Source organism: Miscanthus floridulus, chromosome 8 (assembly GCF_019320115.1).
Source record: "Miscanthus floridulus cultivar M001 chromosome 8, ASM1932011v1, whole genome shotgun sequence".
Taxonomy (NCBI): domain Eukaryota; kingdom Viridiplantae; phylum Streptophyta; class Magnoliopsida; order Poales; family Poaceae; genus Miscanthus; species Miscanthus floridulus.
The window spans coordinates 151627765-151699853 of NC_089587.1; the positions used below are offsets into that span (position 1 = coordinate 151627765).

At 43.2% G+C, this 72089-nt stretch overlaps 1 protein-coding gene, 1 long non-coding RNA gene, 1 other non-coding gene and 1 pseudogene across 5 annotated transcripts; 2 read left to right on the forward strand and 2 right to left on the reverse strand.

Moving 5' to 3' along the window:
- Window positions 1–5821: 5821 nt before the first annotated feature.
- Window positions 5822–5893, forward strand: TRNAM-CAU (transfer RNA methionine (anticodon CAU)). Its single transcript has one exon. It is a non-coding gene; the product is annotated as a tRNA-Met (tRNA).
- Window positions 5894–6777: 884 nt separating this feature from the next.
- LOC136473712 (dolichyl pyrophosphate Glc1Man9GlcNAc2 alpha-1,3-glucosyltransferase-like) lies at window positions 6778–10369 on the reverse strand. The gene is made up of 4 exons (XM_066471359.1): window positions 9583–10369; window positions 7956–8162; window positions 7619–7856; window positions 6778–7374 (listed from the first exon to the last, which is right to left on the reverse strand). Exons 1-4 carry the CDS (start codon window positions 10318–10320, stop codon window positions 7004–7006), a joined length of 1554 nt encoding a protein of 517 aa, XP_066327456.1. The 5' UTR covers window positions 10321–10369; the 3' UTR covers window positions 6778–7003.
- Window positions 10370–35313: 24944 nt separating this feature from the next.
- Window positions 35314–36151, reverse strand: LOC136473713 (ADP-ribosylation factor 1-like; annotated as a pseudogene).
- Window positions 36152–37203: 1052 nt separating this feature from the next.
- Window positions 37204–53069, forward strand: LOC136473714 (uncharacterized). 3 transcript variants are annotated; one of them, XR_010762717.1, is made up of 6 exons: window positions 37204–39972; window positions 40120–40156; window positions 40414–40615; window positions 40722–40874; window positions 41547–41615; window positions 52005–53069. It is a non-coding gene; the product is annotated as an uncharacterized lncRNA (long non-coding RNA). The 3 variants fall into 3 exon arrangements; XR_010762716.1 differs by lacking the exon at window positions 52005–53069 and adding an exon at window positions 42192–42442; XR_010762715.1 differs by lacking the exon at window positions 52005–53069 and adding an exon at window positions 41688–41841 and having other exon boundaries at window positions 37205–39972.
- The last annotated feature ends 19020 nt before the right edge of the window (window positions 53070–72089 follow it).

Here is a 72089-nt window from a genome sequence, read left to right on the forward strand (position 1 = left end):
GTAATAGGCGGAGGCCAGTGTGGAGGGATGTATTTGGTTTGCGTTTAGCGCTGGGTACATCGGGCAGTACTGCTGGTGGCCAGTTGTGTAGGTGTTGTTGACCTCTCTTGCGTTCTACTATGCCGGAGGTTGGGCGGTCTGCTTCTTCTTCATTCTTTCCTGTGTCTCCTTTGTTTCCGAACAATCTTTGGTGCTGTGCCCCGCGCTTTCGCCATGGAAAACGCAATATGGCCCGCGTTGTTTCTGGTTGTGGTTTTTGTTCCAGTTTTTGCCTTGATAACCTTGCCTACCTTGGTTCCTGGTCTAGGCCTTCGGCCTTGCCAGTTGCCCTTGTTCGGGGTGAGGTTGACCCTCGATGCTGAGCACCTACCCCTGGCCTGGTTTCTGATTTGATGCGTTCTGGTTCGTATAGCTCTTCTGTGAGTTTTTGCTGTTGTTTTGCTGTCTGTTTTGACCCTGCTCCTCCAGCCTTTTCCAGAGGTCATTGTCTGATCTGCAGTATTTCTCGAACTCGTCGTACAACTGCTGTATGGAAGTTGGTTTCTTTCTTGCTAGGTGTGCCGTGAACGGCCCAATTCGGAGCCCTTTGATCGCTGCTTCAATGGCGATCTCTTATGGGATGTCTGGTGCCTTCGCCTTTAGTTGCACGAATTTCTAGAAGTAGTCGTGTAGTGTCTCTCCCTGCATTTGTTTGCACTAGAACAGATCTGTGGATGTTAGCGACTGTGCTGCTAGCCCCTTGAAGTTTGCCAATATCTTGTCCCGGAGATTTTCCCAAGAATAGACCGTGCTTGGTTTAAGCATGGAATACCAAGCCAACACGTCACCTTTGACAGCAATAACAAATGACTTTGCCAAGACAGCGTCGTCTCCACCGGCGGAGGCTACTACTGCCTCGTAACTCATAATGAACTGATGGGGGTCTGTTTTTCGTTGAGCTTTAGTAGCGTGATTGGCTTGTACGTCGTTGGCCATGGCGATTGTTGTATGCCTTCAGAGAGTGGGGACTTGGGGTCGATAGGCCTCCGCATCACCTGAGACGGCATCGTGGTTGGGCTAATCACTGGCGGAGGCATGGTTGCGGTTGGTGTTGCTGCGGAGGCTGGGATCGCGGAGGTTGATGCTGGTACTGCATGCTGCATACTTAGCATCTCAGCATGTAGGACTACCAACTGCTGCCTTATTTCTACTGCTTGTGCTGACGCTTGAGTAGCTTGCTGATTAGCTACAAATGTTGTTGCCATTCTGTCCCTCTTTTGTTGTGCTCTTTATAACTGTGCTTGCAGCTATTGCAGTTCTTGCTCGAGTGTTGTACCTGAGTTTGGTTGGGTCTTCGGATCTTGGATCTGTTGATGTTGGGGTTCCGATTGTTGACCCTGGGCATCTGCTCTTGTGCCATCCTCCGCGGGCGAGGTTGCGTAGGTGCTACGAGTGGTGCACCTAGGCCTTCCTCTCTGACCCATGGTCGTTGCTGCTCTGGTGGTGTTTTTTCTTTTCCCTGCCATCGTTGGTTTGTCTCGGCCAAACCACGGTGGGCGCCAATGTTGAAACTAGCGGTTTCAGACAATGTGGGGGAGACAGAGGCCTCCGCTCGTCAGACATCGCCCTTGGGCGAAGACTCGGGATAGGCGCGGCAGGAGAGCATGTAGGAAGCTGGCACGGAGAGCTAGGGTTTCATTGATTCATTCACCAACCATCTGTATGGTTACAAGTGTTCCCTATTTATAGGGCTCAACTACTTCATGACAGAATTTATTACAATGCCCCTCAACTGCTACAGTACATTCCTGGAATATTCCGCCGCTAGCCTCTTGTTTACGGGGCAATCCTGCCATACCGTCTCCAAGTAACGGGCCTCCATGAGCGGTCGGCCCACCATGCCTCGGTCTTCGGCCCAAAGGCCTGGGTTCCCGACGCTGGCCTCCATCTTCACGGACGCGCCGTTGCCTCGGCGGGTCTCCGCCGGTCCGGTCGGAGACATCATCCGCGAGTCTCCGCCCGGCCGTGCGGGGGCCATGGTTCCTGACGCTGGCCTCCGTCTTCAGGGGCGAGCCGTCGCCTTGGCGGGTCTCCGCCGGTCTGGTCGGAGACATCATCCGTAGGTCTCCGCCCGGCCGCGCGGGGGCCATGCTGGCGCGTTTGCACGGACCACGGGCGCCTGCGCTTGAGTACCTGCACACACTTAGGCAAGATTGTTTGTTTGATTAGTTCAGAGGTAGGGCAGCCTCCGCCCTTATTGCCGGACACGCCCGTAAGCCGAAGCGGGGCGGCGTCCGCCTGAGCGGTCGGAGATGTCTGTGCCTGGCCCGGGCGGAATCCGCGACGAGCTCGCTGAACCTCGTGCAGCGCCCTTCGAGCATAGCTAGGAAAGTTCCTTTAGTCAGCGCCAGGTCTCCGCCCTAAGACGGTCAAAGACGCCTTGGCGACACCTCGCTGTCGGAGGCCTTCGCTACCCGCCGAAGCCGTGTTACAACATGTAACATGTAACTTCTAAATTCTGTTGTGTAGATCCCGTTAATATGAGCCTAACAAAATTTAGTTTCCTATTTTTATTACGCATTCTCTAACATAGGATAGAGAAATGCATTTTATTTTTGCATTGGGAACCCTAGACTATTCACAAGTTACTTTACAATGTCCACTTATTTATTTGTCTCTTGTACTTTAACACCTGAACCCTCGCTTCTCTTCTATTCTCCCCTTCACCTCCTTGCTCAAAACAGAGCACGCACACACGTACAGAGGCAGGTCGATTCGGCCGGCCGAGGGGCTTGCGAGTGCAGTAGACTGACCTATCGGCTTGGGACGTTAGAGGTGGAAGTGAGGTAGCTGCCTATGCAAAGAATTGAAAAATGATGGCATGGTCGTGGCTAATTTCATCTGGCCTATTCGACTAGTATTAAAGCGGGCTAATAAACCGGCCGAAGCTATTTTGTTGTAAGAGAAAAATGTTGTAGACTAACTGATAAGCCGGCTGATAAGATTAAAAAAAAACAGGCCCGCGTTGCTCGCCCTGCAGTGCTGCTCGTCTTCAACCTCACAGCTCATCAGGAGGGCCGGGAGGGCGGGGTCCCGCCGGAGGGGCGCCCTACCTCGCCGGATCAGCCTATTGGATAAGCTAGCTGGATAAGTTAAGGGAGCTAGAGATGCCTTGAGACACACTACAACCTTGTTCTTTCTTTGGCCTGCCATGCATCCCGGCCCCTGGACACCTTCCAAAGCAGAGAAAGCAGCGACGCAGCCATAACATCGCTAATTCGCCGTTTGTCTGAAGCATGAGAACAAACAAATCAAAGCTAGACTTCTGATGATGCGTGCAGGCCTTGTTATTAATACTATAACCCATGGGGCATTGTAATCGGGAGGAGTCCAGGCATGCTACCCTTGCTAGGTTCTTCGAAACACTTAAAATATATGGGTAACAGTAGTGCACCACAGGGCTTGCTGTTTCTACTACAGTTTCGCCGGCACTGCATTGCATGGCAGGGGGCCTAGGGATCCAGGACTGAGGTCTGTGACGTACCGTCTTTTTTTTTCTTTGACATGATCGAGATTGGCAAATTTCGTTGTTTATATGATGTCATTAACGGTCAAATTTGTTGCTAACACCAATGGTTCGTACTGGGTCTGGATCATGTGCGTGGTTCCATTTAGGCCCTGTTTAGATGCGAAAATTTTTGGCTTTTGGCTACTGTAGTACTTTTGTTTGTATTTGGCAAAAAATATCTAATTATGGACTATTTAGACTTAAAAGATTCGTCTCGCCAATTACGGGCAAACTGTGCAATTAATTATTCTTTTTACCTATATTTAATACTCCATACATGTGCCGCAAGATTTGATGTGACAGGAAATCTTAAAAAATTTTGGATTTTGGATGGAATCTAAACAGGGCCTTAGAATCTGTCCTTGAGATGTGAAATGCCGTTAGCTCCTAGTACTAGTACGTACTAGCAGGCTAGCAGTACTTGTACCTCATTGTAAAAGTGAGCTCTTGCTCATAGTAAGATCACACAAAGACTTGCCTGAACTACTGACCTCCACTCCACCAGTTCTACTACACCTTCACCTTTTACATGTAGCCCAAAAGAGCAAAAGATGATTCCTTGTTGTTTTCCGTCATTATGGACAAGAAGAAAGCACTACCTTGCAATAGATGGCAAGTGGGATTCTTATTCTTATACTAAAAAGAATGGATGCCCAATGAGAAAGCTGCAGCTTCAAGGCATGCCTGCATCTTCTTGGATACCAAATGCAGTCGTGCTATTCGCGACATGAGAAGCCTGGACTGGGAAGCAGGCAGAGCTGTTTGGTGCTCAATTTGACTTGTTGTTCTGCATTCCATACTTCCATGCATCATCATGATTCACGAGATCCTCTTTGTCTTTCTCTGTCTCTCCGTCTCTCGGCTCATTCGCTCAGCCCTGATGCCATGGCATGATGAGCATCAGCAGGGAGTTGGACTTGCCTGCTCTGTGACCTTTTGATCTTTTAAACAATCTGCCAGGGATATGATATTATCATGTCACAATGGAAGCCGTCAAGAACAGTCCATATGAATACTCGAGAATACGACTGCTATCTCTTGCATGCCCGTGCAGTGCCTGAATTTCATCCCGGGAATGTTCCAGGCGCGCGCTCAGTTTACCTGCCATGAATATAACTGAACCATTGAGGACCGCGTGGTTTACTCCGCACCCTGCATCAGTGACCATGATCAAATCAAATTCTTGCCTAGCAATATAAACCTTATCCTTAAATCTTTGACGTGGTAACAACAGCTTCATGGAAGGTGATGTGCTGACGTGCAGTGCAATGCAGCCGGCCAACGACTCTGTTAGTCAATTGCTTGATCCGTGTCCGGGGTGTAACGAAACACCTGGTGCGGAGAAACAACGAACACGTGACGCAGATACACTTTCCTCAAGACTAAACAAAAATTACTGTCGTAATCGCCATTCTGAATCGAGGGTTTACTACAACAATATTACCTCTACCTCTACTGATCTATCGCTTGCAAGGGCAGATACATCAAATCCAGGCGACGTGACGCGTTCGCATGTGGCCTAATTCTCCGTGACATCACCACTGTTGCCCGGCCCAGTCCCAGATGCTGCCACGGACCCAGGAGCTTTCAAGCGTTTGGACCCATACGGAAGATGAAGGAAACGCGGTTGACTAAAATGACTGCGGCTTCGTCGTTCTGGTCTTAAGTATCCAGTCCATGCAAGTTATATACATGACTATATCCGTGTGTGTGTGAGAGAGCTTTATTTGTGAAGTGAAAGTACAAGTACGCGAGTCAAACATGTCTGCAAAGACGGCAAATTGTTGTTCACCAAGAACATGCACATCCCAATCCGGGACGGTGGAAAGAGGAAAGCAGGTGTCCCGTGTCCATGCGCTTTTTTCAGTTTTTGGACAAGTGGAAAAAGGCAGAGATGCTGGTGGTAAGTTCGTAGGTGATCGACGTTTTACGTAGGCTTGGGATCAGGGAAAAAGGGGTCAGCGTTTCACTTTGCCTTTTTGTTTGTCGATGTCTTTGTTTTTGTGCTGTGGATGCCAAGTTTAAGTGAAGCTTATGTGGGAATGCTGTTGGTGATGCGTAGAATCCGCATAGCAATTTCTAGTTTGAACAAGGTAACCAGTGACATATGAGGTGAAGTAATAATAAGTGTTGTTTTATTTTGGAACTCTAGAATTTCTGTGCACGTTCATTTAGAATGTCATAGTCTGTCATACCTTACTGTAATTTGAACAAAATTGCTTAGCGTAGAACACTATCCGTTATTTTGGATTTATAGTCTTATTCGACACCAAGATCAGAGTGGCGCAGCGGAAGCGTGGTGGGCCCATAACCCACAGGTCCCAGGATCGAAACCTGGCTCTGATATTTTATTTTGATGTTTTTTCAAAAAAAATTTGGCTCTGATTAATTTTTGATGTTTTTTCAATTTGTTTTTGTCTCTTGTTCCCCCTTTCAAATTCAATTCAGTTTGTTTCTTGTCCCCCCTTTCAAATTCAATTCAGTCAATTCTAAACTGTTTTCTTTTTTTGTTAATTCCGTCCCTTGTTTCCCCTTTCAATTTCAATTCAGACAATCCTAAACTGTTTTGTTGTTAATTCCATCCCTTGTTTCCCTTTCAATTGCAATTCAGTCAATTGTAAAGTTTAAACTGTTTTTCTTTTGTTAATTCGGCTCTGTCCCGGCGTCCTTGGTTCCCCCCTTTCAATTTCAATCCAGTCATTCTAAACTTGGCCGGCTGGCCGCAACTGGGAGCCCCTTTGCCGTAAACTCTCAGCATCAGCCGACCTTGAGCTATGGCAATCGGAAAGTCTGCATTGAGTGGCGTTGGCTGAGCAGAGAAGACGAGAAACACCAAGATGCTATCAGGCAAAGAGAAATCGGCTAGTACCTAGCAAGCCAGTGGAAAAATCGCTCACTAGCGTGCACATCCTGTGTCCATCCCTGTTCGTTTCGCTAAAATTCGACTTATACTGATTTGTTGTGAGAAGAATACACTATTCGTTCGCTAAAAAGTACTGCTCCATCTCGCAAACGTAATAGGCATGTAAACAGATCGACGACAAGGAGATCATACATCCCAATTGATTTCTTTTCTTTCTATAAAATAGGCATGTAAACAGATCGACGACAAGATCATACATCCCAATTGATTTCTTTTCTTTCTATAAAATTGAATCGTTGATACTTCATACACACTCAAAAATTGTAAAAGATGGGAGGGAAAGTGCCACGCATGAAGCATGGGTTGATACAAGCAGCTTTCCTGTTACTTAAACTGACATTACATCATAACACGGTCACACATCTATAATTTTTTTTGCACACAAACAATGACTTCGACAGCTAAAAGAAAATGCTGTCCCAGTCACGAGTCATGACTGTTAGCCGCTGCATCGGTCCAGGCAGCATGTCATTGCAATTAGTCTCAACCCAAGAAAGGCAAGGGAATGCTGCTATTGATGACCGGTAATCAAATCATGTGTGTCTGACTATATGTACAAGCTGCCACACCCAGGAGTACATCATTCCAAGGCCACAATAGAATGACACCATTATGAGAGGTAGGAAGGGGAGCCTATCACCGAATACATGATGGTGAAATACTTGAGACCATAACTCTATAACTGCAATTCCCAAGAGGTAGCTTAAACCAATCCATCCAATGATGACATTCTTCTTCACTGTGCTGCCTGACCGATTTACTTTCTTTCCTTCCAGATCAGAGATTGTTGCAAAATGAGACGTAAAACCGACCCACATGAGGGCAACGTAGGTCAGCAGCAGCATCACCTTTATCAGGTACTCTTGGTTCTCAAACAGCAATGGGAATAGAGAGTAGCATGAAACTGCAGACAATTTTTTTAAGCAAATGATTAATTGGCAGTTAGCCAGGTTTATCACATTTCTGACATGACAATCATAATACTACTTAAAAAAACATAATATGGGAATAACGCAGATACAGAGGTGGGCAAGATCGCAAAAGAACATTTTTTTCATTGGCAGAAAAGGCACCCAAAAACGTTGCTTCAAGAAATGTCGCAAGTGGAACAAAGTAAACATTGAACTGTATCCAAGAGCAAAACATACCTATGGACAACAAAAAGTAATGCCTGGCATCGCTCAAGCTATCCATGGCAATTAGGGCAAGTGGGATAGTGAAATGAAGTGATGCCTTCTCATGTACATGCCATCCAAACATAAACCCACATGTGCATGCATATGAGACCCATCTAATAATATGCTTTGGTTGAGGATTAGAGAATGCTTTGATAAGACAAGGAGCCATGGCAAGAATGACCAATAAGAATGTAGCAATTGGGGTGACCTGCAATCCATTAAGTTCACAGATATGAAATCATAAACCCATCACGTTTCAATGGAATAAACAAAAAGAACAGGCAGAATGGATGGTGGAAGAAAGAACCTTCGGAAGAACAGCAAAAGGAGATGAATCACCAACGAGCCCCCCAGTAAATGAAGCTTCAGGTATGGCAATGTTAAAGCCTAGTCTTCTAAGAAGAAATGCAAGAATCTTGTCAAGTATAATATAGAATACCCAAAAGTTTGGGGCCCAGTAAGCATGGCATAGGCCTCGTCCAAATGGAAACAATCGGTTAATTAGTTGTTGCATCTGCAAAATCATTACTTCATTAGAGCAGAGAATTGTAGTCAGATTAAAACAATACCACATTTATACATGTGAATATACTGAGAGGATTTTCCACAATAGCAAAGACATATAATACAGACAATGTTGTATTACACCCCTTGCAAAGCCAAGCAAAAGAATAAAACGTGCTAGACAGATGGGTATGCATTTCTAAGGCTGGCGCTAAACTTCCTACCAAGTTCAGTTTATCCATTTAGCATTGACGAGTGTAGAGCTCCTTCTTTGTACAGACTTTTTTTTTCTTATTGTTAATATATACTCCCTCCGTTCCAAATTATAAGACGTTTTGCCATTTCTTTAACTATGTATTTAGACATAATGTATATCTAAGTGCATAACAAAATATATGTATCTAGAAAAGCTAAAACGTCTTATAATTTGGAATGGAGGGAGTAATCAGTAGAGGCTAGACCCTCCTATTATTTCAAAACACACACACAAAAAAAAAGAATGCAGAGCACTGAAAATTCATATATCTACAGGACTCCCAGATTTCATTAGCACAGGTATTAGCAGTACATTGGTAAATTTTGTATGAAAACACCGATTAGCTCAGATGCTGACAGACAAGGATAACATGGTCTTACTATGGAAAACTCCATGGATTTGAAGCAAGCTTAAACACACAAGAAATTTGGTAAAACAGCTACACAGTGCACTACTAACTTATAGGCCTTCTCCACAGGATTCAGCATTAAATTATTTGAATTAACTGCAGAAAGATTACAAATGTTACATAGAATGTTTGTATCAAAGGGAATAAAATCATGAAGCCAAACTGCAAATAAAACTGGTACATGGATGTTTGTTACATAGAATCTTTGTATTTGCTAAAGTGGAATGCCAAAATTCTGATGAGGTTGAAGTTTACCAATATCACTATTGTTAAGAGTGCAGAGTTCTAAACATTCAAATATCCTAGTACAGGAATCCAAAAACTCATTTGACAAAAAGATTAATAGCACAAAATGCAGAATTAGCATGATTGGTTAGCTGTATGGAAACATTATTTTAACTCAGAGCTTGCAGACATAACAAGATTAGCAGAAAAAAATTACTAAGTTAAACTCCACAGCAATTATCACAACTAAAACCAATATTATTATTCATTAGCGGAGCTACACAAGTTGAAACAGCTCCAGCTCCAATAATAAGAAATTCAGCAACACGGTGGACTGCTCAAGTTTAAACCTCTACCGGATTTAATGTCAAATTAACTGAATTAACTGTATCACTCACCAAGTCTCAACCGTCACAAATCACAAGCCACATTTCCTACTTTCATCACAAACTAGATGTTTACAGATAAGTACCGTATGGAGATAGCTAAGACACCAACAAGTTGTTGAATCCAAAACTTCAAGTAACCAGATTCACTCACCTGACCATAGTACACGAAGGGCGCAAATGCTGCAGCAAAAACAACAGCCACTCCAGAGCCCATCAGCGCGAGCCTTCCCAGCCCCTTCACGACACCCCGGCCACAGCAATAATGCCGGAACAAATACATAAAGTACATCGGCGCTGCCACGAGGAACAGGTGCTTCGAGCACAGCAAGCATGCGAACACAACTCCCCCGGTAAGATCCCACCCCTGCTCGAGGAAGTGCAGAGAAAGCAGCAGCAGCCCCATGAGGAATCCATTATACTGGAAATGGACGTGGTCGACAGCGAGCAGCGCCGGCGACCATAGGACGAGCGCGAGAGCGAGGAACGGCCGCTGCTTCCGCTGCGCGTCCCTAGCCAATAAGAGGACGGACCAGAGGAGGAGGAAGTCGGAGAAAACGACAGTGAGGCGGAGGTAGAGGAGATGCGCGAAGGGCGGCGCCTCGGGCACGGGGACTGAGACGAGGGTGGCGTCGACGAGCAGCGCGGGGAGTGAGAGGAGGCGGGAGAAGTAGGCGAAGAAGGGCGGGTAGTCGAGCGTCCACTGGGAGGAGGCGTCGGTGTACCACTGCCGCGCGGGGAGCGCGTGCGTGAGGGCGAGCCAGTAGCGGTGAACGTCGAAGTCGGTGGAGCGGTAGGTGGGGACGAGGAGGAGCTTCACGCAGGTGGCGGCAGCGAAGGCCCAAGCCACCGCCGCTGCCGTCGACGTCGACGGCGAGGTGGTGTAGGCCATCAGGGCGGCGCGGCTGGGTGGTTCGGCTGAGATCTGGAGAGGACGGATTGGGTCGTGACGTCGCGTTGTACGGGTCTTCGTGTTTGTTCACTTTGTTGGGCCGCTGCAGAGTGGGCCGAGTTTTCGTGACATGCCTGCCGTCAGCGGATTCCATTTTGGGTCGGCGGCGCGGAAGTTTGTGTGCACCTCCGACAACGGTTACCCAAAATCCAGAACAGAGCGTCCATTCCATGTGGATAGTGTTATAGATAAAATGTTCGATATCTATTTTTAGTTTTCTCTAATAATAAGATTTATTTTTTTTATAAATGGATCTTTAGAAGAGTAGATAATTAGATTTGTGTTATATCTCTTCTAATATTCAAAATGAATCTTTTCATAGTTGGAGGCTATATATATTCTGTTGCAGATTTATTTTAGGTTTGAGCCTCATGGGTCTCCTGGAGACAGCCTTACAAAAGAGACGATGAGCGGAAAGCTTCGGGTGCGAATGGCCGGACCAGAGCATCGTGCCGAACAGCGACGCGGGGAAAACGAGGCGCGCCCCCACACGGGAAGTGCAGCGTACGGAAGCAGTTACTTAAGTATTTCTTCATTTCTTTTTTCTTTTTTTTTCTTTTTCTTTACTCTTTTTCTTTTTTCTTTTCGTGCTTTGTTTTTTTATTTTATTTTATTTTTTGTTTTCTGTATTTTTTATTATTCTTTTAATTTTTATATTTTATGTTTCTTTATTTTTTATTTATCTTTCTTCTTTTTGTTATTATTTTTTGATGTCGTGTGCCATACATGTGATGTTCTATTTTTATTTTTTTTCTTTTGATTTCTTTTGATTTATTATCTTTTGTTTCTTCTCTTATTACGTTTTTCTTTGGTTCATGTTTTTATTTCTTAATCTTTCTTTAATTTTTTTCTTTTTCTCTTTTGTTTATTTTTTCCTTTTTTTCTTTTTTCTTGCAGCTTTCATTTTTTACTATTTTTATGTGTTTACTATCATTTTCATTTTTTATATTTTTATATATATTTACTTTTCTTTTATTTCTTTTTTCTTTTATTTTCTTTTCATATTATTTTTTGATGTTCTATATATTTTTTGTGTTCATGTATGATGTTCTATGTTTTTTATGTTCATGTGTTATACATGTGATGTTTTGTAATGTTTTTTATGTTCACGTGTTATACATGTGATGTTTTGTAATATTTTTTATGTTCACGTAATATACATGTGATGTTCAATAGTGTTTTTTATGTTCACACAGTATACATGTGATGTTTTATAATGTATTTAATGATGTTCTATAATATATTTAGTTATGTTCTATGATGTATTTAGTGATGTTCGCTTAGTATACATGTGATGTTCTACGATGCATTAGTGATGTTCACTTAATATATATGCGATGTTCTATAATGTATTTAGTGATGTCATATGGTGTACTTAGTGATATTCACGTAATATATATGTGATGTTTTATAATGTATTTAGTGACGTTTTATGATGTATTTAGTGATGTTCATTTAGTACTCATGTGATGTTCTATAGTATTTTTAATATGTTTAAAAAGTATCCATGAGATATTCTTTTAATTTTTTCTCTATTACATGTTTTTATTTTTTTCCCTTATGCTTTGCTCTAGATTTTATTATTTTTTACTTAAGTTATGTATTTATTTTTTATTTTTGTGTATATTATAATATCAATTTCATGAATATAAAACTATAATATTGTTCTTCTAAACCGAGAATATTTTTCTTACAAAGACGGAACATTATTCTTTGAATCTAAAACATTGTCTTTGCTTAATAAAAGAAAATGTTCTATCTTTATAAGATAAATATTCTTTAATAAAATTTTATCTAAATATATCTATGTGAGATCTTGTTTTGGGGTATTTATTGTAAGAAATTTGATGGTGTAATCGGAATTTAATTGGGTCGTTTAGTTTAAAAGTTATGACTTTGAAATTTGTTGATGAAAGTGGGTGAGCTGATAATGATATGGGTGAGGTGGGCCCTGCACGGCCAGCCTTCCACCCAAGCGATGCCTGCGCTGCTTATATGTGATGTTTTTGTGTGGGCTCCTTGCCAGCGTGGGAAAAAGGCAGAATAGTGATTTTGGTTGCTCAATTATCAGTCGAGACTTAGTTTTAATCCTGAACTTTTAAAATAGTTGTTTTACTCCTTAAACTCTATTTTTAGGCTTAATTTCATCCTAGAACTACGAAGATGATCGTTTTAGTCTTCAAACTTTGCATTTTAGGCTCAATTTCATTTTATAAACTATCAAAGTGTATTTTTTTTTAAACTTTTATTTTCAACTCAACTTTGTCTACGTTGTATATGGAACACTGCACTGTTGCGCATGGTTAGCTCCAACACCGCCATCGATTGGAGATAAAAAAATAATATTCATCCAAAAACTCTTTCGTGGCCATTAATAATTTCAAGCTATTATTTTTAGTGTTACCTTATAATGGTGATATTTATATATATTCAACTAAATGATATTTGTGAGAGCAATTACAGTTGCATTGAACAATATTTATTCTTTAAGAATGCATGGATATATTGAAATAATATTCGATCTATAATTTTGATAATTTATGGATGAAATTGTGCCCAAAATATAAAGTTTTTTTAAATAGACAAAATTGAGTTGAAAATAAAAATTAAATGCACTTTGATAGTTGTAGGATGAAATTAAGCCCAAAATACAAAATTTAACGACTTAAACGATCATCTTCATAGTTGTAGGATGAAATTAAGCCTAAAACTAAAATTTAAGGGCCTAAACGATCGTTTTGAAAGTTTAAGGATAAAATTGAGCCTCGGATAATTGTTGAGGGACGAAAACGGCTACTCTGCCCGAGAAAAATTAGCCCGTTCGGCGCGGGATTAGGGTCTGATGATCGGACTCTAGCCCCCTGCCCCGCCTCGATGCTTGGAAAAATATTAGGTGCGCGAGGGGCTCATTGAGCCGGGCACGCGCGCCTGCGCTCCATGTATGACCCGTGACAAGTCACTCGTATCCCGCGTGCGTCCTGGACTCCACCATATCTAGGCACAAAGCCCGAGCCCATGAGCCCGGCACGGAACCCGCTATTTAGGCTCGGCCCTAGCCTGACCCGGCCCAAAGGTCAATGGGCCCGGACTGGCACGGCACGGGGGTGCAGGCCATGCTTGGGCCGCACCCTAGGCCCACAGGCCGGCATGGCATGGCCCGCAAAATAACGGCAGGCCCATAGCAGCCCAACGGCAAGCAGGCCGGCGGCCGTCGGCCCAAGAACTCCCTCCTCCTCCCCATATATAAACCGCGACCCCCCCCCCCAACCCCCACCCCCACCCCCACCCTAACCCTAACCCTAACCCCATTCCCCTCCCAATCGCCGCCGCACTCGACACCCGCTCGGTCGCTTGTCGCCACTCGCCTCCTCTCATCGATCCATCTTCGCCGCTGGTGCGACCGTCGTCCTTGGATCCGGTGATATCGCCGCTGCTCCATCACCTCTCCCAGAGTTCCCTGCTCCCTCAGTCCCTCTCCGTCTTCCTTTTTGTAAGAAAAATGGACCCTTGGCCTATTTACTTTAGATTTTGGTGTTTGATGACCAACACAACCAAATTGAACTAATAAATTTGCAAGTGTTTGTTTTGTAGTTCAACAGGGTGCAAGACATGACTTGGACAAAGGCGATGTGATAATCTGATGATCAACACCTTAAGAAAGACCTTATGAGCACAAGAAAAGACCTAAGATATCAAGCAAAGTCCAAGCATGAAGATAGAAACCAAGCTGTACGCAAGATCGCGAAGAAACGAGCTCGCAGAGGCGACCGGACGCTGGAAGCACGACCGGACGCTGGACCGGTGGCTCGGCAGACAGGCGACCGGACGCAAGGACCGGACGCTGGCGGCAACCGACCGGACGCAGGGCATCAGCGTCCGATCGAGTACAGAGAGGTTACAGGCGCACGAAACTACAACCGGACGCGTCCGGTGGCAGGCGACCGGACACTAGCAGCGTCCAATCGGCAGTTCGCGGCTGCAACGGTCGGGACGACCGGACGCGTCCGGTCAGGATGATTCAGCGTCCGGTCAGTAATAGTTTCGCGGGAATTCGACCTCAACGGCTACTTTCTAAGTGGGGCTTATAAATAGAACCCCCAACCGGCCATTTGAGTAGCGTGGAACTGAGGAAACATACCAAGGGTGTTGATACACTATTTTAGTGATCTCCACATATATAGTGCTTAGTGTTTTATTAGGTGATTAGCATAAGTGCTTTGCAAAGTGCTTAGGTTGATTAGATCACTGTGTATGCGCTTGCTCTAGGTGTTTGCCTAGTGTTTAGTGAGGTTTGCATACCTCTTGCCACCCTGTGCTTATGAGCACAAGTGTTGTATATCGAAGGGGCTTGAAGTCTTGCGAGATCACACCAACCGCGTTTATGGTGTGGCCGCCATCGTGTACCGGAGGGAACAAGGCCCGCGGCGTTTTGGCCGGAAGCTTGATAGTGAAGACGGCGGGGATCATCCAGGAGAGGCTTGCCATGAGGCACATCGGAGACCCACTTGTGCGTGAAGAAGGCCTGAGGTTATCCATGGAGTCACCCGACCGGGAGCTTGGCCTTTGCGAGGGATTCCTTACGAGGGGCTCCAATGAGGACTAGGGGGAAGCTTACGCGCTTCTCGATACCTCGGTAAAAATACTGGAGTCATCGACGGGAGTTTGCATATCTCTACCTTGCTCTTTAGCTTCTGCATTTACATTGATTACTTTACTACATTTACGGTAGAGATAGCAACACACTAGCAAAACCATAGTTGCACATTTAGAGAGTTTATCTTTTGCATAGTTTTTGCTAAGGTTATAAAAAGGGGCCATAGTTTAGAGTTAGAATTTTAAGTTGCCTAATTCACCCCCCCTCTTAGGCGTCACGGTCTCTTTAATTGGTATCGGAGCCGGTTGGCTCAAATTTGGACCTTTGGCTTAACCGCCGTTGAGTCAACGCTATTTAGAGTGGTTGGGATGAATACCGCTAGGCCTCCGCACTTTGACGACACTAACTTCCCATACTATAAAGCTAGAATGACTTGCCACCTTAAGGCGGTTGATTTAGGTGTATGGAGAGTCACTCGTGACGGGATGAAACCCATTAAAAATCCCGAAAAACCCACAAAGAGTGATGAAAAAGAAATGCATTTCAATGCTAGAGCTAAGAATTGCTTGTTTGAATCTTTTTGCATGGATGTTTTTAACCAAGTGTTTACTTTAAATACCGCTCATGAAATTTGGTTAAAACTCCAAGAGCTCCATGACGGCACAAGTAATGTTCGTGAGCAAAAACATTGTCTAGCTAAGCAAAATTATGATTCCTTTACAATGAATGATGATGAGCTTGTTCGTGATATGTACTCCCGTTTGAATCTAATTATCAATGAACTCCATTCTATAGGATTATTAAAGCTAGATGATGCGGACATCATGAGGAAGATCATCTCCGTGCTACCACAAAAGAAATATGTAAGCATCATCACCATCCTTCATAACATGGAGGACTTGAGCACCATGACCTCAGGCATAATCATTGGCAAGATAGTGACATTTGAAATGTCACGCAAGATGGGTCAAGAAGAAGCCTCTTCATCGAGCAAAGGCAAAGCTCTCACTTGTAGCGAGAAGAAGAAGATGAAGGGCAAGAAAGTTGAGACAAGCTCAAGCTCAAGCTCCTCAAGTAAAGATGAAGATGATGATGATGATGATGAAGAATCAAGTGATGATGATCAATCTTCCTTCTCCACCTCCGACCTTGATGAAGAATCAATCAAACTTATCAACAAGGTGGAGAAAATGATCCAAATGCTCAATGTCAAGGGTGTGCCCATCCAAATTCAAGACCTCATTTTCACTAATCAAAGAAACGAGCAAAGAAAGAGGGGATGCTATGGATGCGGCGAGTTAGGGCACTTTGTGGAAGTTTGTCCAAACAAGCCCACACCCAAGACAAAGAAGAAAGCATGCAAGAACAAAGCCCTCACAACAATAAGGTCATGGAATGATTCTTCAAGTGAAGAAGAAAACCATCACAAGAGATGAGGTCACAAGCACTCATCATCAAGCTCTTCTCGTGTGTGCCTTATGGCACGAGGTAACGGAAGCTCATCCTCTAGTGAGAGTGATAGTGATGATGATTTGCCTTCTTACAATACAATTGTGCAATAAAATCTTAAATATGCTAAAGTTTGCACTAATCAACAAAAGAAGCTTAAAAATTTAAAAGAAGAGCTAGGTAGTTCACAAGAAGCATACAAGAATTTACTTGAACAATATAAAAACTTTGCAAATCTCAATGTTGAACTATCTACTAAAATTGAGCAACTTGAGGCTAGTGCAATAACAAGTGCATGCACAATTAATGATAAGCAACTTAAAAAGAAAAATGAAAAATTAAAAAAAAAAGTTAGCTAGCTCACAAAATGATTATCAAAGTTTGCTTGCTAAAATGGAAATCATGGGTAAACATTGTGATGAGCTAACAAATAAAGTTGCTAATCTTGAGGCTGTCAAAAATACCCCCACCAAGGCATCTAAAAGAAATGACATAATTAAAAAGGATGCCTCTACCTCTTGCAATGATTTACGTTTAGACTCATCTTTGTGCAACCAAGTTTGTGTTGAGAAAGTTGTTGTAGATACATGCACACAAGAGGTTGCAAAGGAGAATAAGCAACTCAAGCAAGAAGTAGCTCGCCTCACCAAGGACTTGACTCAAGTGAAAGGCAAGGCGAAGCAAACCCAACTTTATCAAGATAACACCATCAAGGGAGTGAAGAAGCTTGATGAAGGACAGACCATGGTTTGTTACGTGTGCTACAAGGAAGGTCACAAGTCCTATGAGTGCAAGGTGAAGAATGGGGGAGGAGCAAAGAAGAAGCAGAAAAAGCAAACAAGCAAGCTCTCCAACACCTACACCAATAAGGTGGACAAGAAGGCCTCCACACCTTATCTCTTGAAGAAGAAGAAAAATGACAAGGTGGTGGCCATCAAGGTGAACAAGCAAGCCAACAATGGGGTCAAACGCTTTTGAGTGCCAAAGGAAATCATTTCAAGCATGAAGAGCACCAAGAAGGTTTGAATCCCGAAAGGGAAGTGAGAAGTCCATCGGACTTTGGGGAATTTGGAGACTTGGCAAAGTATAGGTGCATCTCATGAGGTGCATCTTGATGGACAAAGTCATTGCCAAGTAGGTTAGTGAATACTATGGATCCAAATTCCCCTTCCCATGTTAGGTAACTAGATGTCATTACTTTCAATTAGTATTCATTTCAATTGGTTTTGTCCTTCAATTGATATACTCTTAAAGCATCTAGTTATCTTTCATGCCTATGTTTGCATTTACTTGCTTAAATCTTTTGTCATGCATTCAATAGGTACATCATATGGTAGGCTTGCTCGATTTTATTATCAACCCTTGGAGCAAACCTACATGGTTTAAAAATTGTTTAGAAGCACGACACATAGCTTGTTTTACAATTTTTTATCTAATATATGCCAAAGTCCAAATTGTAGATAATCTCTCCCAAATATCATCTTTTAAGTGGTATTTTTGATACTTAAATCAATGTGCACAAATGTTAAAAGTATTCAACACTTGTGTGCACAAATTTAGGGGGAGCTTAGTTTACAAGTTGGATACTTTGAGACTAACACTTGTTCAAATAGTTTTAATTCTTTTCAAACCTATCACTTGTGTAGTAGTCTCATTGTAAGGAAATTGGAGTCCCCAGAGCTAAGAATCATTCTTCCATTGGCATCATCATGTTGATTACATTTCTTTTTTATATGCTTTCTCCATGCGTTATATAGATTAAACTGTCTTGTGCAATAAATTGCTAATTATACATATGCTTTGCTTTCTACCATATGTATGCATACTTTTAGGGGGAGCTTAGTCTATATAATGTGAGAGTCAAATTTTGTGATCCATTTCACTCTATACACAAAGGATCATGAAATTTAACCCTCCCTTGTGCTAGTAATGTCTTCCTTTTCGGTGTTTGATGCCAAAGGGGGAGAATTTGAAGGACCAAAGGCAAGCATTAAGTTGATGTCTACAAATGGTAATGGTCCAAGAAAGGGAGGAAAGTGAATTATGGATTAGTCTAGAAAGGGAGGAAAGTGAATTATGGATTAGTCTAAGTAATGGGATAATTTTTTAGAAAGCTAGGCTTTAATCCATAATATCACATGGGGACATTTGCAAGGGCAAGACATGCTTTTAAGTAAAGTTTTAATTGTTATCTGTCAATTAGTATCATATAACCTTGCCCTTTGCATTGCAACCTAGCAAGTAGGTAGTTTTTAACTTCCAAATTCTAATTATTTGCTTGCTTTGGTCATGTTGTCATCAATCACCAAAAAGGGGGAGATTGTAAGGAAAATGGACCCTTGGCCCATTTACTTTGGATTTTGGTGTTTGATGACCAACACAACCAAATTGGACTAATGAATTTGCAAGTGTTTGTTTTGTAGTCCAATAGGGTGCAAGACATGACTTGGACAAAGGCGATGTGATGATCCGATGATCAACACCTTAAGAAAGACCTTAAGAGCACAAGAAAAGACCCAAGATATCAAGCAAAGTCTAAGCATAAAGATAGGAACCAAGCTGTACACAAGATCGCGAAGAAACGAGCTTATAGAGGCGACCGGATGCTGGACCGAACGCTGGAAGCGCGATCGGACGCTGGCCCAGTGGCTCGACAGATAGGCGACCGGACGCAAGGACCGGACGCTAGCAGCAACCGACCGGACGTAGGGCATCAGTGTCCGATCGAGTACAGAGAGGTTCCAGGTGCGCGAAACTGCGACCGGACGCGTTCGATGGCAGGCGACCGGATGCTGGCAGCGTTCGATCGGCAGTTCACGGCTGCAATGGTTGGGATGACCAGACGCATCCGGTCAGGACGATTCAGCGTCCGGTCAGTAGCAGTTTCGCGGGAATTCGACCCCAACAGCTACTTTCTAAGTGGGGCTTATAAATACAACCCCCAACCGACCATTTGAGTAGTGTGGAACTGAGGAAATATACCAAGAGTGTTGATACACCATTTTAGTGATCTCCACATGTATAGTGCTTAGTGTTTTATTAGGTGATTAGCATAAGTGCTTTGCGAAGTGCTTATGTTGATTAGACCACTGCTTATGCGCTTGCTCTAGGTGTTTGCCTAGTGTCTAGTGAGGTTTGCATACCTCTTGCCACCCTGTGCTTGCGAGCACAAGTGTTGTACATCGGAGGGGCTTGAAGTCTTGCGAGATCACACCAACCGCGTTTGTGGTGTGGCCGCCACCGTATACCGGAGGAAACAAGGCTCGCGGCATTTTGGCTGGAAGCTTGATAGTGAAGACGGTGGGGAGCATCCAGGAGAGGCTTGCCGTGAGGCACATCAGAGACTCACTTATGCGTGGGGAAGGCCCGAGGCTATCCACGGAGTCACCCGACTAGGAGCTTGGCCCTTACGAGAGATTCCTTGCGAGGGGCTCCAACGAGGACTAGGGGGAAGCTTGCGCGCTTCTCAATACCTCGGTAAAAATACCGGAGTCATTGACGGGAGTTTGCATATCTCTACCTTACTCTTTAGCTTCTGCGTTTACATTGATTACTTTACTACATTTACGGTAGAGATAGCAACACACTAGCAAAACCGTAGTTGCACATTTAGAGAGTTTATCTTTTGCATAGTTTTTGCTAAGGTTACAAAAAGGGGCCATAGTTTAGAGTTAGAATTTTAAGTTGCCTAATTCACCCCCCCTCTTAGGCGTCACGGTCCCTTCAATTGATATCAGAGCCGGTTGGCTCAAATTTGGACCTTTGGCTTAACCGCCGTTGGGTCAACGCTATTTAGAGTGGTTGGGATGAATACCGCTAGGCCTCCGCACTTTGACGACACTAACTTCTCATACTATAAAGCTAGAATGGCTTGCCACCTTAAGGCGGTTGATTTAGGTGTATGGAGAGTCACTCGTGACGGGATGAAACCCATTAAAAATCCCAAAAAACCCACAAAGAGTGATGAAAAAGAAATGCATTTCAATGCTAGAGCTAAGAATTGCTTGTTTGAATCTTTTTGCATGGATGTTTTTAACCAAGTGTTTACTTTAAATACCGCTCATGAAATTTGGTTAAAACTCCAAGAGCTCCATGACGGCACAAGTAATGTTCGTGAGCAAAAACATTGTCTAGCTAAGCAAAATTATGATTCCTTTATAATAAATGATGATGAGCTTGTTCGTGATATGTACTCCCGTTTGAATCTAATTATCAATGAACTCCATTCTATAGGATTATTAAAGCTAGATGATGTGGACATCATGAGGAAGATCATCTCCGTGCTACCACAAAAGAAATATGCAAGCATCATCACCATCCTTCATAACATGGAGGACTTGGGCACCATGACCTCGGGCATAATCATTGGCAAGATAGTGACATTTGAAATGTCACGCAAGATGGGTCAAGAAGAAGCCTCTTCATCGAGCAAAGGCAAAGCTCTCACTTGTCGCGAGAAGAAGAAGATGAAGGGCAAGAAAGTTGAGACAAGCTCAAGCTCAAGCTCCTCAAGTGAAGATGAAGATGATGATGATGATGATGAAGAATCAAGTGATGATGATCAATCTTCCTTCTCCACCTCCGACCTTGATGAAGAATCAATCAAACTTATCAACAAGGTGGAGAAAATGATCCAAATGCTCAATGTCAAGGGTGTGCCCATCCAAATTCAAGACCTCATTTTCACTAATCAAAGAAACGAGCAAAGAAAGAGGGGATGCTATGGATGCGGCGAGTTAGGGCACTTTGTGGAAGTTTGTCCAAACAAGCCCACACCCAAGACAAAGAAGAAAGCATGCAAGAACAAAGCCCTCACAACAATAAGGTCATGGAATGATTCTTCAAGTGAAGAAGAAAACCATCACAAGAGATGAGGTCACAAGCACTCATCATCAAGCTCTTCTCGTGTGTGCCTTATGGCACGAGGTAACGGAAGCTCATCCTCTAGTGAGAGTGATAGTGATGATGATTTGCCTTCTTACAATACAATTGTGCAATAAAATCTTAAATATGCTAAAGTTTGCACTAATCAACAAAAGAAGCTTAAAAATTTAAAAGAAGAGCTAGGTAGTTCACAAGAAGCATACAAGAATTTACTTGAATAATATAAAAACTTTGCAAATCTCAATGTTGAACTATCTACTAAAATTGAGCAACTTGAGGCTAGTGCAATAACAAGTGCATGCACAATTAATGATAAGCAACTTAAAAAGAAAAATGAAAAATTAAAAGAAAAGTTAGCTAGCTCACAAAATGATTATCAAAGTTTGCTTGCTAAAATAGAAATCATGGGCAAACATTGTGATGAGCTAACAAATAAAGTTGATAATCTTGAGGCTGTCAAAAATACCCCCACCAAGACATCTAAAAGAAATGACATAATTAAAAAGGATGCCTCTACCTCTTGCAATGATTTACGTTTAGACTCATCTTTGTGCAACCAAGTTTGTGTTGAGAAAGTTGTTGTAGATACATGCACACAAGAGGTTGCAAAGGAGAATAAGCAACTCAAGCAAGAAGTAGCTCGCCTCACCAAGGACTTGACTCAAGTGAAAGGCAAGGCGAAGCAAACCCAACTTTATCAAGATAACACCATCAAGGGAGTGAAGAAGCTTGATGAAGGACAAACCGTGGTTTGTTACGTGTGCCACAAGGAAGGTCACAAGTCCTATGAGTGCAAGGTGAAGAATGGGGGAGGAGCAAAGAAGAAGCAGAAAAAGCAAACAAGCAAGCTCTCCAACACCTACACCAATAAGGTGGACAAGAAGGCCTCCACACCTTATCTCTTGAAGAAGAAGAAAAATGACAAGGTGGTGGCCATCAAGGTGAACAAGCAAGCCAACAATGGGGTCAAACGCTTTTGAGTGCCAAAGGAAATCATTTCAAGCATGAAGAGCACCAAGAAGGTTTGAATCCCGAAAGGGAAGTGAGAAGTCCATCGGACTTTGGGGAATTTGGAGACTTGGCAAAGTATGGGTGCATCTCATGAGGTGCATCTTGATGGACAAAGTCATTGCCAAGTAGGTTAGTGAATACTATAGATCCAAATTCCCCTTCCCATGTTAGGTAACTAGATATCATTACTTTCAATTAGTATTCATTTCAATTGGTTTTGTCCTTCAATTGACATACTCTTAAAGCATCTAGTTATCTTTCATGCCTATGTTTGCATTTACTTGCTTAAATCTTTTGTCATGCATTCAATAGGTACATCATATGGTAGGCTTGCTCGATTTCATTATCAACCCTTGGAGCAAACCTACATGGTTTAAAAATTGTTTAGAAGCACGACACATAGCTTGTTTTACAATTTTTTATCTAATATATGCCAAAGTCCAAATTGTAGATAATCTCTCCCAAATATCATCTTTCAAGTGGTATTTTTGATACTTAAATCAATGTGCACAAATGTTAAAAGTATTCAACACTTGTGTGCACAAATTTAGGGGGAGCTTAGTTTACAAGTTGGATGCTTTGAGACTAACACTTGTTCAAATAGTTTTAATTCTTTTCAAACCTATCACTTGTGTAGTAGTCTCATTGTAAGGAAATTGGAGTCCCCGGAGCTAAGAATCATTCTTCCATTGGCATCATCATGTTGATTACATTTCTTTTTTATATGCTTTCTCCATGCGTTATATAGATTAAACTCTCTTGTGCAATAAATTGCTAATTATACATATGCTTTGCTTTCTACCATATGTATGCATACTTTTAGGGGGAGCTTAGTCTATATAATGTGAGAGTCAAATTTTGTGATCCATTTCACTCTATACACAAAGAATCATGAAATTTGACCCTCCCTTATGCTAGTAATGTCTTCCTTTTCGGTGTTTGATGCCAAAGGGGGAGAATTTGAAGGACCAAAGGCAAGCATTAAGTTGATGTCTACAAATGGTAATGGTCCAAGAAAGGGAGGAAAGTGAATTATGGATTAGTCTAGAAAGGGAGGAAAGTGAATTATGGATTAGTCTAAGTAATGGGATAATTTTTTAGAAAGCTAGGCTTTAATCCATAATATCACATGGGGACATTTGCAAGGGCAAGACATGCTTTTAAGTAAAGTTTTAATTGTTATCTGTCAATTAGTATCATATAACCTTGCCCTTTGCATTGCAACCTAGCAAGTAGATAGTTTTTAACTTCCAAATTCTAATTATTTGCTTGCTTTGGTCATGTTGTCATCAATCACCAAAAAGGGGGAGATTGTAAGGAAAATGGACCCTTGGCCCATTTACTTTGGATTTTGATGTTTGATGACCAACACAACCAAATTGGACTAATGAATTTGCAAGTGTTTGTTTTGTAGTCCAATAGGGTGCAAGACATGACTTGGACAAAGGCGATGTGATGATCCGATGATCAACACCTTAAGAAAGACCTTAAGAGCACAAGAAAAGACCCAAGATATCAAGCAAAGTCTAAGCATGAAGATAGGAACCAAGCTGTACACAAGATCGCGAAGAAACGAGCTTGTAGAGGCGACCGGATGCTAGACCGAACGCTGGAAGCGCGATCGGACGCTGGCCCAGTGGCTCGACAGATAGGCGACCGGACGCAAGGACCGGACGCTGGCAGCAACCGACCGGACATAGGGCATCAGTGTCCGATCGAGTACAGAGAGGTTCCAGGTGCGCGAAACTGCGACCGGACGCGTTCGGTGGCACGCGACCGGATGCTGGCAGCGTCCGATCGGCAGTTCACGGCTGCAATGGTTGGGATGACCAGACGCATCCGGTCAGGACGATTCAGCGTCCGGTCAGTAGCAGTTTCGTGGGAATTCGACCCCAACGGCTACTTTCTAAGTGGGGCTTATAAATACAACCCCCAACCGGCCATTTGAGTAGTGTGGAACTGAGGAAATATACCAAGAGTGTTGATACACCATTTTAGTGATCTCCACATGTATAGTGCTTAGTGTTTTATTAGGTGATTAGCATAAGTGCTTTGCGAAGTGCTTATGTTGATTAGACCACTGCTTATGCGCTTGCTCTAGGTGTTTGCCTAGTGTCTAGTGAGGTTTGCATACCTCTTGCCACCCTGTGCTTGCGAGCACAAGTGTTATACATCGGAGGGGCTTGAAGTCTTGCGAGATCACACCAACCACGTTTGTGGTGTGGCCGCCACCGTATACCGGAGGAAACAAGGCTCGCGGCGTTTTGGTTGGAAGCTTGATAGTGAAGACGGTGGGGAGCATCCAGGAGAGGCTTGCCGTGAGGCACATCGGAGACTCACTTGCGCGTGGGGAAGGCCCGAGGCTATCCATGGAGTCACCCGACCAGGAGCTTGGCCCTTACGAGGGATTCCTTGCGAGGGGCTCCAACGAGGACTAGGAGGAAGCTTGCGCGCTTCTCGATACCTTGGTAAAAATACCGGAGTCGTCGACGGGAGTTTGCATATCTCTACCTTGCTCTTTAGCTTCCGCATTTACATTGATTACTTTACTACGTTTGCGGTAGAGATAGCAACACACTAGTAAAACCGTAGTTGTACATTTAGAGAGTTTATCTTTTGCATAGTTTTTGCTAAAGTTACAAAAAGAGGTCATGGTTTAGAGTTAGAATTTTAAGTTACCTAATTCACCCCCTCTCTTAGGCGTCACGGTCCCTTCACTTTTTACTCCTTCTCCTTTGTTTGTCGATAAACATGTGAGTCTGTCTCCCCGTCTCTCTTCCGCCGTCGCTTGTCGTCCTTCTTAATCCCGTCTTGCCCTTGTGTGGCCCTCGTCTTCTCCGGCGCCGGGCTTCGGTTGCACAGGCAAGTCCATCCGCATTCGTAACCCTAACCCAGCCCCTAGATCTATACATTTCTCAGTGTTTTGATTCTATTTTTGGGATCATTTTCTTATTCTTTTCTTCTTTTCGTGTTCTTTTTCTTTGCAGGTCTGCTGCCGATGCCTCGTCGTCAACTAGCCTTGGCGTAGACGGACGATGGGCAATGGCACCGTGGCCAAGCCGTAGCCGCGCACCGTTGAGGAACGGTGCTAGAGTTCAGCCGTCCATGGCCGAGGGCCCCATGGCGTGTGACTCGTAGGGCGACGATGCCATGTTCCCTGTGACTGGCGACGATGACTTGGTCATGGCTGGGCTATCCCCGGAGCACGACGACAATGGCCGTGACCCCTTTGCGGTGTTTGATGACGCCACCCGTGGGACACAGCCGGTGATCGACGTCGATGCCATCAATGCAGGGGCAACGGGGACAGGGACGGTGGACTCCAACACCCACTCCAACAGCACTGGTGTTAATGGTAATGCTGATGGTAATGGTACTCGTACTCTTTCCTCTGGTGCTGTTTCTAGACTTGGTAAGCGCAAGTCTAAGTGCTGGGGTGACTTTGAGGAGGTTTATGAGAAGATTAATGGTGTCGATGTGCGTGTTAGGGCTATATGTAAGATGTGTAGAACTGTGTTGAGTGCTAGATCTGCTGCTGGTACTAGTCACATTCTTAGGCACCAAAAATCTTGCAAACAGAAACTTGATAATGCTTCTAGGGTTCAGTCTCGACTAGCTTTTAATGCTGATGGGTCTTTGCATAATTGGAACTATGATCCTGCTGTTGCTAGAACTGAACTGTGTAGATTGATTGCTAGGCTTGATCTTCCTCTTGGTTTTGGTGACACTGATGCATTTGAGGAATATATTAAAAATTCTCATAACCCAAGATTTGTTAGATCATCTAGAAGAACCACCACTAGAGATCTGGATAAGTTATTTACTAAACGTCATGCTATGATTAGGAACTATGTGCATGCTTCTACATCTGTTGCTTTGACTTTTGACATATGGTCTGGTAATGCTAAAGAGGATTACATATCTGTTGTTGCTCATTATGTGAATGCTGATTGGGAATTGCAAAAGAAGATTGTTGGTCTTAGGTTGATTCAAGTTAAGCATTCTGGTGAAAACATTTCTGCTTCCATTGCATCTGTTGTTGAGGAGTATGGCTTGGTTGATAAAATCTTTTCTATCACTTTAGATAATGCATCTTCTAATGCTAAGGCTATGGAAACTTTGACACCCATGTTTGCTGGTTATCTTGGTTGTGATCCTACATCTGATGATTCTGCACCTGGTTACAGTCTTGTGCATCAATGCTGTGCTTGTCACATTATTAATCTGATAGTCAAATCTGGACTAAAAAGAATCAAACCTTATATAGAGGATTTTAGAACTGCAATTAATTTCTTGAACTCCTCTAATAAAAGAATTGCTATGTTTAGAAACTACTATGAAGCTAAAGGTATGAGACCTAAAAAATTTGGCTTAGACATGGATGTTAGATGGAATGCTACTTATCTCATACTAAAACACTTGGTTCCTTACCGTGAAGTATTTTCTGTGTTCATAAATTCAAATTATGGTTCTGCACTATTGTCTCCAGCCCATTAGCACGTGGCTAGGAAAATATTAGAGTTCCTGGAAGTATTTTATGACTCTACTGTTACATTGTCTGGTGTTTATTATCCTACCAGTCCTCTTGTGCTGCACCATGTTCTGGAGATTGCAACCCATTTGCATGTATGTGAAAGGGATGTTAATCTTAGACCCTTTGTGTACCCTATGCATCATAAATTTCTTAAGTATTGAAAGGACATTCCTCTCTTATACTCATTTGCATTCATTCTTGACCCTAGAGCTAAGCTCAGAGGTATACAAAGGGTCCTCCATTTACTTACTGAATATACTAGTACTGATTACACTACTTACTATGCTGATTTAAAAACTGAGTTGCATAAAATGTTTGAGAAATATTTGAGAAAGTTTGGTGCAACCAGGTCACAAAGGGTTGCTGGTCCTACCCCACCCACTAGTAAGAGAAAACAGGCTTGGGGGTAATTTTTGGAGGATCAGGTCTGCCTGGTCCTTCCAGTGGCACTGTCTGTTCTTCTTCTCACTCTACTGCTTTTGAACTTTCAAGCTATTTGGACAGCGACTGCATAACTGCTTATGAGGATGGTTTTGACATTCTTCTGTGGTGGAAGGACCACAAACTAACCTATCCCATCCTGGCTATTATGGTCAGAGATATCATGTCAGTTCCTGTTTTCACTTGTTCTTCAGAGTCTTGTTTCAGCTTAGCAGGGAGGATCCTAGAAGAACGGCGCCGGAGCTTGAAATCAGAACATGTTAAGATGCTAACCTTGTTGAAGGACTAGGAGCTAGGAGAGAAGAGGGAACAACATGAAGCTGCTGATACCAAGGAAATTGAAGATGCATTCGAGAATCTATTCCTGGATGAACCAGAAGGTGAAGATAATGCATCTGGTGGCTGAGAGTGGCATTGGTTGGCTAGGAGTGTTGGAGTACTTTTGTGTGAGTTGAGAGTGGATGTGTCCCTCAGCTTAGTTTTCATTTAAACATTTGAACAATGGTCTGTAATAATTATGTAAGATTAAGACATTTGGAGCTGGCTGCACTCTTTTTTTCTGCCTAGGGTTTCTCACAAGGGTGAGTTTTACCTAGGTAGGTTTTTAATGAGGCAGCATTGCACAAAACAGCTCTTTTTGATATTTAAATCTGTTGTCTTCATCTTGCTGTTGCTGCTGTTTATTGCCTAAGTGTCCTAAATGGCTAAGTGTGAAAAAATTGTGTTGGTCAAAATTCATACTTATGTGTTCATGGTTGAAAAAAATGGATTTAGATTTTTATTTGGAGGTGTTTTAGATTTAACGGGCTGTGGGCTGGCACGACCTGCTATTTTTGCCGTGCTTCACGGGCCAGCACGGCACGAAAAATGACCCACAGGCCTGTGCCTAGGCCGAAGGCCAGGCCCGCAGGCCGATGAGGCACGGCCCGCAGGACACGGCGTGTCTCCTTGGCCCGATAGCCATCGTGCCGTGCCGGCCCGTGACTGTGCCGTGCCGGGCCGGGCCGGCCCGATGCCCAGATATAGACTCCGCTCTTAGCGGCCGCACTCGGCGTGGTGCGGGTGGAGCCGAGCCGCATAACGAGAGCGTTGCCAGCCAGGCCAGCGTTGATTTATTTCCTTGCCACGCGTCCGACATCGAAAGTAGGCGCGCATGGCCGGCTCAGTGAGCCCATCGTGTACCCAATTTTGTTCGGTGCTCTGCACTAGCTGGCATTGCATATGGCGCATGAGCACGAGTGCACGACTGAGGAGGAAGGTGTGGTGCACGCCCGTTCCCAAAGATGGGGTGTTGGGCCTTTAACACAGAGTCCAGGCAAATGGGCCTGTATTTGATCATGCGGTTGGCAAATGAGCCCTCGTGCGCCGTGTGCCCACGGCTACCTGTTCCTAGCTTGAAAACCTGACCCACTGCCACACCTTTCTTCACGGTTTCAGGCGATTCTCCTCGAAACAATGAGCCCAAACCGATGCTTACCGGACTAGCGACCCCAGAACGGAGAGGAGTAAACACGAATCGACTGATCACCCACTCTTTGGTCGACAATAAAATGGGGGAAAACAAAGGACAAAGAAGATGGACAATGCAAGAATACAGACATTCTTTCGATTGCTTGAACTCAAAACTTTATTCAAACATTCTTCAGATTTCATTCAATTAGGGTGTCATTGAATGGTTTCACCCACTTAGATCCATTGATGTACGCAGTCGTCAGAAAACGGCTCAGCTTGCGACTTGTTCAGCTTCCGGGCATAAGGCACTCTGCTGCCCATGTCCACCCCATTTCTAGTGCACTCGAACTCGCCGTAGAAAACTGTGCTGAAAGTACATGCATGAATCGTTACCACTGATAGGTTAGTCCTGATGGGATATTAATGGCAGTTTATATCTCTATTAATTGTTCGAACAGTTAAGCAAAAAGTTGATGTGCACTCTTTGAAAGGTGGGACAAGTGGGGGCATGTGCCCTATGTGCACTAGTGCGTGTTTCTAGTCCCAGCAGCATCGATTGGCGTGGGAAGTGGAGGAGCATGTGCAGCAGTAGCAGCAGCAACTGCAAGTGGAGTTGAGATCTGCCTCCTACTCCCACTGCCATCTTCGATACGCCTGGGCCTGTCACGGATTACTGTGAGCGAAGAGTAATTGAGGGGAAACGCTGCTGCTCGCTACGGGAAATCAGTGAAAAGGAGAAGGGAAACACAGTAGGCTTGCCACGCCCTCCTGAGCAGGATCCATCCGGTTCCTTCGATTGTGCAGCCAACGAATGAGAAGTCGTTTTGTTATCGGGAAAACACCGGCCTTGTGCCGTGATTGCACCGTCGATCGAGCGCTGCCCTTGGAACAATTCTTCTGCCACGATGTGAAGTGTGCAATTCTGAAAAAGGCAAAAGACAACAAGTTAACCAGCTCATAAAGTCTTAATGCTTCGCTTGGCTACTGAGACGAGATCACAACTCACAAGACATGATTACCTCGTACAGGGACCTGTCATCACAAAACTTGACATGATTACCTCATACAGGGACCTCGTACGCTGGTCTGGATGTTCCAGACCAGCCGGCTGACTCCCCTCACAAAACACTGTTCATCAATCAGCCACTGTAGCGTTTTTCTCTCACAAAATCAGTCAATTTCAGCCAAATTTCAGACCAGCGAACGGGGCACATCATGCCCAAACGAGGTAATCATGTCCTGTAGCTTCTTTGAAATGATTACCTCCTCTGGGCATGTACCCCATGTGCACTCGTTGAAATAGTACTTGTTCTGGTCATCATGTAGAGTACCCTGGGCTTGAAAGAAGGCACATCCCCGGAAGCCGCTCGGTCATTGCTCACCCTAAGTGCTGCAGCTTGTGCACCTTCAATTCCAGGTTTTAGAGCTGGTGCTGCATTCTATGCAAAAGAAATCAAGCCTGCAACACTTTGGATTGAAGGAATTTTGAAGAAAAAAATTGAAGGATTCCAAAACCTATAGGAAATAACACTGTTCATCCCTTTGGCATGAAGGGTTTTATGCATAGGGAAAATGGAGGAATGTTTTGCTCGGCATGAAGGGTTTATGCATAGGATAAGTGGACGGCATCCATGCGGTGATTTACGGCGTCCGGGTGCATCACGAATGCAGAAAAAAAAAAATCGCCGTGCACCTGCCTCTCCTGCCAGGGCGCGTTTGGATGATGTCCAGAAGATGCCGCACCGAGTCTGTGGTATGCCGAAGGTGCGGCGCAGAAAATGGCCGCCGCAACTACGGCATGATTTGGCATCCAAAATAAACTAGACGACCATAGCGAGTCTGCGGCATGCCGCGACTGGGGCAGCGAAGCAAACACATGCCACAACTGCGGCGCGGAAGGTGTGGCGCGGCACGGCATCCTTTGGTCGCCAACCAAACGCGCCCCACTGTATGACTTGCATACGCCGCCTACTGCCGTTACTCGTGCCGGCCAGTTGAGGGCGGTTGAGGGTTGAGGGTTGAGGCGAACCATCTCCGCAAGCCGATTCACTCACACCGTCTCGTCTTCGTGGGCCAATCTGGAGTTGCGTTGTGCACTTGTGACATCCGGCCAATTCGTGGAAATCTGGGAATTCAGTTTCTTTGTAGTGTTTTTCAGATTGACTTGCAGAAAGCGATCGGCCGGGCTCTCATCTGTTCGCTGCCTTCAGATATTTGACGCTATTAACAATCAAATTCTTTCTGTCTAAATACTCTTTTTTTTGGGATGACCAGCGCCCGTACGTTCAGCCCGAAGCCCACGTCCGGACGCCCACGCTGCAGTTTCCTGCGCTCTGCACAAAAAACACTGCACGCCCCGCCTGCGACTGGGTTTCACTTGCCCATGCGGGGCCTGCGCCACCCGAACGCCGCCCATGCCGCCAGATCGCGCGTGGGGACAACTCATGTCTCCTCCGTTTCTTACGCGCATTGTAGCATGTGCAACACTCGATCTACTTTTGAAACATCCAGATGCAACATTTGCAACATACGTCTGAAAACGAATAAAACACTTGAAACATGCTTTTGAAAATACTTGTAACGACACATGAAAACCATTGCAAACATACTCAATATCCAGATAAAACATTTGCAGCATATGTTCAAAACGTATGCAACATCCAGATAAACATATTTGCAACAATACGTCCAAAAAACACAGATGAAATATTGGGAACAGACCTTTACAACATATGCAACATTCTTATCTACTTTTGCAATATTTATCTGAAACAATTGTAACATACCTCTGAAACATCCGAAACACTTGAAATATATGCTTGCAACATGCGTTTACAACACATCGCAATATCTCTTTGCTGCTTGTGAGATGGAGACTTGCCGGCGTGGGGAGTTCACCAGAGATAGCCGCGCCGTCGCTCCCATCAACCAGATGGACTCCGCCTACTACAAGGCCGGCTGGGACCCCTTCATGGTCACTGGTATTGTGGGCTCGACACGTAGCCCCCGCAGCCCCTGCAGTCGGCGTCGCAGTTCCCACCACCATCGGATCTCTCTCGTGCGCAGTGGATCTGGTGGAAGGAGCAGCAAGGCAGAGTGGGGTGGAGGCGCGCTGCGCGCGATGCGGGCGAGCAGCCACCCGCCGGGGGGCTGCGTCACACGGCTGGGGCACGTCGGGAGAGAGGGAGGGAGGGAGGGAGAGAGAGAGAGAGAGAGAGAGAGAGGAAGGAGAGATTAGGGCGGAGACGCGGATGGTGTGGAGCCAGCGGCATCGATCGGCGGGGGTGGGAGTAGCGGTGTCACCTGCGATGGCCACGGGTACGGAACAGAGTGCGCGTCGATGGTTTCTCTTCTTTTCTTTGCGATGCGGGCGAGTGGCACGAGCGGTGGGCCTAGGCGTTCGGTCTGACCGAGCCTAACCGACCGGTTCTTCGGTCATTTTGAAAGTTCGGTCATCTAAAAATGGAGACCGATCGATTAGTTGTAAAACTCAGGACCAAGCAAGTTCGATCTTGGTTAGTTTGGTTCTGTCGCGGTCATGACCGAACTAACTGGACCTGACAAAACAACTACTAGATAGTATAATTTATAACAAATTTTAGCAATATTTTTTTTTCTATTTTAAAGGAAAAATAACAATACAACATATAGATTAAACAAAGTGATAAAAGTGATGGTTAATATAAGCCCATTGGAATAAATATTATAACACTAATAATAGTCTGAAATACACATTATATCATAAAATCTAAATGCTCGGTTAGTTCAGTTATCCCATGCATATAACTGAACTAATCATAGAAAGTTCGGGTAGCATGGATCGGTCACTTCGGTGTCGATGTCGGTTAGTTTGTCTCGATCTTCGGTCTTCAGACAATTATGCCCAGGTCTAGAGAGCTGTGCCGCGCAACGTAGACGAGCGGCGTGAGCGGTTTGGTGCGTCCATCTGGATCTTGACTCCTCCAGTCCTCCTAGGAGGTCAGGACAAAAATGCTCTGTCAAATCCATTACATTGGCTGCATCCATGGTCCCATATGTACATCGAAAAGATCCGAAGTTACAAATTTATTTATTCAGCAACAAAGTTATACTAGTACATAGTATCACAGTAATCTGAGGCAATCCCAATCATCCAAAAACAACCCCCTGTTGTATAGAGCAAAACGAGTGTTTGCTGCTCTCCTTGCATGAAAGCTCTATTTTGTTTACACAACCAAACAACCTCGGTTTGCCATAACCAAAAATAAAATAAAACGCAGAGCTCTAACAAGTAACAACTATACGAAGCACCGTGCAGGTCAATCCTCTGTTGTAAGAAGAACACACACAGCTCTATCAGGCAAGATGCTACCTTTTTTGACCCTTATTACTGGATGTTTGTGTTGTGCCGCATCTGATGTGATCATCTTATATATCACACTGCAAACTAGCCATATACAGCAATCAATCTCCTGTATTTCATCTGCTGCTACAACTCCTTAGGCCCACAAAAACGTAAACAGCATGCCCCCTTTTATACTGTAGTCTTTTGTGAATGGTGAGCAGAAGAGGAGGAATCTGGGTCTTATGCTCCAACTAGGTAGCGTGCCCGTGTGTTGCTACGGGACAACTAAATTTTTTGTACTAAAAATACACGGATCGCACGATAAGATAACAATACTGTTAAATTAAATACCGATGTCAAAGTGACATTTAATTCAAAAAGCAAAGTTCGTGAAATTAACACAGTCACGGAGAGTGCGACGTCGTAGGCTCATAAACTCTACTGTATAGACTTTTTCGTGATACGGCTAAGATAATATTTTATATCGGCAAAAAGAATTCTACGATATCAATTTCTTTCATGCGCCAATAAATCCATGAATAAGTTCCGCTGTATCTCCATATAATCATGTACACACATTTCGAGTATATATGCAAATAGGTTCGTGCCCGTGCGTTACTACGGGACAACTAAACCTTTGTATTAAAAACACACGGATCGCATGATAAGATAACAATACTGTAAAAGTATATGACCGACGTTAAAGTGACATTTAATCCAAAAAGCTAGGTTCGTGAAATTTACATAGTCACAGAGAGCGTGACGTCGTGGCTCACAAACTCTACTGTGTAGATCTTTCCATGATGCGGCTAAGATCGTTTTTATACCGACAAGAAGAGATTTCCGATATTCATTTCTTTCGTGTGCCAACAAATCCACGAATAAGTTCCACCACATCTCCATACCATCCTATACACGGCGCTGGCAAGCGAATTAGCCACAACTTATGTAATTAGTTTTATAATTAGCTCATGTTTAGTCCTCCTAATTGATATCTAAAAATTCAATGTGACAGGGACTAAAGTTTAGTCCTAGGATCCAAACACCCCTGACTCTCGACTTCTGCTGGCTGCACACTTGCACCACCATGCCTATGTGTCTGCATGTATAACTCTAATGCCAGAACGTCTAAGATGATCTTTATTGTCCACCCTTTGAAAATATCATAACTTTAAGGTTGCCATTTGTGTATGCTGTAGGATTGTGATGTTTTGCACTGATCCATGAGGGTGTCCATGAGAGTCGAATTTTTTGATGCCATTATGGCCCCATTTGGCTTACCCTATATTTGGCTTGTTTGGCTTGTTTTTTTTTCAGTCGGAACAGTATTTCTCTCTCACAACAATTCAGCCAGAACAATATTTTTCAGCCAGTTTCAGCCAAGATTTAGACCAGAGAACGGAGTCTATAATATCTAAGCTTACCAATCAGACAGAGATAAACTTGATTGTTAAAATATTTTCAACACTGCTTTCATATACTCCCTCTGTCCCAAAATAGAATTCATTCTCTCTTCCCGAGAAGTTAATTTTTTTTAACTTTGACCAATTATATATAAAAGAATATTAATATTTATAATACATAATTAGTATCATTACATAGAACATTGAATATATTTTCATAATAAACTTATTTGAAGATATAAATGTTGCACGTATTTTTTACAAACCTAGTCAAAGTTGAGAAAGTTTGACCTGCACGTATCCCATAACAACTTATATTTTGGGGTAGAGGAAGTATATGCTAATAGGAGTAGTCAACTAGAAGTGGTGATGAACACAACAATACTTTCATATTATATGCTAATGGGAGCACGAAGAAACGTCGGGGAATGAACCTATATACTAATGGTGGGAATATTCGTTTAGGAAATTGCAGAAGGTTCACCAGTCTTACCATGTATAACCTGCATATCTTTTATTTGGCACCAGTGATGTTTCCTTCCATGCATGATTATTGTTTCTTCCATGCATGATTATTGTTTCCTTTCATGCATGTGGCCTCAGTTGATCGATTTGTTTCCTTCAAAGTAGGCGGAGATCGCAGGGATGACAATTTCTTTTTCTATCGCGCCTTTTCTTTTCTCGCTCGCCTGTTGGACAGCATGGGAGGTGGGATCGATCGCATGGGGTGGCAGACGGACGAACCAAGGCAATTGTCATACCAAAACGGTATCCACACTTTTGTTTTTTTAGTTGAGGAGATTGTATTAAGCATACGAGGCGAAGCTTTGGTGCCTTGGTCCTATTGTATGTTGGTGCAGAGCCAATCCATCCCCTTGTGGAGGCCTTCTCCTGAAGAAATTTCGATGACCAATTTCTAGAGTTGAGTCGTCGAAAGATAGGAACCTCATGTGTAGTAGGCACATACCATCTACGGTTGCAAAAGTAGTGACTGAAGCCCCAACTTGCCTGCTATCTCTGCTGCGCTCATGGCATTCGGACGGTCCTGCTTGGTTGCAAACACAAGCAGCGTGGGATCCCTAACCCTGAACTCGTCCTGACATTAGTTCAGTTCGGATTCAGAACCGAACCATGAGTCCCCTAGGCCTAGCTACCGAGTTGGCTAGTGAAACCTGGTGTTATGCAGCAGCAGTATCTGGCTACCTACCTACCTCGTTCAGAATCATGTTCAACAGATCTTTGGCTTGATGAATCCACTCCCAGTCGCTGCTGTCGACGACGAATACGACGCCCTGGAGATAGTGCCTTAGCAAGAGGCGGAGGAGCTGCAAACCAAAATAACAAGTAATCAGAGTTCCACAGTGGTGATAATGCACATACATACGGAATGCAAGAATAGTGCCGATGCACGAAGGTACCTCGCCTTGACCACCCACGTCCCAAACCCTGAAGTGGATGTCGTTGTATTCAAGCGTCTCGGCATTGAACCCTACAAATAGCATATTTTTGTTGAAGCAATTATCATCCGTGTTTACCTATCGTTGGTCCGGTGGTGACGTACGTCGTGGCCGAGCTTGAGCTTGTGCAGGATGGCCGTCTTGCCAGCGCCGCCGAGGCCTAGCAGCACGATCTACGCCCCCCTGCTTCCACCCAAGAAGCTTCCCCATCGCCAACCCCATGCCGGATCAGCTCAGCAGTGGAAGGAGATGGAAACAGGAAGATGATTGGAATTGTGGCAGCAACACAGGAGCAGACTCGAGAATCTTATATACTCATAGAATGGACAGGGAAAGTTCTTTGGTCAAGTCTCAGCCTGGCAGCTGCCAGCTACTTCAGTCCTAAGCGGGCCACTGACGTTCTTCGTTATCCTCGTCAATCGTCGCCATAGACGAGCACAGTGCACTGTAGTTCGCCACGTCTCGAGACTCCAGAGTTGTGGCCTATGGGTTCGTGCCATGGTGGCCTTCTTTTTCCCTCAGGAGCCCAAACTTCGGCCCATCCCTCACTGGCCATGTCGCTGTTTCCCAGCCCATGACTCCATGAGCACTAAATCCCCCACGTCCTCTAGAGTTTCCCTGTCGAGTGCATCGGTGAACGGCGGCGTTCTACACCGCGTCGAGCCGCCGTGCTCCTGCCTGAATTGACCACCAGGCACTAGCCCGGAGGAATCTCAGGCTGTCAGGCACTACGACGCTGATCACCGAGCCGCCTTCTCCCGTCACGTGTTCGACGTTGAAGCGAACCATCTCCGCTTCGTGGGCGAATTGCCGTTGCCGGCTGCCGACGTGCGTCTCTGCCGCGTCTGCCCTTCACGGATACTTACATGGTCCCTGCTATGCAAAAACGCTTTTCTCTATAAAATGACTTGATTCCTTAAGTTATTGCCCGTGTGATTTTGGTCCCTTCCTCACGATTTGTTGTCTGTTGGATCTGCAGTTTGCCCGTATCGTGGACATCCATCTTTTCTACCGCACCTTTTTCTGACTCTACCCATCCCAAGTGGGTCCCACTTGTCATTATGTTTTTGGAAAACATGCCATTTACATCTCCCTACCATTCTAGTGTTCATTCAATTCCCTATTTCAGTGCATATTAGAGATAGCACTGAATGATGCTATCTATTTTTAGAGTTCAGATTACTAATTGTACAAGATGTACACTTATAGAAGCATAGTTCTTGGTCTGACAGTGTTTGATTCCACTTCAAATCACTGCATTTATTTTATTATTCATTTTGCTTTTGATGTCTAACCTAATTTATTGTAGATTATAGACTAGCTTCTTGCTGTTATATTCAAGTCATAAGTCATTACACATTATTTATAGATTTGTTGCACCTTATTATTTGATAATTTGTATTTTTGTTCTGACAACTAGGAAGCCAATAAGATGGGGGCAACCATAATGTTTTTTGTGTGTTTATTTTATTTTTGCATCATGTGCATTTGTACAGAATCTTCTTTCTGGCAACTGTTATACAAGTCAATTTGATATTTTGACCTACTGAATAATATAAATGTGTTCTTAGCACATGATATGCTACTGAATTAGGTTGAGTTGTGCACATGTTCTCCCCTGCAGTTATTCTATTTGCATAGAAATGTGTTTGTAATCCCACTTTGCCTACTCCTAACACCAATTTGGTTGGCCCTTGTTATTTTATTAATTTTCTTAGCCATGCATTTTATTATATTTTTAGTTCAAAAACTTTGATCTATGTCATTAATTATAGATATATTTTTATTCAAGTTACATTATATTATTTGGTGTAAATGCAGTCTTAGTTCACTGTAATTTAATAAGTTCATTAATCTAAATTTTATTTTATGACTTGTAGTTTTCTTACTTTGATTTGTTTGTTTGATTCAAGGTCCTCAAATTTATTTGTATTTGCAATTCATAGAAAGAATATAGTTTTTGTATTTTTTTTCTTTTTGATATGATTGGTTTATTAAAGGCAAGTAATTTTGTTATTTTGCATCCATAAATTAATTTTGAATTTCATCACTTTGATTATTTGTCGTATGTATATGCTTCCCTCCAATACGTACCAATTCATAGATCATCCTTTATGCTTGGGTGGGCTAGTGTGTATAGTAGTTATTTGAGGGCATCCAGTTGAGTTCTTTTGCCTAATTCGGTAGCAATGATATGTGTTTTTAATAGAGAATATTGCTTTTCTGATAGTAGTAGTTGGAGTGAATATGTCGACTGATTATTTTTATTTACTGATGCATATGCCTTTTCTAGTGATTTTAATGTGCTGAGATCATTCTTATTGTATACTCATCCATGTGCATAGGAATGCGTTTGTGATGTCTGTCCTTACATATCTATTTTATTTTATTTACATAATCTTGGGTGTTGTAATTGTAGTTATAGATCACTGTAGTGATTTTAGTATTGCTTGTGACCGTCTTTGTTATGCCACCCCACACATAGCATATTCTGTTTTCTAATCATTCATTGCCCTTTTTGGTTGTTAACTGCTGATTCCCAGCTGAAAGCTCATGTTGCTCTTGCCATTTTTTCTACCATGTTCTGGTCCATGCTTGTGCTTGCTGCTTCCTGCTTCTCCAATTTTATAACTTTGGCAGCTTGCTGATGCCTCATAGTTTATCGTTTCATCCCGTGTCGTTATGCTTCCTTATATTTTTTTACAAAAATCTGGTTAATTCCTCAAGAGTTGTTTCATCTGGTGCTTGCTATCTTGCCTGTTGTATATATGCGTTATCTGTTGCTTTCTCGCCTTGTTGTTCCCTACATGATTAGATACATGCCCTTTAGTTTTTCCTTTGTCTTATTATGAATATGTTTCCATGCTCATACTTGGTTGCTTGATTTTACTTACTATGTGTTATTAGAAGCTGTTCCTGGATTAGTACTTTTTTTATTTACATATCATTTATAGTAGCTTTACATGACTATTTTTTGTGTAATTCATCATATGTAGTACTGTAATTTGTATTCTAATTCCTTTATCTTTTAATTTTTCATTGTATCTGTTTATTTGAATTTGATTTCTATAGAAATTTATTTGATTTCCAGTTTTGATTTTTTGATTATCTGTGTGTTGTTTTTGATCTTGCTTTCTTCTTGGCAAATCTACTAGCACATATCTGCATCTAGTAAGAAGGTATGGCCCCATCTGATAATGCACTTAATTAATTTACTATCATGTTACTATGAATTAATTTTTTATTTACACTAGAGTTCAACTAAACTTACAGTGGTTAATTAGGTGTAATTGTTAGTTATTATTGATGTATCTAATACTAAGTGAAAAAGTTTATTAGGCATATGTTTGACTCATAGTTTGGATGGACTATGTTTATTTTGATTTGTTTGTTTGAGGCAATGCCCTCAGAATCTCTTTGGTTTTGCTTTCCATAGAAAATTCTGGTTTTTGTATTTTGTTTATTTTGTGCTGGTTTTTATTATTTTCTTTTTGTTTCTTAAAGTTCTTTTCTATTAAATTTAGATTGTTTATCCATTAGTTATTTTTGCCACACAACATGTTTGTAGCAAGACTCACGGATACAATTGATCTATTTTATTTCAATTCTCATGCCCTGATTTTCTGTTCATTTGCTATGTTATGTATCATTATTGATGTTTTGATCTCAAATTTTATTCATTTGTATATTTGGTATGTTGAGTTAGAGTTAGATGTGGTGGAGGATGTGGTTGTAGAGTTGTTTTCTAGTGTAGCAGAGAGCACAATATGGAGGTGGTTCATGATGGTGTTCCTGATATGGAGGTGGCTCCATAGAATTTTTTTGTTTTTTTTGTTTTTTTGTATTTGTAATAATTTATTTGTATTATGTTTATTTTGTTATTGTATTTCTTTGTCTCAATATATGGGGGATGCAGGGCTCACTCTTAGTTCTACTGTTAAAGTTGGGAGTCGCCTGTGTTTTCTGCGACTGTTTCATTTGCGCATCGTCTTCTTTGCCGTGTCACTTTAGACTTGTGAGAGGCAATTTCATCAGGCTGCAAGGTTCGCTCCTTTTGTTTCCTTTGAATCCTCGTAATTTTTGTTGTTAGGGTTCGTTCATGAGTTTTGCCTTGTTGTAGCGGCAATGTGACAATGGCAGCAACTCTTGTTATTATTCTAAAACATTGGTATGTGTTTGTTGTGTTGCAGGTTTCTCTGGGTGCACTTTCCCTTTCAGTGCCACCAGGTACACTACATTGCCTACACGACATTTTTTTATTATCTGTTTGTGTTTTTTGATCTTGTTTTGTTTTGGCAAATTTACTATTATATGAACTATGAATTAAACTTTCTGCATACTCTTGATCTGCATCTTCTGCTGCAACTAACAGGCTTGTGTTCTAGACTTGTTCTATTCGTAGCAGTAGACATGTACTTACTGCATGTGCACAAAGACTCATATGCAGTAGTGTTGATGGTTGCTAATGGCGTGGATGATGGCAGGTGCATGCGGTAGCGGACGGCGACTCCGCGGTGGGGCAGAAGATTGGGGACAGCATGATGGTGGAGGACAAGCAATAGCTGAGCCTCGTGTCGGTTTTGGATTTCCCCTTTGATGACGACGACGGCGAGGAAGGGAGTGATGCCGGCACCTACTCCTCCCCGGCCTTCTAGTTCTAGCGCTGCACGCCGCTGAACATCCACAGTAAGCTAGCTTCTTGCCATTGCCATCCCTGCACTGCACATCCATCGACCCAAACTTCCATCTTCTATCTCATTTTTACCTGATTTATTTAATTAACTATATGAAGGGCAGGCCAGGTGCAATCGGTAGAGTCTTACCGCCTGTGACCGGAAGGTCCCGGGTTCGAGTTGCGGTCTTCTTGCATTACCCAGGTGAGGGTAAGGCTTGCCACTAACACCCTTCCCTAGACCCCGCACAGAGCGGGAGCTCTTTGCACTGGGTACGTCATTTTTTTATTTAATTAACTGTATGCATACATACCAGCTAGCAGTTTCAGTTTGATTCGATGCTTGTTACAACTCAGGTGTTGTTGTTCAGCATGCTGTAGTATTGTAGTTTATTTTTAGCTTGATCTGTATGGTGTTTTGATCTTGCTTTATGGTGTTTTTATCTTGCTTTCTTCTTGTTAAATGTAGTAGAAAAATTTGTATATAGTAAGAAAGAATGCCCCCACTTGGTAAATGCACTTAATTAATTTACTATCATGTTACTATGGATTAATTTTGTACTTACACTAGAGTTCAATTGCACTTACAGTGGTCAATCAGATGTAATTCCTTCGTATTTTTTATGTAACTAGTACTATTGTTCAACTATATTTTTAATTTTTAATCAGGTCTATTTGCTAGGTATTACTTATGTATATAATACTAAGTTAATAATTTTATTAGGCTCATTTTTTGTTAATGGTTTGAATGGACTTTGTTTATTTTGTTTTGTTTGATTGAGGAAATGGCCCCAGAATCTTTTTTTATTTTGGAAACTATAGAAAATTTCCACTTTTTGTTTTTTCCTTATTTGTTTTGACCTCAATTTCTCATGCTCTCATTATTTGTTCATTTGTTATATTTATATCATTTTTCATGGTTTGATCTCAATTTTTGTTCATTAGGTCTGATATGTTAGCTCCAAATGTCCTTCTCCCTCATTATGTATGGAGGCTCTCACTTACAAATCTGAGGTACTGCTCTACTCCTTCATCATCTTAATTATCCCACTCTTCTTTGCTGACATAGTTTTTCCTATACATTAGGTCTGAGGCTTTGCAGGTTCTGAAATGTTGGTTTCCTACGTTTGTTGTTGCTTTCCTATATTTGTTGGTACTTAAGGCAATGTAACCTTACTTTTTATCTGAATTTCTGTATTGTTCATAAGACTCTCTTTTCAGTCATTGCTTTTATGTTGTTTGTCAATATTCAAATCTTTAATGTGTGTGTCAGATCAGTGGAAGTTGTTTCTACCGTATATGCCATGTAGTGTTGGGTGTTCTGAAATTTGGAGCTTAAATAATATAAGTCCTACCACATTGTGTGATCACGCTGCCATTTTTTTATCTATATTTTGTTTAATGCATCGTGTATAGAAAAAGTGAAATGTAATCCTTGATCAGTTGCTTGCCATTTGGCAGTACTTCTGGTATATGTCAAACTTCATATAGCAATAAGCAAAGAAGACTACATCCAGGCTAGCCCTGTAATTCTGGGGCTCTTACAAGTCTTGGGTCCACTATAAATCTTTCCTGTGTTCCTTGTAACAGGTGTATTATGATTACTTGCTTGACAAGGGTGTGGCTTACTGCTCTAAGATTTGATTGGATCTTTGCTTTCTTTTCATTTACCATGATTGTTAACTACACAATTATCCTAGTTACAGTAGAGTTCAACTTCACCTACAGGTGTTGATCAGGTGTAATTTATAGGTATTATTTATGTAAGTAGTACTAAGTACAAAAAATTCATTACTTATTTCTATGATTTTTACTTTTTTTGTATTATCATTCTTTGAAGTTTGTTTGATTAATATAATGACCTCATAATTTTTTTGGTTTAGCTTTCCATATTAAAAATTTGTTGTTTGGTATGTATGAGGCAGTTCCCTCAGAATCTTTGTTATTTTGCATTTCATAGAAAATTTTTGGTTTTTGATTTTTTTGATTTTTTGTATTTCTTTTTTGTTGTTTAGTATGTTTGTTTGGGGCAGTTCCCTCAGAATTTTATGTGATTTTGCAATTCATAGTTTTTTTTATGTTTTTGTTTTTGTTCTTTATTTTTTGTTTCAATTTTTGTAGTGGCGGTGTGTGAAGGTATTTGGTGGTCTTTGGTAATCACTGTTCGCCTAAACGGCCGTTTAGCCCGTTTACACACCGTTTAAACGCTACACGGTGGTACACCGTTTCCGTTTAATCGGTTGTTTTGACCGTTTAAATGGCCGTTTTTCCCGTTTAAACACCCGTTTTGCCCGAATAATAGGCTAAACGGTAGGTGACCGACTGTTTACCGTTTAGCGTTTAGGATAACATTGTTGGTAATTCGAGTGAAATTCAGGTTTGTTTCACTCGAAATTTTTTTATTTGGTTATTTGTGTGTTTTCTGCTGTATGATTACTAGTGTGAGCATTAGGCTTGAATTACACAAATATTGTATTTTGTCTCATTTATGTGATTTGTCCTCTCAAATTGCTTGAATGTTAAAATGGGTCAAATCACCCAAGTTCCAAATAGACAGATCCGTATTTTTAAATGTAAACTTGCAGGAACCTCTGTTAGTTTTGTGACTTTTGTCCTATGTCAAACCAATCTTATAAGATTGATTGACAGCTTTATTATATATACAAGAATCACCAATGTTTATGATGCCGAAAAAAGCATAGTTTGATTCATCATGGATGGAATGTATTTTTTTAGAATAATAGGCATGGATGGAATGTATATATATATTTTAGATTTATAGGGACTAAACCCCAGTCTTAGCCTGACCAAGACCAAAGACAGTATACATCATTCAGTTCTGCACCACCGCTCAAAGTTCAGTCCTCATAGCCGATCTCCCAGCATACTCAGAAAAATCATCATGGAATATATTTTCGCACTAAATATATTTGGTGTCATCAATATTGATATTTTTTTTATAAATCTGATCAAACTTACGATGGTTTGACTTATGACAAAACTATAATGGCATTCTTTTTCAGACAGATGTAGTGTATATACATGAGAGAATGTAAGGACATGATTGATAGCTGCGCTTGCGTGGGCAAGTTTGCCTTACCATTGAGATCGATTTGATTTGGGTTGTTCGTGCTAGTAAAGCCAGTAATGCCTAAATCTGGCGCACACAGGTTTCGAGAAAATCTTGCTCGGCATCTAAATGGGTAACATGCTTCCTATCTTGGCTGGGCAAGGCAATACAATGCCTAGCTAAGAAGCCAAGCACACTCTTATAGACGATACTCCTATATTAATCTTATCCCAGAGAAGTCTATGGCATCTCTTAATTTTAATCTTGTATGCATAAATATTATGTAATACAAAGCTTGGCTAAAACTTGACACACAGTTTGCAATTGGAATTTGATTTTTTTTATACTTAGTAGTACCATTTTGATTGCCATTAGGTTACTATGGTTATTAATATGACACTTTATCCTTAATTTGTGGCTCGGTAATTCCGATTCATTCTAATTGGATCATTCATTGTGTCTTGTACTTAGACTGTCTTCAACAACCGCGACCCAAAATACAAGACCCATTCATCCTTTGGGTAGCGCTACAGGTAAATGGTTCAATACCTATTTTTGATCTTCTCCAACAATAAGAACCAAAAGACAACCCTTTCTACAAATGGGTCTCTAGGAGAGAGGATACTCAGATTTGGGTTATGCCTCTCCTGGCACCCAAAATGGGTCTTCCATATAGGTACTATGTTGTAGGCTATAGGTATTGTGTTGGAGACTCATTTTGGGTTTGGATTCTGCAATAGGTCTCCTGTTGGAGACAGCCTTAGTGTAGTGTTTGTTTGGCCACACCTTGAATTTTTTTTTATTTTGCAAACGTAGCTTTTTATTTTGATTAGGGAAAAGTCAAAATTTTGACTAATAATTAGTCAAATTATATGGAAGTTTAGGGTATAAAACTTGAATCAAGAGATTTGTATTCTAAGTGACTACTGAGAGTCTGAGATGATATTGATATCATATTCTAAGAGAAATTAAGGGTCAAGGACTATTTGGAACGCATGATTTTTTTCGGAATCCTAGATTTTTCCCTGTGAAAACTAAACTGATTCCTGTAAAAGTCCTATACTATTCCTAGAAAATTCCTACGTTACAAATGGACACTCAACCTATTTTGTATGAATTTTTTCTAATATGTTTATCTTCCTAGACAATTTACATTACTGGTCAAAATATTCTGCTCATTGTGTTTTCATCTAACGGTTGGTTGGTAGTCCAAACTCCGCCTATGTTGTCTCAACATAGCAGGTCCCAAGTCCTGGTAAAGGAGGAGGGTTGTGATAGGCGTGGCGAGCCAACGTTAAATCTAGCCATTCTAATAGAGATGAAACCCGAAAGAAAACCGTTGGGGCATAACCCTCTTAGCGACGCACCATATCGAAACTTGGGTATGGTGTTAAATGAGCAAGGGCCGGGTCGTCACCCCCGTGACGTGCCGTGTCGCGATCTGGGCACGGTGTCAACCGAGCAAGGATTGGGTCGTCGCATCTTTAGTGGCGCGCTATATCAGCGCCCGGGTGTAGTGAAAAATGAGCAAGGGTCTTCACATTTGAGTCGACGGGTGTGAAGGGTAAGGAAGCTAGTCGAATCAACTAGGATCCGTTTAGATAGTTGGAATGTAGGGTCGCTTATAGGTAAGTTAAGAGAATTAGTTGATACCACGACTAGGAGGCGTGTAAATATATTATGCATTCAAGAGACTAAATGGAAGGGTCAGAAGGCGAAGGAGGTGGACAATATAGGTTTCAAGCTTTGGTACATAGGGACAATTGCGAATAGAAATGGAGTAGGAGTTTTGATTGATAAGAGCCTCGAATAGTGTGGTGGGAGTGAGAAGGCAAGGAGATAGGATTATCTTAGTCAAGCTTGCCATTGGTAATATGGTCTTGAACGTAATTAGTGCGTATGCCCCCTAAGTAGGCCTCGACGAGAGTGCTAAGAGACAGTTCTAGAAAGACTTAGATGGCCTGATTAGAGCTGTACCTAGTAGTGAGAAGCTTTTTATAGGAGGAGATCTTAATGGGTATGTAGGTACTACAAGCGTAGGTTTTGAGGCAGTTCATGGAGGTTTTGGATATGGTGGTAGGAATTAGGAGGGGGAGGAAGTTCTGGACTTCGCGGTAGCTTTTGACTTGATGATAGCCAACACTTTCTTTAGAAAGAGAGAATCTCATCTAGTGACCTTCAGTAGCGGACAACACTCTAGCCAGATTGACTTTGTCCTCATAAGAAGAAAGGACAAACGAGCATTCTTGGGTTGCAAGGTGATACTAGGGGAGTGTGTTGTTTCTCAACATAAGCTTTTGGTGACAGACTTTCGTTTTTAGGTGCGTGCCCGTAGGGATAAACATGCTAAGATTAAAAGAACAAAGTGGTGAAAACTGAAAGGGGAGACGTCAGAGGTATTCAAGGAAATGGTTATCAAAGAGGACTCTTGGAAGAAAGAAGAGGACATAAACAACATGTGGGAGAAGATAGCAACCAACATTTGGAAGGTGGCCTCAGAGGTGTGTGGAGTAACCAAAGGAAGTGGAGGCGAGGCTAAAGATACTTGGTGGTGGAACGAGGAAGTCCAAAGGGCTATTAAGGAGAAGAAAGAGTGCTATAGACGCTTGTACCATGATAGGAGTGTGGACAACATAGAAAAGTACAAGGTGACAAAGAAGACTTCAAAGCGAGCTGTAAGTGTGGCAAATGATAGAACGTACGAGGATCTTTACCAACGTTTGAGTACGAAGGAAGGAGAGAAGGATATTTATAGGATGGCTAGGATTTGTGAGAGAAAGACAAGGGACTTCAACCAAGTTAAATGCATTAAGGATGAAAGGGAGCATCTCTTGGTGAAAGAGGATGAGATCCGACATCGATGGCAAGAGTATTTTGGTAAATTGTTCAATGGTGAGAATACGGACATAACCTTCAGTTGGATGACTCTTTTGATGACACCAATAGACACTTTATGCGGAGAATCCAAGAATCTGAGGTGAGAGAGGCATTGAAAAGGATGAAAGGAGGTAAGGCGATGGGACCGGATGGTATCCCAATCGAGGTGTGGAGATGCCTTGAGGACATAGTTATAGTATGGCTAACCAAGCTGTTCAACCATATTTTTCGATTGAACAAGATGCCTAATGAGTGGAGGAGAAGTATATTGGTACCGATCTACAAGAATAAAGGGGATATTCAAAGTTGTACTAATTACCGGGGAATTAAGTTGATGAGCCATACTATGAAGCTATGTGAGAGAGTTATTGAGCATCGCTTGAGAGCAATAACGTGGAAGGTCAAGCGATGGAAGCCATTTTCTTAATAAGACAAGTTATGGAGCGGTATAGGGAGAAAAAGAAGGACCTACACATGATTTTTATTGACTTGGAGAAGGCTTATGATAAAATACCAAGAGATGTTATGTGGTGGGCTTTGGACAAACATAAAGTTCCAACGAAGTACGTTGGGCTCATTAAGGACATGTACAACAATGTTGTGACTAGAGTTCGAACAAGTGATCGAGACACGGATGACTTCCCGATTAGAATATGACTACATCAGGGGTCAGCTTTGAGCCCTTATTTGTTTGCCTTAGTGATGGATGAGGTCATAAGGAACATACAAGGGGACATCCCTTGGTGTATGCTTTTCGCGAACGATGTAGTGCTAGTTGATGAAAGCCGGACATGAGTGAATCAGAAACTAGAGTTATGGCAGGAGACTTTAGAGTCCAAAGGCTTTAGACTCAGTAGAACTTAAACTGAGTATATGAGATATGACTTCGGCATTACTACTCGGGAGGAGGAAGATATTAGTTTGGAATGTCAAGTAGTACCTAGGAAGGATACCTTTCGATATTTAGGATCAATGCTACAGAGAGACGGGGATATTGATGAAGATGTTAGCCATGGAATCAAAGCAAGGTGGATGAAGTGGCGGCAAGCATATGGTGTCCTATATGACAAAAGGGTACCATAGAAGCTAAAAGGCAAGTTTTATAGGACGGCGATTAGACCTGCTATGTTGTATGGTGCAAAATGTTGGCCTACGAAAAGACAACATGTTCAATAGATAAGTGTCGCAGAAATGTGTATGTTGCGTTGGATTTACGGTCATACAAGAAGGGATCAAGTTCGGAATGATGATATACGTGATAGATTAGGGGTAGGACCAATTGATGAAAAGCTTGTCCAACACCGGTTGAGATGGTTTGGACATGTCCAACGGAGACCTCCAGAGGCACCGGTGCATAGTGGAATCCTAAACCAGGATAGTAACGTGAAGAGAGGCAGAGGAAGACCGAAGTTGACTTGGGTAGAGGCAATAAAAGGAGACTTGAAATGATGGAATATACCCAAAGACTTAGCCTTATTTAGGAGTGCTTGGAAGACAACTATCCACGTGCCTGAACCTTGATTGCTTCTGCTGAGTTTCAACTCTAGCCTACCCCAACTTGTTTGGGACTTAAAGGCTGTGTTGTTGTTGCTGTTGGTTGGTTGGTAGTCCACCCCTGTACTCATTCTCTTGACAAATTTGTTTGGCCATGGTACGCCTCCATCGAGCCATCCCTCCCCTTTGCCAAACTTTAAGATTGAGACAGATTTACTGGTTGTGGCCAGCCAATTTGACATGTCGGAACAAGTGCCAGCTGGTAATGGTGATGTTTTTTTTTGGGACGTCATGCATATCTGCAAGGATTCTGCACTGAAGCATTTATCTCTTTCAATTGTGTGGTCGCCACTGGGTAATGTAGATTGCTACTACTTGTATTAGGTCATTGATCAGGAAAAATTTATGTCGAATATCTTAATCTAAAAAATGATGTGGATGTGTTATTAGAAACCCATGGCTACTAATTCTGAAGTAAATTTCAGTTCATGGACGTTGTGACATACTGCAACACCGGGGGGGGGGGGGGGGGGGGGGGGGGGGGGGATGAAAAGTTCAGTGTTACATATGCTAATGTGGTAGATTAGATGGGACCAGGGTGAAAACAATCTGCCAAACCGTTGTTTATGCTGTGCTTTCATCAATTTCAGAAGCTATGTCCAAAGTTAGTTACCTTCTTCATGAGTGTGAACATGATTAGCATAAACGCCAAAAACACTAACCCGCATTCGCTCAGGATATACTAAAATATAATTCAGATCGTCTACAGACATGAGAAAGTATAGGAGGACTTAAGAGTGTCATGTCTGTCGTGTTGTCTCTAGGGTTAACTTGTCCAAACTTGGCCATTAGTTCATTGTCTTGTTATTGACTAGTGGAGTGTCAGGTGTGACTTACTTTGCACTTCTCAGTCTTTGCATTTTGATGTGTGCTATCGTCTTAGAGAATACTCCTAGATCGTAAGGTTCTGCACTTGAAGTATCCAACCTTAATAAGTTTCTAATGGAGGTTATGGGAAGTGGTTTGGAAAATGGTCACAGCTGAACTTACTGTCTTTAAAAAAGATCAGCCTCAGTTGCTATCTGTCAGCCGGTACCGAGGACCTTCCATCACTGTCCACTTTGCTTTTAGCATCTTTCTACTCACCCAACATAAGCATGTAACGAACCCACCATGTCTGCCTCCGTAGCAATTCCCTCCCTTCTTTTTACCTGCCAAATGTTTCTCCCTTCGGTGCTTCCTTTTGGTAATTTTCCTTTTTCATTCAGCTTCTTCTCTTTGGTGGAGTCATCACTCATCAAAGAACTGAATTCCACTTCCATTTGGTGCCAATCTTTAAGCAGTTGGCTGTTATCCATTGGTTTTTTAGATCCTAGAGGACATTTGTAGGGTGGCTCACTATAAGGGAGAAGATGATGTCAATCTTGTTTTCTGGCTGGTTTTGTGTAAGCCCCTGAAACCAATGGACTTTGCTTGCGGCTTTCCTCATCTGCCTTATATTTCCTGCTTTATACCACCGCCGCGAGCCTTCTGCTCTTCTTCCATTTTTTCTTAACGCGATTCGGTGTTCTTCATCTCTTTATCTTTCTTGGATTGGTTGTCATCTAGCAATGCTGATGGATCAGATGGTGACTTGATGCAGCCTGCTTGTGCCCTAAGATAAACAGAGTCATAGAGCAATTATCAGACTCACCTTATTATATGCTGCCATGGTGAAGTTTCCAGTTGATGGATGAACTTAATTAACACAACTCTGAACCTTTTCATGTGTAAAGAAACAAACTTATAAATAATATGGGGAGAGTTCAAGGAAAATTAGGAATAACAGAAGTTAAATTCACAAATTAAGTGATGCTTTAAGCAGTTTGGGACCAACTTTTCAAAGAACAATTTTATCATTGATTCCGAAATTGTACTCTAAGCATACATGTGCATTGGTGGACCTGTGTCATGCACTCATGTGTCTTTTCTACTACATAGCATACTTGTGATCAAATAATTTTAATCTTAACACTATATATACAACGTTACATTCATTGATGACATCGTGGCATACAACTTTTTGCGATGCTTACCTGTGAACTCTAGTGAAGTCCTTTGTACCTTATGATCAAGCAAAGAATCCTGTAGACATACTTGTTCGTTCAAAACTTCCAGCCTTCAACTCCACTGTTTCTGGCATGCATGAGACATGGTTACTTTGGAAGAACCTGTTAAGCCATGTGCGGTGTGCCTGCATCACACTAATGGGTTAGGTTTAGTCTCAGGTATCTAGATTATGCTGAAGGAAATGATGTGCTCCTCTCCTCATGGCAGTATGCTGATTGGATTAGATTTCATGCATCTTGGCCTATTCAGCATGAGATGTTGGGTTTTAAAACGTTTGTCTTGCTGGCACCATCTGGAGCCCTTTCGTGAACCAGCATGAGTGGACAACCCTGATGGGTAGCCCACATAACCCTTTTTCATGGGGAGGAAATCTGAATAGGATGCTCAACTTACTGTTTATTTATCAACATTGTTTGAGGAAAAAATGTTTTATTTCTTTAGCATATTAAAGGTAAAATAAGCACTGCTGTAGTGAAGATATGCTTTAGTATATTTATAGCCTGACGTGCGTGGTAAGATGCTAGATGCTTCTAGCCTTTCAAATATAGTTAGATTGCCACCTTATTGAAAACCAGATGAGCAGTAAGATATGTTGTACACCTGGTGAAAGAGGATCTGAAAATGCAGTAAACAATAATAGGCTTGCCCATTTCATGTGATTGCCATCAAGTGGGGGTGGAGAAGGTTGTCCTGCCTTCATGTGGTTCGCCAAGTCCAAATCAATTCCTGTCTACAATGGTGACCCTTTCTATCTTTCTTTTTTTCCTTCTCTTTTCCTCTCCAGTAGCCTAGTGTCCCTATTCATGTTTTTGGATGGGAATCAGGGCCCGTTTAGTTCCCAAAAATTTTTGTACAGTACCCATCACATCAAATCTTGTGGCACATGCATGGAGTACTAAATGTAGACGAAAAAAAAATTTAATTGCACAGTTGGGTGAGAAATCGCGAGACGAAATTTTCGAACCTAATTAGTTCATAATTAGACACTAATTGCCAAATAAAAACGAAAGTACTACAGTAGCCAAAACCCAAAATTTTTTTTGATCTAAACACGCCCTCAGTCGGTGAGTGAGTGCTGGGCTCGGCTGGCCTCCCTCGATCCTGGCTCCCATTAGGACGGGCATCAAAAGACAGTGCAATGGTGCTGTGGACTAGATGGGCAAGCACACAACACGGGGGGGGGGGGGGGGGGGGGGGGGGGGGGGGAGTAATATCGGGCCATCGCAATTTAGGTATCTGACCCGGCGCTCTTCACCAGAACGAAGTAATGGTTGAGCTGCTGCTGCAGCTGCGTGCTGGTGCTGCGGTGGGCAGTCCATGCATGCACCGTACCGCATCATGGGGAAGGAAGGACTTGCCCTTGAGATATGGAGCTGCATCTGCATAGGGAAAGGACCAATGGCACATGCCGCTGCAGATCAGCTACCGATCTTGAACCTTTGCTTGCTTGCTTTGCGTAGGAGTATTAGGCTGCTGCCTGCTGAAGCATTTCTGATGATAGACCCGGGAGCAGGCCTCCAATGATAGTAGCACTAGCAGTAGAGAGAAACTGCTTCAGTTCTCAGGATCCTTTTTTTTCAACAAGAATAAAGTGACGGATGGATACGTTTCGTGCATCATATATAGGCTAATAACCATCGCCGTGTTCGTTTGGTTTATAAGCCGTACTTTTTCAGCCAACGAATAATATTTTTCTCTCACAACAAATCAGTCAACAGTACTTCCAGCCATGACTTATCAGTCAAGCGAACATGACACATCTTGTTTGAAAGCTGGAACCATTCTAGGGTTACTTATTATTACTAGCCTGCTGCAATGTCATAGCATCGACTGAATGATTTTTGGTTTTATAGGGCTGTGGCGGTATGGAATCATGACCTGGGATCCCGCAGGAGGTATAGCTGTGCTGTGACAACCCACCCAGCTTTGGTTCAGAGTGCAGTGCGTATGTATGATGTTTGGCACACAGCCACAGTGGCACATACGTACACGCACACACTCCCAATCCTTGAATATCGCACACGTCCAAGAGGAGTCAGGCAGGCACACTGTGGCCTGTGGTGACTGCCTGACTGGTGAGAGAGGAGGGAAGAAGAGGAAGCAGCAGCTAGGTTGGCAAGACAGGGGGAGCTGTTGAGACCTGAGCAGAGAGGTGGTGGTGGACCGGTGGTGTGACCTTGGGCTTGCTCACATGAGAAAGATCAGAAGGCCGCAATAATATAAAGGCAGTGCATGTGATGGCGATTGGCGAGATTGGTGCTCCTGCTCCTCCAGGAAACACTCATCAGTAGTCTCCCCCGGCATCAGTTACCATAATTAAAGGCTGAAACACCTAGCTATACGTGAGCCTGCCAATGGTGTTTATCCAACCAAGGAGCGAAGCAGCATGGTATGAAAGAGATTAGTAGCTAGGGCCTAGGGGGCAAAAAAGAAAGAAAGAGAGGATGCTAATGAATGGATGGAAGGCAGGAAAAGGATGGAAAAGAATGGGACAAGGATGGCAATGTGAGCAACAGCAGAGTAGGTGGCTAAAGAACGAAGGAGCATGGCGATGGCATGGAGAAGTGTGAGCTTGGGGCCAAAGGAAAGGAGGGCCGCTGATGGCTGGCTCTGACAGCACCCATATGCTTCGGTTTCAGCACTGCATTTAGTGGAGAAAGACACACGCACCGGTGGGCGTACGTCGTGGCGACGGCCATGATTCGTGAGAACTGTGAAAGCGCATTATTAGCACTAAGCATGAGCCTGATTGTACAGCTTGGCAGCCTTGTGCCAGTGCCCTGTTATCTACTCGTTCCTTACTAGAATCTGTCGTCAAAAATTGAAAGCCTCTGTGGTACTGAACTGCTTCTGAAAGTGTCATGTAGACCGCCCAGTTAGATATGCTTCAAGGCGCTTTCATATCTGACTTAACCACTGCTGGGGGTGTATTTCTGCATTTACTTGTGTATTTGTGCATTTACTCATGTAGACCGTCCAGTCATTTTATATATAATATATAGAGAGAGAGTATATTCAGGGGCCAACTACAAAAATAAAGTTGCAGAGTAGTATATGCATTTCTGCAGTTTACCCATTATTGTATTTGCAGGCGCGAATGTGTATCCGATTCAGATCCTTGATTGACATTTCCCCTGTAGAATTCGCATGCCAATGGCAGCAACAATAATGCTCGCTCGTTGGGTTGGGTGGAGTGGAGTGGTCTCTGAAACTGAAAGCAGGAGGACTGCATGACAGGGGCCTTTGGCACCAGCCCTGCCCTGCCTGCCAATTTGAATGGGCATATCATATACAATCCAGTGCTGTTGCACCGTCCGCTCATCGCCATCGGCATCGCACCTCCCCCGTTCTTTCTCTCTGTCTTTGTGTTTCCTGCACTGGACGAAGGTCGCCGAGCCGTTGCTCCCCCCACTCACTCACTCGCTCACTTTGTTCAGATCTCTTTGGTCTCTTCTTTCCTTAAAGCATGGGAGAAAATAAAAACCCGCTGACGCTGCTAAGTCTGCCGTCTGCCGAGCATGAGGTGGTGGGGTTGGCGTGCCATGGGAATTCGGTTCTCCAATCTCCACTGCTAAGCCTTTGCTTGCTTGCCCTCTCTCTGACCAATCTTGCTTACCATGGACTACCAGCCAGCATCTCTTTCTCCGGTTTGGTTTGGGTTGGCTTTCATGCCATCTTTCTGGTATTCAAGGATGTCGCATGAAGCTTGCATGCATGCCCATCCGTGGCGTGCCGTGTTACGGTCCCCCACGGAGAACCGTGTTAATGGCCTTTGGATCTTTTGGATGGCGATGGGGGGCATTCTCATGTCCTTTGCGAATTGATTGCATGCATGCATGCAGTGGTGAAACGAAACCGCAGCGGTAATGCATGGTAACTAGCAGTAATGGTGTTGGTAGTTTTATTGTGCTTGCTTGTGCATCTGAACCGGCCGGTTCGTGATGAAGCCAACAGCAGCAGTATGTTTGCCAGTATGTACAAAAATGGGGGGGGGGGGGGGGGGGGGGGGGGGGGGGGGGGGGGGCGGCAATGTGTTTGTCACGTCTGCTAGCTAACTGCATTATTTGATACATAGATTATAAACTGGAACAATATTTTTCTCTCACATCAAACCAGCCAGCAGTAAATAATCCACGATTGTTTACGACAAAACAAACAGGCGTGGATTATTTACTGCTAGCTGGTTTGGCTGGTTTGATGTGAGAGAAAAATACTATTCCAGCTTATAATCCACGATCGTATAAACACAGCCGAAGAGGCTGGCAAGCCGAAGAGGCTGGTCGTGTGTGCGTGGGCCATGATTGCAGCATTCTTGCCATTATGTAGCTAGAATAAATCTTTGCCATCCATCCATCATACGATTGGCCGGACCGGACCGGCGCTAGCTGCTTGCGTTTTTCGTTGAGTGGTTTGCCATCAGCTTCCCTCAGCGGAAATATTCAGAAAAGTGCCGTGTCTTATTGAGCCTGACAACCACCTCCAGTTGAGGCATCCAACTCATTTCTGAATTCCCAACCCAACCCAACCCAGCCCCATGGATTGGATTGGATGGCCATCGTCTCTGATTTGATTATATGTGGGAAGGCAGTGGCAATAAGCAATTCAGCAGCAGCTGCTGCAGCCTGACACAGACTGTCTTTCTATATTTCATTTCTTATTTCTTAAATACAGATGTTTATGTATATGTATGTATGTATACTAGTAGATGAGTTGAGATGAGATGAGATAAGCTAGCTAGCCGGCCGGCATCTCAAAAAGTCCCGTCAGCTGCACTCTAGCTAGGCCATCTTTTGTGAGCTCAAAGCTCCATGCAGGACAGTAGTGGCGGGCGGACGACTCCATTTATACAAAGGCGGCAAGGCTGGATGGATTCTGGAATCCCTAGCTACGATCGATTACAAAGCATGGAGCCACGAGCTAGACTTGCGAGAGAGGGAGAAAAAAACAAGAGCAAGCTAGCCAGCAAAGTCTCCGCTAGCTGCAGGCGGACGAGGCGAACGGGCAGCACAAGGCCGCGCCTCACGGCACATGCATGCATGGCCGAGGAGCCGGCCTGCACGTGTTTTGGACCGTCCTGATCGATCCTGGCCATTGGAACAAAAAACAACACAAGTAACCGAGAAGCTCGCTGTTAGCCGATCTAGCCTGGATTAACACGCATCTCATCTCTGCAGCAACGTTTGTTGACTGACTGACTGATCGTTGCTGAGGAGAGGAGGTGTACGTGATCCATCTGTGCATGTATACCTGGCACTTGCAGAGATCGAGATCGATCGGAGGAGATCATTCATCAGCAGGCACAGGCAGGCCACCACCACCACTAGTAGGATAATTATTCATCATGTCCATCCATGACAATCTGCTGACTTGTCCGGTTTGCATTGTCATGTGTGAGCGTGACAATGGAAGCACACCAGCAAAAGCACAAAGCATGCATACATATGGCACCAGTCACTCTGGGCATAATTAACCGAAGACCGAAGACCGAATCGAAAAGACCGAGACCGAGACCGAAAAGACCGAGACCGAAAAGTTTGGTCATGAGTTCGGTCCTGGCTCCCAACTAACCGAAGTAACCGATAGAAGTTCGGTCATATGTGTCGGTTAACCGAAGTGACCGAACTGACCGTAGTTCTGTAGACTTCGTTCGTAATGTCATTATGTGTGATTGTGATTTGTGAGAACTGAGAAAGTTGTGTGCTAGAACTTGTCATAATAATGTGTGGTTTGTTTTATATATTGTGTTGTTATTTTTTTGCCTTCAAATAGCAAGCATGCTGTTGAAAATTGCTATAGATTCTGCTATTGTTTGTGGCTGCTACTCAGGTCCGGTTAGTTCGGTCGTGACCGAGACCGAACCGAACTAACCGAGACCGAACTTCCTCGGTCTTCGTTTTTTGCAAAGACCGATCGGTCCCAGGTTTCTGATGACCGAACTGACCGAATGACCGAGGAACCGAACCGATCGGTTCGGTCTGACCGAATGCCCAGGGTGAGGCACCAGCGCCGTGCATGCATGGGGTTTAATTTCCACTAATGTGATTTCTTAAGCACTCGTTCAAAGCCATAATAATGCACGGTACGGTGTGTCTTGTTTGCTTTTCTCTTCTTCTTCTTTTTTTCTCCCCGGCCGGGTCAATTTTGTACCAGTAATACGTGCCTGGAAATGGATAAGCACACGATAAGTTCCGCGCTTAAAATAAGTACAGACATGATTATTCCTTTAGGAAGAGCTAGCTAGCCACTCTCGATACAGAATTTATTTGCTGATTTTCCTTTTTAAAAAGCACTCTATATATAAATTTTGTGAGAGAAACGAAAATGACATCAGTGTTTTTTTTTTGTTTTTTCCCGCACAAAACCGGCCGTATTTAGTCGCTATTAGGGACCAGAAATCTTTATACAAATATCGCGCATGATTGCGTCGTATTGTACGCATCCTCTTCCTGGATGTGTATAGCTAGAGAACGAAATAGCTAGGCAGTGCAAACCACTCGCTAACTAATGCTCCTCTTCCTGGAGGTGGAGTTAAGGATGAAAACGGACGTAAACGAACGAAAAATACCTCTATCGTTTTTGTTTTCATTTTTTTTTGACGGAAACGGGAACGGGAGCCGGACAGCCGGAAGCGAAAACGGTAGCGGGATAAACGATAATACAAAAAGAGATAAATACGATAAAAAAATAGACGAAAACATACTGTAAGCGGGAACTTAGACCGGGATTACATGCCACATGAACTCTCACACATATATTAAAGTTAATAAACAATTCCTTTGCAAAAAGAGTGAATAAATAGACAATTTAAGACACCTCATAAAATCACTTAGACTAATCTGCTCATTAGCTTGCTTACCGTTAGTGCTTGTGCTTGCTTACCTGTGTGCTATGCGCTATACGGAAGTGCTGCATGCCACATGGGCCACGGCCACACACCAGCAATTAATACCTTTTTTTTTAACACACTAACAGCATGGAGAGGTTCACACTAGCAGTAGCAGGCTTCCTACTAGTAATTAGCAAAGGGTACAGGATATGGAAGTTAGACGAAATAGATGGGCCGAACTAGTAGGCCTCATGTTTACGAAGCATGCCAGCAGGTTATCCCGGATAAGCTGTAAACGGGATGAATACGGGATTATCCCGGTCAAAAACGGTATTCCGTAAATATAGATGGAAAAACCCTCATCCCGTTTTCGATCCCGGTCCCGGTGCATCCCGTCCCGTTTCCATATTTTCCTGGAAAAACAAAAACGGTCAGGATAAAACGGTAAACGGTTGCGGACGGATCCGGATCTATCTGGTCCGTTTTCAACCTTAGGTGGAGGCGTGGAGCACCATTCATCACACGGCTATGCTTTGAACCTGACAACAAAGAAATTAAATACAAATTCCAAGCTGCTACTAGCTAGCTGCCATCATATATATATGCACCTGTTGTTTTCTCTGCGATCGACCCGATAATTTTGGTCAGATTATATTCCCAAACGGTTCAGGCCGGGGATATCCACACATGTACACCCGCCGTTTAGAGAAATGGTTACCTGACCTCTCTTCACGTCAGCTGACAGAGAAGAGGAGATAGAGGTTGTGGCCATTTTCTCCAGTGCCGCCAGCATGTAGTATATGCATGGAGGTAGCTGCTGTCATGTATTGGCAGCAGGTACGCACAGTCGTCGTGTATGCAGATAATTAAACTAATTAATAACCGCGTTTCAGCTTAATTATTCAGCATCCCAATGTCAAAGCAGCAGCAAGTAGTGCGTCGATCGATCGCGAATCGTCAAACAAGAGGTGCTTCGCGAGTCTGCCAAGTTTTCATGTTTTCTATCTGTCTGTCTATATTAGTGGCGTCGATTATTGCCGCCATCTCGTGAATGAAAGCGGCTTTAATTTGTGCCGCCGGTCTCGGTCTCCACAGGGAGGTTAATCCCCGCCTAGCTGTTTTTACACCATGCACGGCATCCGCCCATGTATACCTGGCACCTAGCTGTTGGTGGGCGCCGTTGGAGGGACGGACGCCGGCTGGCGCTGGCCGCCGACGTGCGTCTCTGCCTTATAGACGCATCGAACGAAACACGCGATTCCGTCCGCATTTCGGTGCTGCTCCTACGTGCAAAGGCAGCACACGAGGCTCGCGGCAAAAGAAGGGAAAAGGAACAGACACCAAAGATTGGCGCGAAGCTAGCGGCAGTCCACTCGCGCAACGCAAAGACGCAAAAGACGCCCTCCGATTTCGGCCACCCGTTTTTAATTTCCCTGCCGTCCTTTTCTCGCCTCTCGGCTCGAATGAAATGCGTGGCAAAAGAAGTCGCTCGGCATGCCGTGTTGGTCGAACAAGTGGAGGAGAGTCGGCAGGAAAGCGAGGACGGAGCCCCCCTTGCTTCCCCGAGGAAATTGAACACCGTACCGCCGGGAGGAGCAGTTCATTCACACGCAAGGATACGAGTACAGTTGCAGAAATACAGAGCCCAAACGCATGCTGCTGAGCATGTATATATGTGTATGTAACCCTGGGTATGGTCCAAGCGTATGGAGAGAGCAACGACGGGGCGATCATCGATTCTGAAGGACGTACAGGTAGGCGGTTTCGGCTCTGGTCCAGCTTCAAAATGTCAAGACGTACGGGGAGTTCGTTGTCGCATTTGACGGTGACCACACGGCTGATGCGAACCGGAACAGCGCGCAGGCCATCATGTTTGTCCGGGTGGGAATGGGTCAGCACATGCGTCCGTCCACGGACTATGATTCGGCCTAATCGTCTGATTGGTCTTGTTTGCTGAGAGTAATGTGGTCTGATTTGATACAGAGAAAAATACTATTTATTAATTAAAAAATACAATTTATAAGTCAAACAAATTCAAACGAACAGACCAATATATATGACTCGACCTCAAGTGTTCGTATGCGCCCCCAGCGAGACCACGCTTGTTTTTACCGGCATTCTGTAGCATGTAATACACGTGGCGCCGCAGGCGGTAGTGGTACTGGTACGTGTACGAGATGTGCTGCAGTTTGTTGTTTGGTACTCTACTTTGGTGTGAAAGGTGCGGTATATGTATATTTTGTTACAGTGTCTGCAGTAGTAATCTCTAAATCAGATCTGAGATCCCTAATATAATGCTAAATGAAGGGTCGTCCTTTCATTTTCTGAGCCCTCATCTATCCCTAATAATAAAGACCTTAATAATAAAGAGGTAAAATTTCTGCCACTATTTTTTTCTGCCTACCATGTTTGTGCAGTTCACGTTTTACCTTGGTTTGCGTCTGCGTTTCGGTTTCCATCCTGGTCTCGGCTCGGCACATGAGGCGGCGAGCAAGGCGATGGTCCTAGACCCCAGACCGGGCGCCTCTCCCAAAATTTCTACCACTATTTCCTCACCGCCGATCAGGCCGGCGGCGGCAGGGTTCGGCTCGATATTGGGCGCCTCTGTTCGGTGGTTTCGGAGAAAGGATGAGAAAAAGAAATAGAAGATAAGGAAGGGTTCTAGGTGGATAAGTGCAAGAAAGAAAGAAAAGGTGGGATGGTCTAAATTCAATTTGAGAAACTCAAGGATCCCAGAAAAGGTGGGATGGTCTAAATTCAATTTGAGAAACTCAAGGATCCCAGACGTAAAAATATAGCCCACACGTCGGGCCTTTTGTTGCTAGGCTGGAATCGGGTGGTGTTGCATGTCGATGTCCAGAAAACGCCCTTAACTGAACATACGTTTTTTCCTAATTACATATCATATTTAGTTCATGGTTCTCGAAATTAAAATTCACATAGTTTGATGACAAGAAGTTCGATACCGTAAAAGAAATATTTTCAGCTGTAATAATTTAAATGACATCGTGACTATAAGAACTTTGCTTGAGACCGTCCAAACTAAAAGGCCTTCAAGTAAGCTGTGCCACAGTCCTTTTCGTAATTCTTACACAGCATGACGACAAGATTCATGTTCCAAAGAAAAAAACTTTCTCAAATATTAACTTTGTACCATATTTACCTTTTGCAATATATTAGAGTTGAGTCACATATTTGAGAAAAATTATGATCCCACTGCTTAGTTAATAGATTAATAGATTATAAGTTTGCTATATCTTTTTCTAGCAACACACGGGTATTTTTCCTATCACTAGGTAAATATCCATGCGTGGCAACGGAAACACACAATACCATGGTAACATATGTATGACCGCGTAATATACTACTGTCGGGTACCATAAAAAGGGGTCCCCTAAGCGAAAATCGAAAAAATCGCTTAGACCCTGTTAAAATCAAAGCCAAGAGACAACTACTGGCTAACCCCCACCTTGTCCGAGGCTACCGATTCTCCGCCTCGCACGTAAGGCCTCGGATGGGGAACTGATTCTCCGTCTCGCTCGAGGCCTCGCATGTAAGGCCTCGGATGGGGAACCGATTCTCCGTCTCGCTCGAGGCCTCGCACATAAGGCCTCGGACGGGGTACCGATTCTCCGTCTCGCTCGAGGCCTCGCATGTAAGGCCTCGGATGGGGAATCGATTCTCCGTCTCGCTCGAGGCCTTGCACGTAAGGCCTCGGATGGGGAACCGATTCTCCGTCTCGCTCGAGGCCTCGCACGTAAGGCCTCGAATGGGGAACCAATTCTCTGTCTCGCTCGAGGCCCCGCACGTAGAGCCTTAGACGAGGTGCCGATTCTCCGCCTCGCTCGAGGCCAGCTCGGCAACAACCCCGTCGCCTCCACCTCGACCGATCTCCCTGACAAAACGTCATGACTAACTAACGTGACCAACCACTCCCGCGACGTCAGCCGGACGATGGCTCAACACAGCGGAGTGGCCGACGAGATGGGAAGTCGCATCAACATCATGCCGTCCGGGACAGGACGGGGCAGGGGTTATCGGGCGCTGTGCTCGGTATTGTGCCCACGACTGATGCCCGTACTGCACTGTGCTACCTAACCCCTGCTCCAAGGACAACACAGCGTGGGGAGTCAAGTCCGGGTCACTATAGCCTCCGAATCAGTGTACATGACCAACTGCTCCCTCCGAGCCTCGGCAATCCACTTCAGGGTCTCGGCAGCCTCAGGATTCGCACCCGCCGAGCCCCCCACGATGGCTTGGCCTCGGCACCAACTGAGCCTCGGCTCTTTACGCTGTCGACACACAGCGACCGGCACGTCGTCTGCCATGCCCTGCGTCAAGCTATCACTGGAGCTCCCACATCGCACAGGATCGGGTGTGACCGGCGCGTTGCTCCAGTGCATCAAGGACAAGACCGCTCCATCGACCATGCCACCACAGTGGCAAGCTACAGGGCTCAGACACGCCACCTCCACTCACAGGACGCCGCATAGCGAACACATGTATCACCCCTGTCCCCTCTTCAACTATAAAAGGGAGAGACCGGGTCATTTCTAGGGATAGGGGAACACAGACGGACGAACACTCATGAGGCACGAGCACGCGAGCTCACGGGTTCACAAACTCACGCGTAGACGCTCAGACGAACACACGCTCGATACTCTGTAATACGCACGCTTCCCCGCTGCTTGAGATCAACATCTCAAGCAACCCACACCGCTCCACGCAGAGACCTGGGACTAGCTCCCTCTCTCACCCTGCTTGTAACCCCCTACTACAAGCACCTCGGTGCAAGGAATACAAGATCGATCTCTCAGACTGGACGTAGGGCATCTATCGCCTGAACCAGTATAAACCTTGTGTCTCTTTGCATCACCATCCGGGATTAGGGGCACGCAGTACATTTTCACTAGTTGGTTGAGGGCTCGCCGGTCCAAAACACCGACAACTACGACCTAAAATAGATACCGCAATTGTAGTGGAAAAATAATGTGCATGTAACTACTACTATTGTTTAGAAGACTCTTTCTTATTATACTCACTCTGCTACAAATGAAATCAACTTTTAGAATTTTATTAATTAAAACTATTTTAGTTTTGACCATATTTCTAAAAAAGAGTATAACTATTATGACACCAAATGAACATTATTGTGACACGTAGTTGCAGATGGGAGAGAAACACGTACTACTCTAGATTTGAGCTGTAGTAATCAATGGTGGAAGGTGAGGTGATCATTTGAGTTGAAATCAATAAATCTATTGTCCTAGAGATACTATTGTTTCTTTTCTCCTGTTGCAACGCACGTGCATCTTTGCTAGTGATTAAAAAAACCAGCAATAGTCTCTATTTATTATTGCCTCCTATCTAGTTTCAGATATTTTGCTTACACCTAGAGTCAAACTTTTAATATTGATCAATGATTTTGCTAACAATTTTTAACCATTGTAAGTCTAGTCCCAATATAAAAACTACTCCCTCTGTTCCTGAATAAATCAATTCCTACAAAATGGTCTGAAGTCAAACTTTTTAAAATTTGACCAAATTTATAATATACTTATTTGGAATCACAAATATTTATATTTTTCTATAAGTTTAGTCAAACATAAAAAAGTTTAACTTTGGATAACTCTAGGAATTGATTTATTCAAAGACAAAGGGAGTAGACAGTTTCTATGACAACTAAGCAAAATGATGATTTGCATTGGCACTAGAATTAAGAAAGAGAGAAACGAGAAATATCTACACGAGTACTAAGATAGAAAAAGATATGATAGATACATGATAGGAGAGAGAAGATAGGTGACTGGGCAAAGATTAGTTGTGAAGAAACCGTCCATTGATTATATGACTTGATGAATATGGAAACCACCTCATATTTTTTGGGTTGGTACTGATCTAATGCAAACTTGATATAGATTTGTAATTAAATGTATTATCCAATAATTGTAAGTTTATAATCATATATAATGTAACATAAAATAAATAAATGGACAAAATGTAATTTAGGAGAGTCCCTACGACCCACAAAACTAGACAAAGAGCGTTAGGGAGACAGACATACATTACCTAATGACCCATCGACCGCCATTGCTGACTCCAGATCATATGGTGCTACTAACCTGGATGATTCCTACAACATCTAGTTGGGAATATACCAAAATATTCGCCACCATATGGTCCGTCGGTGTGTCACACACCACAACATACGGTGTAGCACAGAGACTTGGACAAGCTTGTTATTGAGTCGAGTTAAGCCCGCCAACTGATAGATGATCCATAGGGATCCACTAAGTCTTCATTTGATCATAACGGGCAGACCATTAACCAAACTAACTTGTCACTATGTCCACAACCAAGGACTTCATTGTATGATATGTTGGGTTCTACACAGCCACACCAGATCATACATCGCACATCAATAGGATGGCCTCTTGACCACAACCAAGGACTGGACCTCACAGTATGATCCACCAAGTACCACACATGCACACTGGATCATATGGTGACTAGTTTGTCACTAGGGCAAAATCATTTCTACCTAGGGCATAGTAGCGCCAGACGATCCTCCGGGTCTCAAACATGTCATCCATCGTATACCCTCACATTATTTCCAAGCTGGTTTTAAGTCTGATCACGACCAATTCAATTTCTTTGGGGTCCTTGACTTGAAACTACTTCAATGGGGTCACTTACCACAAAGATCTTGACCGAGGATTGGCCTCCTGTGCATCCAAATGTTTCTCACTCAGATGGCCTCAATATGAACACTTTGGACCCCCTTAATAGTATGGCCAAAGGAAAACAAAACCATAATACAGCCTACAACGTATGTATCCGAGCACCAAGCTTACATCACTTTATTGTGTCTCTAGTCTTCACAAATATCCTTTATGCCATCAAAGCAAATCTTCGAGGCCAAGCCACCTGTGGCCAATCAACTCATGACAAACTCCAATGTGAATACCATTGCAAAAATACACATTAGTCACAACACTTGTGTTCATCAAGCACCAAAATCCCAAAATCACCAAATTGGTGCCAGGAACCCGAGATGAATGAAGCAGTCCACACTAAAATTGTCACTTAGATCGCATACAAACTTTATTTTCGATGTTCTACGTATGCACAACAATAAGGAGATAATGTTTCCAACGGCACTAATCCCATGCCAAAATTCCTTATGAGTCAATAGGAATCATCAAAAGAAATGGGTGTGCAGATATATGTTTTTTCCAAATACCCTCGTCTATCACTGTTTTTAATACATGATAACTAACGTTATGTAATTAGACATATCTTGTGTCACCATGCAAATCACCTGCACATGCATAAATGAGAGTTAAATATTTTTTCTAGTTTAGCAATCATAAAAAATAATATTAATACTCCATGACAATAAAATATCTAAGCCAATACTTTAAAGGTTTATGTGCTGACTGAAACATTACAATATATCTACATTAAATAATTGTAAGCCTTCTATTTTCCTATAAAAAGAATACTACTACACACTCGATTCTTTAATAGAGGAAATTCAATATCTTGAATGTTGTGGTACAGATTAAAATGATAATTTATGCCATGTAGTTTCAAATTAACATTTGGATAAAACTGTAGCAACTAATATGACAAAATCTGAAAGTAACAAAGTATCTAGTTTCATGACTTTACAAGACATGGGTTACAACAAAAACAACTGATATAATCATATAACTTAGAGCTAAGATTTTAACCAAACAAATATCAAAGACACACTAAACTGCAGTGAAGAAGGGGAAAACTATGAGTAGGATGGAAAACATGTACATTAATTCATCAAATTGTCACAGTTAGATAGAACAGAGCATCTATTATGTATTGTATTAGATAATAAACAAAGAGCGTGCATAAAAGATAGACAATTTTGATTAGTTGCAGGTAATTGATAAACTTGTAATACTTGTCTTTTCTCAGAAAGCATGGCTTATGGACTTTGATTCACAACCGAATATTATAGGGTTTTTTTACAACAACTTTTAATATATAACATTAAAGCACAGTACACCAGTGTGGGAAACGAATTCCCAGATTACAAAGCACAGTCAAGTAAACGCTAATGCAGATCTGCTTTTGTAGACATAGGTGATGCTTTGGTCGGGGGTGTGGGGCCTGTCGAGGCCATAGGGCCCATCAGAAGTGATCACGATAGAAGCATCGAGGGTCCTCGTTCTCACACTCCGATAGCAAAGTCGGCGCTCCCCTCGACTGTCTGATCGGCCCGTGTCTTCGAGGATTAGTAGTCTTGAGCCATAGATAGAATGGAGGCTTCACCAGGCTCAAGAACATGGAACCACGACCACCAATGCCAAATCTGAGGATCTGCATCAACTGACATTGGCGGTCAACCCGAACACCAATGGTTGTGCAACCACTTCCATGTCTACAGATAAACCAAAAAATAGATTAACAAAGAAAATAGACTGGCTGTGCCTGGTAGGCCCACATAGCAAGAGATGGCCACCGAGAGGAGCAATGTCCTCCCAAGACGAACACGGAACCGCCTAAGAAAGGGGAGCCTCCTGCATGGGATACATGTTGCATTGGTGGGCCCATCACATAGAATGTGGACCCCACAGCGCAGCAGGCAGGCCGCACCTGCACCGAACAGATCGAAAGCGCTAAGGAAGCCACGGACGGGATGGATGTAGGAACCCATGGTGGCAAACGGCACCGTCGTGATGGTCCCCACTACGGTCGCTGAGGCCGACACAACCTCCACCACACGGGAGATGCAACCAACCCCGGCCACCATGGGCACAGGCGCTGGAGACGAAGAAGGCCGAGAAGGCGCGCAGATGCACATGTTCCACGCCTCCGACCTGCAGGAATCGCTCGCATAGGGATGCAAGGACCCAAGGCACTCCAATCCCTTCCATCTACTTCCATGTCTTGGTGCTGTAGGTGACCTTGTCGACTCTGCTGTGGAAGTTGTTGCCATCAATGCATCTACCCTTGCTCAAACTGGATCGAAGTAGCACCATGCCCCCACACAACCAGGGAGCGGGGGAGGGAGAAGCACTGGAGGAGATAAGGGCTTTATTGAAGAGCTCATCTCATCGGATTAGAAGAGACCCTCACTGGCCACCATGGCCACGAGCAGTCCGCCCACCTCCAAGACGACAGAGATGAGGAGGATAGAGGTCCTCAGAACTATGGCAGAACTACCTGATCTAATGCCCTCTACAGAGTACTTGTCTTTTATTAGACCCTAAGCACCCAAGAGATTACACTAAACCACGCTGTTCCGTCGAGCACACCCAAGGAAAAACTCAAAAATCCACATTTTTCGTCAGGATCGTAAATGAGAGGATAAAACTTACAACATTCTTAGCCATTTCTTTACATCACTTTATTACAACATCAAAATGATAAACAAGATAATTATGACAGTGGAATAAAACACGTGATCAAAGTTTCAGCGGGAACTAAGTTTACTTGTAAGTTATTGATAGTTAAGCATGAGACATAATTATATACATGTGAGGATAGCAAATCATAAGCTTTTCTTTCCAAAACTTTATTCATGAAGGTTGTAATTAAAACCCTATGTCCGCAACATAAGGAAACCCTCGCTGAGCCCACCAGGAGGTTTTCACACACAAGGTCAGCTCTACCAGCATCCACCTGTCACCTGCAACAGAGGGAATAAAACCCTGAGTACTCGATTATACTCAGCAAGGCTTACCCGACAGGAGGAAAATAAAAGACTCCAAGGATATGCAAGGCTTATTTTGGCTTGCTAGTTAATTGCTTTTGCCAGAAGCATTACTAATAGTGCATCCTTATGTTCAGAGTTTTTAGCAGATATTTTTAGTTAATTAGCTAATCATTCTAGGTAAGCACATATGCTACTTTCAAGCATGTGGTAAGCAATGAGAACCATTTTATCACCTTCCATGTTCCAGTTCTTACTACAGTGCTAGACCATAGCCAAATCGTACCGTCTCAAAAGAAACAACAATTCATGAATCAATATATCCTAGCTGGGTACCCCCAAAACACACGCCTCTCTTGTACCCCAGGCACAAACAAGACCAACCCATTTCACTCCTGTCAAGGGGTCCAGGTCCCCGTCCAAACTTGGACTCTAAGCCCCCAACACCTAAGACTTGGTCTCAGTATGGTGCTTAGACCTCCACTTAATACCCACCCCTAAAACCCGGCCGAAAAGAGCCAGAACCCATGATAAGAGAGCAACAAGTCTTCTCACTCCCATAAGCAAGTATGTGCTCAAGATAATAAGTCTGTGACCTGACTACCATCCACAGCAATGGATGGTTCTCAATCAACACAGGTGGGACAAATGCAACCGGAGCCTCGCTCGGTTGCCTAACCAAGTCCAAACCTAAATCCAAAGCACAGTCCTGCTCGGTCTCCAATTACCATCCATATATATTGCATGTGATAGTTATATGATAATAAGAACAATAATGTATTTCCTATCTCTCGCGAGTGACAGGTAATCACTCGACTTCTACCGAAATCCTTTGGCATAACAATTTATACGATCCTGACATACTAGTATGACTCATAGAATAAGGATATATATATATATATATATATATATATATATGCAATTGGATTTCATTCAACTCTTTGAAACTTAATGCACAAGCATAAGATAAAATGCAGAATAATAGGGGTTATGCACCGGGGCTTGCCTGGGTAAGATATAGCCAAAAGTTAGCATTTCATCATGGTGACCCGATCATGAAGGCACAATCCTTTCTACTACTATAGATGACTCCAGAAGCTGTCGTTGTTCCTATTATACACGTCGATGCAACGCAGAAACGTAATTAACCAATGACAACCGCAACTCTTAAAATACGTTGACGCCTCTCAAGCTAACGAGCTAGCTCTATGACTAACATACTAGGCTACGTTTCCACGTTGTCGAGTAAGGCATCGTTTCTCAAAAAAATGTTTTAGTTCTACAATCCCAAGGTGTTTCTTTTACTTCATTTCATTGATTTAATATATATTCGGACTAGGACTCATTAGCTATCTTAGCAAACTAATTATTGTGGAGATACAAAAATTACAGTGAGCACCTCATAATATTAGGAAGTTACTGTGAAATTTCTAGAATAAACACTAGCATTGATTAATCATAAAAATTCCTACAAGTTTATATCTTAACAATATTAAGCATCTCAATTTAATTAGATAACTCCTGAAAATACTATAAAACTATGCGAATAAGATATACTAGCAGATAGATCGTGATTTTAGGAACCTAACAAAATTAGTTTCACAATTTTTGATCCACTACACAAATTTATATTGAATTTACAAGCTTGCCTTAGAAACTAAATTAGAAAATACTTTAGGAAAAAGGGAAAGACTGTCCACCAATTTGGCCCAGCCGCCCGCTGCAGCCTGCGCGGGGCATGGCCGTGGGCCAGTAGGTCGGCCTAACTGGCCCGCTACACGAGCGTACTCGCGTATTTAGCAAAAAAGGTCCCGGCTTATCAAATTACTACGTGACGACTCCACACACTATTGCATTAGAGACAAGTTTTGCCGAGATGGACATCGACACGTCACCACACCACCGACGAGTGTCATGGCTAAAATAGCGCGAGCACCGGATAGAGGGAGTCAAGGCGAGTTCGGGGTTACTAAAAGTGCAATCAAGCCATAATTATGGGTTTTGGTGATAATGACCACGCAATTATAGAACTAATGAGATTTATCAAGATGACAAACAGTAAATTTATATTCGAGAATGCTACATGAAATGGAGGAGCCCCCAATTATAAATATAGATGCCTTAAACTCAAAGGAGGTTTAAATTCTTTTATATATTGAAATTTGATTATAGAAAAAGCCGAACTATAAAGGGGAGCACAATATTTAAGCTAATATGTGCTACCAAGTGCTCAAACAACCACATGCATTCTCAGATTCATAGCCAAGATAGTCTATAGGTCACTATTACCCTTGTTGTCTTTGCGCGGTGCGGCACTGCCGCACTTGAAGAGAGGATCGCTCAACCCCTTGGCCGAGGGCTCCGTTTCGCCCGACCCCTTGGTCACAAGCTCCGGTTTGCCCAACCCCTTGGTCACGGGCTCTGCCTCACCCGACCCCTTGGTCACGGGCATTGGCTCACTCGACCCTTTAGTCACGAGCTCCATTTTGCCCGACCTCGAGGCCGCAGGCTCTGTCTCGCCTGACGTCAAGGCCACGGGCTTCATCTCGCTTGACCCCTTGGGTGTGGTGTCCATTGAGGGCTGAGGATATATATACCTTTTCCTTTCCTCTCCAACGGCTATCTGCGATTTAAGTGATAGTTGGAGCCAGGGGGTACATCATGTTCCCCTTCCTCCCCAACAAAAAAACCCTGCCTCTTCTTTCTCACTTCAGCACAATCAAAATAGAGCACGAGCTCTCTCTCTCTCACTCCATTGTTGACCTCAAGCCCCCAAGCAAATCCATTGATCTCCCCATCAATCCTTGAAGGAAAAGGGTCCAAAACTCTATTAGAGAATAGCTCCATTGATTCCTAAACTCTAAAGAGCACTTGGTTCATGTTTTAGCCGACAATTGTGTTTGTTACTCTTGGAGCTTGGCTCCTAGCTGGCTAGAGCGTCGCCCGGTGAGCTTGCCAAGTTTGTGGCAACATAGGGAGGTTTGTAACCACCTCTTGCAGTGAGTAAAATCATCCATCATCTCAAGAGTTCACTCTCTTGACTTGAGAACGAGGTAGGGTTACAAATCCCTAAGCCTTAGTGGTATACCTCAACAACGTGGACATAGGCAAGCCTTGGTGGCGAGCTGAACTACGGGATAAATCCTTATATTATCTTGTGCTTGTGTTGCTACACTTATGTTCTTGTTGTAGTTGAGGTGATTTCTAGAATTTGATGCTGATCTACTTGTGCATGATGTTCCCACCACTTTTAGCTATCAATTTGTGATCTACTACCCTACATAAAGCTAAGAAATCTGCCCGATCTAAATTTTGTTGGATAGATTTTGAACTGTGAACTAATCTCTCTTGCAGGTGCGGCAGTGCCGCAGGTGAATTTGACTTCGGTTTGAGTTGAATTTTTATAGGCCTATTCCCCCCTCTAGGCATACCAGTGATCCTATAAGTGGTATCAAAGCAGGTTACCTCGTGTGCGCTTCACCGCATAAGGTATGGAGCTCGAGGGAGGATCTGGTGTTGTGAAGCCCATCAACGTTGATCCGAAGGATGTTGGACTGCATGACACCGATAGTAGTGAACTTAGCGCCTCTACAGTGAGCAACTCCACGCTCCCATAGCTAGAGGCAACCAATGCCAAAAAAGCTTAAAATAAAGAAGAAAGAAGTAGAAGAAGAGCAGCTAGAAAAGAGAAAAGAGAAGCAAGAGAGAAGAAGATGAAGGAACAACAGTGGTTAGAAGAGAAGAAAGCAAGAAAAGAAGAAAGAAGACTCAAGAGAGAAGCTAGAAGAAAAAGAAGAGAAACATGAAAGAAGGAACAAGAAGCAAAAGCCTCCAATGCATCTTCAAGTGAGCTATCTAGCAGCTCCGAAGATGGTGATGATGATAAGTCCTACCAAGTGCATAGCAAGAAGGACAAGAAAGAAAAGGGCAAGAAGAATGACGACAACAAATATGCCACCGTATCCTTTAACTATTCTTCTATGTCTATGACTAACCATGATCGCAAGTCTTTCATCAATGTGCCCATGGGCAAGTTACCTCATTTCGATGGGACTAACTTTACCAGGTGGAAGCACTTGATGAGAGCCTATCTTATAGGTCTTCATCCCGGCATTTGGGAGGTTGTTTGCAATGGATTTGAGCCACCTATTGATCCCAAGAATCCAACCATGGAAGAAATGAGAATCATCCACCTCAACGGTCAAGCTACTAGTGTGCTACTTAGTGCCTTGGATGGTGATGAGTACAATAGAGTGATTGGTGTGGATGTTGCCAAGCAAATTTGAGATACATTGCATCTTGCACATGAAGGGGTTGACAAAGTGAGAAAGGCAAGAATTGATTTGTTGATGTCCAAGCTCAATCGATTTGTTATCTTGGATGGAGAAGGGCTACAAGAGATGTTTGATAGGTTGATGGCCATGGTGGACAAGATTGGAGGCTATGGTTGTGATGAGCTAGATGATCACAAAGTTGTCAAGATTATATTGGAAGCTTATTCACCAAGAAATGAGACCATAGTAACTCTAATTAGAGACAAGAAGAAGTTTGAGTACTTCACACCAAATGATGTACTTGGGAGGATCTTGACCTTTGACATGCAAAGAGAAGAAGTAAATGAGAGGAAGAAGCTTGGAGAATTGCAAGCAAAGCTAGAAGGCATCAAGATCAACAAGGATTTAGCTTTCAAGGCCAACAAATCAAGCAAGCAAGGCTCTACTAGCAAGTCCAAGACCAACAAGCAAGCTTCAATTAGCAAGCCCAAAGCAATCAAGCAAGTTCAAGAAAGAGTAGAGACCATCTCATCCTCTAGTGAGAGTAAACATGATGATGACCAATATGAGAAAGTGGATGATGTTGCTCTCTTTATGAGGAGGTTTCACAAAGGGTTGAAGAAGCAAGGGTACAAGGTAGTAAAGAGGAAGTTTCCAAATAAGAAGAAGAGGACATGCTACAATTGTGGAAGCACCGATCATTTTATTGCCACGTGCCCACATGAGATCAAGGAGAACAAGTATAAGAAAGAGAAGAAGGACAAGGCCAACCGGAGAAAGAGCAAGAAAAACATGGGAGAAGCTCACATTGGGCATAAATGGGATTCATCTATTAAAAGCTCAAGTGAAGAAGATGAGAAAGTTGCAACCATTGTTATCCATGAGCCATCTTCTTCACCAAGACTCTTCACCAATATGTCTGATGATGACTAGTACTCCCCTCACATTTGTCTTATGGCAATGGGTGAGAAGGTAAAATCTAAATCAATGCCAAAGCTCCTCCACCTCCACCTCCTAGTGATATCTCTAGTAGTGATATTAGTGATAGCTCTAGTGATGATGAATCTAGTGATGAAGAAATTGATAAATTAACTAAAAACTTAGATGGAAAGACCAAACTATTCATCACTAAACTAATGGA

Bases quoted from the DNA above. Each gene is read 5' to 3' on its own strand.
- LOC136473712 (XM_066471359.1), bottom strand. From the start codon at position 10,320: ATGGCCTACACCACCTCGCCGTCGACGTCGACGGCAGCGGCGGTGGCT. The intron at 8,163-9,582 runs GTGAGTGAATCT...ATGATTTTGCAG, and splicing joins CCTTCGTGTACTATGGTCAG to ATGCAACAACTAATTAACCG. The intron at 7,375-7,618 runs GTATGTTTTGCT...AATTGTCTGCAG, and splicing joins TTACTTTTTGTTGTCCATAG to TTTCATGCTACTCTCTATTC.